Source organism: Triticum aestivum, chromosome 5B (genome assembly GCF_018294505.1).
Source record: "Triticum aestivum cultivar Chinese Spring chromosome 5B, IWGSC CS RefSeq v2.1, whole genome shotgun sequence".
Lineage (NCBI taxonomy): Eukaryota > Viridiplantae > Streptophyta > Magnoliopsida > Poales > Poaceae > Triticum > Triticum aestivum.
In genome coordinates, this window is record NC_057807.1 from 71,815,772 (window position 1) to 71,887,860 (window position 72,089).

A 72,089-nucleotide genomic window follows, 5' to 3' on the forward strand; every position below is an offset into this window, starting at 1 on the left:
CCGAGACTCGATTGTCGGTATCCCAATACCTCGTTTAGTCTCGTTACCGGCAAGTCACTTTACTCGTACCGTAATGCATGATCCCGTGACCAGACACTTGGTCACATTGAGCTCATTATGATGATGCATTACCGAGTGGGCCCAGAGATACCTCTCCATCATACGGAGTGACAAATCCCAGTCTCGATTCGTGCCAACCCAACAAACACTTTCGGAGATACCCATAGTGCACCTTTATAGTCACCCAGTTATGTTGTGACATTTGGCACACCCTAAGAACTCCTACGGTATCCGGGAGTTGCACAATCTCATGGTCTAAGGAAATGATACTCGATAATTGGAAAAGCTCTAGCTAAACGAACTACACGATCTTTGAGCTATGCTTAGAATTGGGTCTTGTCCATCACATCATTCTCCTAATGAAGTGATCCCGTTATCAATGACATCCAATGCCCATAGTCAGGAAACCATGACTATCTGTTGATCAACGAGCTAGTCAACTAGAGGCTCACTAGGGACTTGTTGTGGTCTATGTATTCACACGTGTATTACGATTTCCGGATAACACAGTTATAGCATGAATAATAGACAATTATCATGAACAAAGAAATATAATAATAACCATTTTATTATTGCCTCTAGGGCATATTTCCAACAGGCGGCGGCCCGGGGAGCTTAGCAGGCCCCTCGACCACAATGCCTCACCAGCTTTGGGGACTACTGTCGGAGTAATGGGCCACGGGTAGGCTCACCCGAGTCCCAGAATTCATCAAGAACTTGGGCCGGCTCCGCCTTGCTGCGCCCCAGGACGAAGCTCCGCCCTCTGGGAGCCGACAAGCCCAACGCCCGGCTGCCAGAGGACGGCTAGCCACCAACAGACGGAATCACGAGCGGCCGGCCCCCGCCGGCCGACCTCTATGGAAGACGGCATCCGGCACACGGCGGCACGCACCCTCAGAGTTTGTGCCCCCATCAGGAGGACGAGACGGGGCGTGGCAACAGTGAAGCTCTCACCCCCGAATCCTGGGGTCAGCATGGCCATAGTATCCCGTATGGGCGGAGATCTCCGCACGGCGTGGTACTGTTGCCACTCTTCCTTGACATCACTCTGGGCAGGCGGAGCCCCACTCCCCACGACGGCCTGTCGGTATGGCCGCAGGCTGTCGGCCCTGCCAGGCAGGGACGTCCCAGAAGACGGTGCATGCCGAACCAGATGGACCAGGGGAGGGCCGGCCTCTAGCAGGCGGCCGCCCCCTCCCTCGAAGCCCGTGCGCCATTAACCTGAAGAGACCAGGTGTGGCTACAGTGATCTCCCACCAGGCTGCAGGGACTATAGCCACACTAAGATCACCAAGCCAGCGTCATTAGCAACGCGGCTACAGTGACCAGTCGCCAACCAGACCCGCCAGCAGCGGTGACGGCCTGTCGGCTCCGTACCAGACTGGTCAGCGGGTCCCACCAGGCAGCAGGCCCCAGTAGTCGACGGAGAGGCCAGAGGCTGGAGGCGCTGACAGCCGGGCCCGGCAGCCGGCCAGATTACCATTGTACCCCTGGGGGGTAGGCCTATATAAACCCCCCAGGGCACCCATGCAAATGGTTCCCACCCCATTAGACCTAGCCACATACCTCGGGCAGGAGAGAGCTAGCCTTGCCTTCTCCTTCCTCTAGCACACGGCTCGAGGAGCAACTTGTATCACTTGTGCCATTAGTGATCATGCGGAGACCCCGCAGAGCAGGACTAGGGGTGTTATCTCCTAGGAGAGACCCGAACCTGGGTAAAGTCTGCTGGCGTTCGTGTCTACGCCTCATCCCGCTTCCGGGCACCGGGGACGTTCTACTCGCTCCCACCATGATAAGCCATCCCTTGGCATATGTCGCACCCGACCCCCGACAAGGGTCTTCTACTACAGGGCTTACTGCCCCACCATTCAAAATATACACGTATCCGGTTTGTGACTTAGAGTCATCCAGATCTGTGTCAAAGCTAGCGTCGACGTAACCCTTTACGACGAGCTCTTCGTCACCTCCATATACGAGAAATATGTCCTTAGTACTTTTCAGGTACCTAAGGATGTTCTTGACCGCTGTCCAGTGTTCCTTGCCGGGATTACTTTGGTACCTTCCTACCAAACTTACGGCAAGGTTTATATCAGGTCTGGTATAGGTCATGGCATACATGATAGACCCTATGGCTGAGGCATAGGGGATGACACTCATCTCTTCTTTATCTTCTGCCGTGGTCGGGCATTGAGCCGAGCTCAATCTCACACCTTGCAATACATGCAAGAACCCTTTCTTGGACTGATCCATATTGAACTTCTTCAATATCTTATCAAGGTATGTGCTTTGTGAAAGACCTATGAGGCGTCTTGATCTATCTCTATAGATTTTGATGCCTAATATGTAAGCAGCTTCTCCAAGGTCCTTCATTGAAAAACACTTATTCAAGTAGGCCTTTATGCTGTCCAAAAGTTCTATATCATTTCCCATCAAAAGTATGTCATCCACATATAATATGAGAAATGCTACAGAGCTCCCACTCACTTTCTTGTAAACGCAGGCTTCTCCATAAGTCTGCATAAACCGAAACACTTTAATCATCTCATTAAACGAATGTTCCAACTCCGAGATGCTTGCACCAGCCCATAAATGGATCGCTGGAGCTTGCATACCTTGTTAGCATTCTCAGGGTCGACAAAACCTTCCGGCTGCCTCATATACAGTTCTTCCTTAAGGTGACCGTTAAGTAAAGCCGTTTTGACGTCCATTTTCCATATCTCATAATCATAGTATGCGGCAATTGCTAACATGATTCGGACGGACTTCAGCTTTGCTATGGGAGAGAATGTCTCATTGTAGTCAATCCCTTGAACTCGTCGATAACCCTTAGCGACAAGTCGAGCTTTATATAAGGTAACATTACCATCCGCGTCCGTCTTCTTCTTAAAGATCCATTTGTTTTCTATCGCTCGCCGATCATCGGGCAAGTCTGTCAAAGTCCACACTTTGTTTTCATACATGGATCCTATCTTGGATTGCATGGCTTCAAGACATTTGTTGGAATCTGGGCCCGCCATTGCTTCTTCATAGTTCGAAGGTTCACCGTTGTCCAACAACATGATTTCCAAGACAGGATTGCCGTACCACTCTGGTGCGGAACGTGTCCTTGTGGACCTTCGAAGTTCAGTAGGAGCTTGATCCGAAGTATCTTGATCATCATCATTAACTTCCTCTCTTGTCGGTGCTGGCACCACAAGAACATTTTCCTGAGTTGTGCTACTCACTGTTTCAAGAGGTAGTACTTCATCAAGCTCTACTTTCCTCCCACTAAATTCTTTCGAGAGAAACTCTTTCTCCACAAAGGACCCGTTCTTGGCAACAAAGATCTTGCCTTCGGATCTTAAGTACAAAGTATACCCTATGGTTTCCTTAGGGTATCCTATGAATACACATTTTTCCGACTTGGGTTCGAGCTTCTCAGGTTGAAGTTTCTTGACATAAGCATCGCATCCCCAAACTTTTAGAAATGACAGCTTAGGTTTCTTCCCAAACCATAATTCATACAGTGTCGTCTCAACGGATTTAGACGGTGCCCTATTTAAAGTGAATGTAGCTGTCTCTAGAGTGTATCCCCAAAATGATAGCGGTAAATCAGTAAGTGACATCATAGATTGCACCATATCCAATAGAGTGCGATTACGACGTTTGGACACACCATTTCGCTGAGGTGTTCCAGGCGGCGTGAGTTGTGAAACGATTCCACATTTTATTAAGTGCGTACCTAATTCGTGACTTAAATATTCTCCCCCACGATCTGATCGTAGGAACTTTATCTTTCGGTCACGTTGATTCTCTACCTCATTCTGAAATTCCTTGAACTTTTCAAAGGTCTCAGACTTGTGTTTCATCAAGTAGACATACCCATATCTACTCAAGTCATCAGTGAGAGTGAGAACATAATGATATCCTCCGCGAGCCTCAACGCTCATTGGACCGCACACATCAGTATGTATGATTTCCAATAAGTTGGTTGCTCGCTCCATTTTTCCAGAGAATGGAGTCTTGGTCCTCTTGCCCATGAGGCATGGCTCGCATGTGTCAAACGATTCATAATCTAGAGACTCTAAAAGTCCATCAGCATGGAGCTTCTTCATGCGCTTGACACCAATGTGACCAAGGCGGCAGTGCCACAAGTATGTGGGACTATCGTTATCAACTTTACATCTTTTGGTATTCACACTATGAATATGTGTAAAATTACGCTCGAGATTCGTTAAGAATAAACCATTCACCAGTGGGGCATGACCATAAAACATATCTCTCATATAAATAGAACAACCATTATTCTCGGATTTAAATGAGTAGCCATCTCGAATTAAACGAGATCCTGATACAATGTTCATGCTCAAAGCTGGTACTAAATAACAATTATTGAGGTTTAAAACTATTCCCATAGGTAAATGTAGAGGTAGCGCGCCGACGGCGATCACATCGACCTTGGAACCATTCCCGACGCGCATCGTCACCTCGTCCTTCGCCAGTCTTCGCTTATTCCGCAGCTCCTGCTTTGAGTTACAAATATGAGCAACCGCACCGGTATCAAATACCCAAGAGCTACTACGAGTACTGGTAAGGTACACATCAATTACATGTATATCACATATACCTTTGGTTTTGCCGGCCTTCTTGTCCACTAAGTACTTGGGGCAGTTCCGCTTCCAGTGACCACTCCCCTTGCAATAAAAACACTCAGTCTCATGCTTGGGTCCATTGCTTGACTTCTTCCTGGCAACTGGCTTACCAGGCGCGGCAACTTCCTTGCCGTCCTTCTTGAAGTTCTTCTTACTCTTGCCTTTCTTGAACTTAGTGGTTTTATTCACCATCAACACTTGATGTTCCTTTTTGATCTCTACCTCTGTTGATTTCAGCATTGAATATACCTCAGGAATGGTCTTTTCCATCCCCTGCATATTGAAGTTCATCACAAAGCTCTTGTAGCTCGGTGGAAGCGACTGAAGGATTCTGTCAATGACCGCGTCATCCGGGAGATTGACTCCCAGCTGAGTCAAGCGGTTGTGCAACCCAGACATCTTGAGTATGTGCTCACTGACAGAACTATTTTCCTCCATCTTACAGCTGAAGAATTTGTCGGAGACTTCATATCTCTCGACCCAGGCATGAGCTTGGAAAACCATTTTCAGCTCCTCAAACATCTCATATGCTCTGTGTTGCTCAAAACGCTTTTGGAGCCCCGGTTCTAAGCTGTAAAGCATGCCGCACTGAACGAGGGAGTAATCATCAGCACGAGACTGCCAAGCGTTCATAACGTCTTGGTTCTCTGGGATTGGTGCTTCACCTAGCGGCGCTTCTAGGACATAATCTTTCTTGGCTGCTATGAGGATGATCCTCAGGTTCCGGACCCAGTCCGTATAGTTGCTGTCATCGTCTTTCAGCTTGGTTTTCTCTAGGAACGCGTTGAAGTTTAGGTGGACATGAGCGTTGGCCATTTGATCTACAAGACATATTGTAAAGATTTTAGACTAAGTTCATGATAATTAAGTTCATCTAATCAAATTATTTATGAACTCCCACTTAGACAGACATCCCTCTAGTCATCTAAGTAAAACATGATCCGAGTCAACTAGGCCGTGTCCAATCATCACGCGAGACGAACTAGTTAACATCGGTGAACATCTTCATGTTGATCGTATCTTCTATATGACTCATGCTCGACCTTTCGGTCTTCCGTGTTCCGAGGCCATGTCTGTATATGCTAGGCTCGTCAAGTCAACCTAAGTGTATTGCGTGTGTAAATCTGGCTTCAACCCGTTGTATTCGAACGTTAGGATCTATCACACCCGATCATCACGTGGTGCTTCGAAACAACGAACCTTCGCAACGGTGCACAGTTAGGGGGAACACTTTTCTTGAAATTATTATGAGGGATCATCTTACTTACTACCGTCGTTCTAAGTAAACAAGATGAAAAACATGATAAACATCACATGCAATCATAATAGTGACATGATATGGCCAATATCATATAGCTCCTTTGATCTCCATCTTCGGGGCTCCATGATCATCTTCATCACGGCATGACACCATGATCTCCATCATCATGATCTCCATCATCGTGTCTCCATGAAGTTGCTCGCCAACCATTACTTCTACTACTATGGCTAACGCGTTTAGCAATAAAGTAAAGTAATTTACATGGCGTTTCTCAATGACACGCAGGTCATACAAAAATAAAGACAACTCCTATGGCTCCTGCCGGTTGTCATACTCATCGACATGAAAGTCGTGATTCCTATTACAAGAACATGATCTCATACATCACATATATATCATTCATCATTCATCACAACTTTGGCCATATCACATCACAAAACACTTGCTGCAAAAACAAGTTAGACGTCCTCTAATTGTTGTTGCAAGTTTTTACGTGGCTTCTATAGGTGATCTAGCAAGAACGTTTTCTTACCTACGTACAAGCCACAACGTGATTTGCTAACTTCTATTTACCCTTCATAAGGACCCTTTTCATCGAATCCGCTCCAACTAAAGTGGGAGAGACAGACACCCGCTAGCCACCTTATGCAACTAGTGCATGTCAGTCGGTGGAACATGTCTCACGTAAGCGTACGTGTAAGGTCGGTCCGAGCCGCTTCATCCCACAATACCGCTGAAGCAAAATAAGACTAGTAGTGGCAAGAAATTTGACAACATCTACGCCCACAACAAATTGTGTTCTACTCGTGTAAAGAGAACTACGCATAGACCTAGCTCATGATGCCACTGTTGGGGAACGTTGCATAAAATAAAAAGATTCCTACATTCACCAAGATCAATCTATGAGTTCATCCAGCAATGAGAGAGAGGAGTGCATCCACATACCCTTGTAGATCGCGAGCGGAAGCGTTCAAGAGAACGGGGTTGAGGGAGTCGTACACGTCGTGATCCAAATCACCGGAGATCCTAGCACCAAACGGACGACACTCCGCGTTCAACACACGTACGGTCCGCGTGACGTCTCCTCCTTCTTGATCCAGCAAGGGGGAAGGAGAGGTTGATGAAGATCCAACAGCACGACGGTGTGGTGGTGGATGCAGCAGGGATCCGGCAGGGCTTCGCCAAGCGTCTGCGGGAGGGAGAGGTGTAGCAAGGGGGAAGGGAGGCGCCAGGGGCAAGGGTGCGGCTGCCCTCCCTCCCCCCTCTTTATATAGGGTCCCCAAGGGGGGGTGCTGGCCCTGGAGATGGGATCTCCAAGGGGGGCGGCGGCCAGGGGGGAGGCTTGCCCCCCAAGGCAAGTGGAGGCGCCCCCCACCCTAGGGTTTCCAACCCTAGGCGCAGGGGGGCCCAAGGGGGGCGCACCAGCCCACCAGGGGCTGGTTCCCCCTCCCACTACAGCCCATGGGGCCCTCCGGGATAGGTGGCCCCACCCGGTGGACCCCCGGGACCCTTCCGGTGGTCCCGGTACAATACCGGTGACCCCCGAAACTCTCCCGATGGCCGAAACTGCACTTCCTATATATAATTCTTCACCTCCGGACAATTCCGGAACTCCTCGTGACGTCCGGGATCTCATTTGGTACTCCGAACAACTTTCGGTTTGCTGCATACTAATATCTCTACAACCCTAGCGTCACTGAACCTTAAGTGTGTAGACCCTACGGGTTCGGGAGACATGCAGACATGACCGAGATGCCTCTCCGGTCAATAACCAATAGCGGGATCTGGATACCCATGTTGGTTCCCACATACTCCTCGATGATCTCATCAGATGAACCACGATGTCGAGGATTCAATCAACCCCGTATTCAATTCCCTTTGTCAATCGGTACATTACTTGCCTGAGACTCGATCGTCGGTATCCCAATACCTCGTTTTGTCTCGTTACCGGCAAGTCACTTTACTCGTACCGTAATGCATGATCCCGTGACCAGACACTTGGTCACATTGAGCTCATTATGATGGTGCATTACTGAGTGGGCCAGAGATACCTCTCCGTCATACGGAGTGAAAAATCCTAGTCTCGATTCGTGCCAACCCAACAGACACTTTCGGAGATACCCGTAGTGCACCTTTATAGTCACCCAGTTACGTTGTGACATTTGGCACACCCAAAGCACTCCTACGGTATCCGAGAGTTGCACAATCTCATGGTCTAAGGAAATGATACTCGATAATTGGAAAAGCTCTAGCTAAACGAACTACACGATCTTTGAGCTATGCTTAGAATTGGGTCTTGTCCATCACATCATTCTCCTAATGAAGTGATCCCGTTATCAATGACATCCAATGCCCATAGTCAGGAAACCATGACTATCTGTTGATCAACGAGCTAGTCAACTAGAGGCTCACTAGGGACTTGTTGTGGTCTATGTATTCACACGTGTATTACGATTTCCGGATAACACAGTTATAGCATGAATAATAGACAATTATCATGAACAAAGAAATATAATAATAACCATTTTATTATTGCCTCTAGGGCATATTTCCAACAGGCGGCGGCCTGGGGAGCTTAGCAGGCACGCCACCTGTTTTCCCGCCTGGAAGTACAAAATTGAACAAATAGTTCCGCCAGGGCGAGGCCGGCTTCGGCAGCCGGCTAACCACGAGACGGACCGACGCTCTCCCAGAGCTCGGTGAGAGGGGAAAGCCGTTGAGACTTTGCGGCCCCTCGACCACAATGTCTCAATGGCTTCGGGGACTACTGTCGGAGTAATGGGCCACGGGTAGGCTCACCCGAGTCCCAGAATTCATAAAGACCTTGGGCCGGCTCCGCCTTGCTTCCCCCTAGGACGAAGCTCCGCCCTCTGGGAGCCGGCAAGACCAACGGCCGGCTGCCAGAGGACGGCTAGCCACCAACAGACGGAATCACGAGCGGTCGGCCCCCGCCGGCCGGCCTCTATGGAAGACGACATCCGGCAAACGGCGGCACGCACCCTCAGAGTTTGTGCCCCCATCAGGAGGACGAGACGGGGCGTGGCAACAGTGAAGCTCTCACCCCCGAATCCTGGGGTCAACGTGGCCACAGTATCCCGTATGGGCGGAGATCTCCGCACGGCGTGGCACTGTTGCCACTCTCCCCTGAGATCACTCTGGGAAGGCGGAGCCCCACTCCCCACGACGGCCTGTCGGTACGGCCCGCAGGCTGCCGGCTGATAACCCACAAGTATAGGGGATTGCAACAGTTTTCGATAAGTAAGAGTGTCGAACCCAACGAGGAGCTAAAGGTAGAATAAATATTCTCTCAAGTTCTATCGACCACCGATACAACTCTACGCACGCTTGACGTTCGCTTTACCTAGAACAAGTATGAAACTAGAAGTACTTTGTAGGTGTGATAGGATAGGCTTGCAAGAAAGTAATTAAAGAATGCGTAAATAAAAGCTAGGGGCTGTTAAGATAAAGACACAACTAAAGTAAATATAGCAAGTGTGGAAAAGTGGTGGTAGGAGTTGTGGAATTGTCCCTAGGCAACTGACTATGTTACTAGACCGATAATCGTTATTGCAATTCTATTTGAGGGAGAGGCATAAGCTAACATACTTTCTCTACTTGGATCATATGCACTTATGATTGGAACTCTAGCAAGCATCCGCAACTACTAAAGATTCATTAAGGTAAAACCCAACCATAGCATTAAAGTATCAAGTCCCCTTTATCCCATACGTAAACAACCTACTTACTCGGGTTTGTGTTTCCGTCACTCACACAACCCACTATAAGCAAATCATAAACATATTGCAAACCCTACAGCGGGAATCCCTGAAGCTTGCGCGACACGGAGGGCACCATAGGACAACACCAATAATAAAACATGCAACTCAAACCAATCACGATCATCAAATAGCCATTAGGACAAAACAGATCTACCCAAACATCATAGGATAGCCATACATCATTGGGAAATAATATATAGCGTTGAGCACCATGTTTAAGTAGAGATTACAGCGGGTAAGAGAGAGGTTACACCGCTGCATAGAGGGGGGAAGAGTTGGTGGAGATGTTGGTGAAGATGGCGGCGGTGTTGGTGAAGATGATGGTGATGATGATAGCCCCCGGCGGCGTTCCGGCGCCACTGGAAGCAAGGGGGAGAGAGCCCCCCTTCTTCTTCTTCTTCCTTGGCCTTCTCCCTAGATGGGAGAAGGGTTTCCCCTCTGGTCCTTGGCTCCCATGGCTTGGGAGGGGCGAGAGCCCCTCCGAGATTGGATCTATCTCTCTATTTCTGCGTTCTCTGCGTTGGCTTTTGGCTCTGTTTCACCGTTTCGCGTATATATGGAGATCCGTAACTCCGATTGGCCTGAAATCTTTTCCGTGATTTTTTTCCGAATATTATCTTTCTTGCGGCAAAAGAAGAGCATCAACCGCCTTTCGGTGGGCTCACGAGGGTAGGCCGCGCGCCCAGGGGGGAGGGCGCGCCCCTGCCTCGTGACCACCTCGGGCACCGTCTCGCGTGGATTTTTCTTCTGGAATTTTCCATATTTTCCAAAAATAAGCTCCGTCCGTTTTTATCCCGTTTGGATTCCGTTTGATATGGATATTCTGCGAAACATAAAACATGCAACAGACAGGAACTGGCACTGGGCATTGGATCAATATGTTAGTCCCAAAAATAATATAAAAAGTTGCCAAAAAGTATATGAAAGTGAATAATATTGGCATGGAACAATCAAAAATTATAGATACGACGGAGACATATCAGCATCCCCAAGCTTAATTCCTGCTCGTCCTCGAGTAGGTAAATGATACAAAAGAATAATTTTTGATGTGGAATGCTACCTAGCATAATCTTGATCATATATCTAATCATGGCATGAATATTAAGACACGAGTGATTCAAAGCAATAGTCTATCATTTGACATAAAAACAATAATACTTCGAGCGTACCAATAAAGCAATCATGTCTTTTCAAAACAACAAGGCCAAAGCAAGCTTATCCCTACAAAATCATATAGTTTGGCCATGCTTCATTTTCGTCACACAAAATGCCCCCATCATGCACAACCCCGATGACAAGCCGAGCAATTGGTTCATACTTTTTAACGCGCTTCAGCTTTTTCAACCCTCACGCAATATATGAGCGCAAGCCATGGATATAGCACTATAGGTGGAATAGAATATAATGATGGAGGTTATGTGGAGAAGACAAAAAAGGAGAAAGTCTCACATCGACGTGGCTAATCAACGGGCTATGGAGATGCCCATCAATTGATGTCAATGCGAGGAGTAGGGATTGCCATGCAACGGATGCACTAAGAGCTATAAGTGTATGAAAGCTCAACAAAAGAAACTAAGTGGGTGTGCATCCAACTTGCTTGCTCATGAAGACCTAGGGCATTTGTGGAAGCCCATCGTTGGAATATACAAGCCAAGTTCTATAATGAAAATTCCCACTAGTATATGAAAGTGACAACATAGGAGACAATCTATATGAAGAACATGGTGCTACTTTGAAGCACAAGATATGAGACTCACTACATGAAGAACATGGTACTACTTTGAAGCACAAGTGTGGAAAAAGAGATAGTAACATTGCCCCTTCTCTATTTTTCTCTCATTTTTTTGTTTTTTTTGGGCCTTCTCTTTTTTTGGCCTTTCTCCTTTTTTTATTTTTTTATTTTTTTATTTTTTTTATTTTTTTTCGTCCGAAGTCTCATCCCGACTTGTGGGGGAATCATAGTCTCCATCATCCTTTCCTCACTGGGGCAATGCTCTAATAATGATGATCATCACACTTTTATTTACTTACAACTCAATATTACAACTCGATATATAGAACAAAGATATGACTCTATATGAATGCCTCCGGCGGTGTACCGGGATGTGCAATGATCTAGCGTATCAATGACATCAAAAAACGGACAAGCCATGAAAACATCATGCTAGCTATCTTACGATCATGCAAAGCAATATGACAATGAATGCTCAAGTCATGAATATGATGATGATGGAAGTTGCATGGCAATATATCTCGGAATGGCTATGGAAATGCCATGATAGGTAGGTATGGTGGCTGTTTTGAGGAAGATATAATGAGGCTTATGTGTGATAGAGCGTATCGTATCACGGGGTTTGGATGCACCGGCGAAGTTTGCACCAACTCTCGAGGTGAGAAAGGGCAATGCACGGTACCGAAGAGGCTAGCAAAGATGGAAGGGTAAAAGTGCGTATAATCCATGGACTCACATTAGTCATAAAGAACTCATATACTTATTGCAAAAGTTTATTAGCCCTCGAAGCAAAGTACTACTACGCTTGCCCCTAGGGGGATAGATTGGTAGGAAAAGACCATCGCTCGTCCCCGATTGCCACTCATAAGGAAGACAATCAAAGAAACATCCCATGCTTCAAATTTGTCACACAACGGTTACCATACGTGCATGCTACGGGACTTGCAAACCTCAACACAAGTGTCTCTACAATCCACAAGCACCCACTAGCATAACTCTAATATCACCATCTTTATATCGCAAAACTATTGCAAGGAATCAAACATATCATATTCAGCGATCTACAAGTTTATGTAGGATTTTATGACTAACCATGTGAATGACCAATTCCTGTCATCTCTCTAAAAAGATATAAGTGAAGCAAGAGAGTTTAATTCTTCCTACAAAAGATATGCCCACGCTCTAACAAATATAAGTGAAGCAAAAGAGCATTCTACAAATGGCGGTTGTCTATATGAAGAGAAACTGGCAATCCAGACTTCAAATGATATAAGTGAAGCACATGAAGCATTCTATAAAGCCACACTCAAAAGATTTAAGTGAAGTGCAATGAGCATTCTATAAATAAACCAATGACTATCTCATACCAGCATGGTGCATAAAAAAAAAAGAAAAACCTAATTGCAAAAGACGCTCCAAGACTTGCACATAATGCATAAACGAAACGAATACGAAAACATCCGATACTTGTTGAAAAAAGAGGGGATGCCTCCCCAGCATCCCCAAGCTTAGACGCTTGAGTCTTCTTGAATATTTACTTGGGGTGCCTCGGGCATCCCCAAGCTTGAGCTCTTGCCTCTCTTCCTTCTTCTCACATCGAAACATCCTCGATTAGACACTACATCCACACAAAACTTCAACAGAAAACTCGGTAAGATCCATTAGTATAATAAAGCAAATCACCACTCTAAATACTGTTGCAAACCAATTCATATTTTGTTTTTGCATTGTGTCTACTGTAATATAACTTTTTCATGGCTTAATCTACTGATATAAATTGATAGTTTCATCAAAACAAGCAAACTATGCATCAAAAACAGAATCTGTCTAAAACAGAACAGTCTGTAGAAAACTGAACATCCACCATACTTCTGGTACCCCAGAAATTCTACCAAAATTAGGAAAAATAAACAAGTTGTATAGCAAGACAGTGCAAAAAGAATCAGAACCAAATGACATTCCAGGTAAAAATGTAAAATCGTGCACTTTAGCCAAAGTTTCTGTCCTGCACCGTACAAACCAACAAGCATTGTAAACATCCTAAAGGCAAACCTTGGCACATTATTTTTATAATACAATGGAATTGTACAAGGGGATAATTATTTTTGTTGAAAAGTTTCTATAATCAAGATTCACAAAGTTGTCGTGAGCATGAACAAAGTCCACGGCTAGCTCCCACTTCAACAATGCTTGTCTTTCTCACTTTCACTTTCCTTTTTGAAAAGTTTTTAGGTTTCCCTCTTTATTTTTGTTGTTTTTAAACTATATGAAAGCACTCAACAGAAATGAATGACTCTCTAAAACTTCCGGGTTGTCTCCCTGGCAGCGCTTTCTTTAAAGCCATTAAGCTAGGCATATAGTGCTCAAGTAATGAATCCACCCGGATCCCAAGGTATATCAAAGCCAATTTTAATTAACAATGATTTGTAATTTAGTAGTGAGCACAAAGTAACATAAATCATGTAATGACAAAGTCTAACTCTCTTCCTATGCATCGGCATGTCATAAAAGAACAATTCATGCACACATAGTAAAGGCCAATGCATAGTATAAACAGTTTCTTGCAATTCTATCGTATTGGAAACATAAAGAGGCGGAGATATAGTTCCTCTCTCATAATAATTGCAAGTAGGAGCAGCAAGCACATGCATATTACATTCATCAAAATCATCATGTGTAATAGTAAAAGGCAACCCATCAATATAATCCTTAATAAGCACAAACTTCTCCGATATAGTGTAGTCGGGAGAATTCAAAAAGATAATAGGACTATCATGCGTGGGTGCAATAGCAACAATTTCATGTTTAACATAAGGAACTATAGCAAGTTCATCTCCATAATCATAATTCATATTGGCATCTTGGCCACAAGCATCATCAAAAAGGGATATTTCAAAAGAATCATAGGGATCATAACAGTCATCATAGCAATCATCCTTCGGTAAGCACGAAGGAGAATTAAACAATGTATGAGTTGAAGAGTTACTCTCATTGGAAGGTGGTCACGGGTGATCAATCCGCTCTTCCTCCTCTTGTTCTTCACTCTCCTCCCCATCTTTTTCATCCAATGAGCTCATAGTTTCATCAATTTCTTCTTCCATAACTTCCTGCAAAATATTAGTCTCTTCTTGGACAACGGAGACTTTCTCAATAAGTGCATCAATTGCATAATTGTATTTATAATTCTCATAGCAATATTTGAGGATAGCTAAATTTTCAGATCTATTAACAACATCATCATAATCCTCAAACTCTTTACACATAGCTTCAATTTCATAAGCACCCATAAAAGCAACAAATTCTTCTATTTGTTCCACATCATAGTAATCATATATACCATTAGCATAAGAAGCTAAGGTTTTATTATCATTAAATTTGCATGAAAAGGGAAGGTGCGGAGAATTCATCCTAGAGCAACAAGTATAATCATATTCCACGCATAATTTCCAAGCGTACCACTTCAATAAATGAATTTGATCCCATAATAGTTTCCTTTTTTGTGTTAAGCGATAATCCCTAAAGTATTCACGTTGATCCAACGTTACTCCCATTATAAAGTTGAATAGGGTTTTCTCAGGATTATCAAAGTAGTATATAATATCTCTCGCATAATGAGAATCGAGGGTTTTAGGAGTTACCCCATCCTCATGAGTAGACACTACACCTAATTTTTTTGGTATTTTGCGTTCCATATCCATAACTAAAGATAGAGAACAACTAAGAACAGCAAATAAAAATTACTTAGTGACAAAGCAAACAAGCACACACGAGAATATTCACCCCACGCTATGACTCCCCGGCAACGGCGCCAAAAAAAGGTCTTGATAACCCACAAGTATAGGGGATCGCAACAGTTTTTGATAAGTAAGAGTGTCAAACCCAACGAGGATCTAAAGGTAGAATAAATATTCCCTCAAGTTCTATCGACCACCGATACAACTCTACGCACGCTTGACGTTCGCTTTACCTAGAACAAGTATGAAACTAGAAGTACTTTGTAGGTGTGATAGGATAGGCTTGCAAGAAAGTAAAGAACGCGTAAATAAAAGCTAGGGGTTGTTAAGATAAAGACACAACTAAAGTAAATATAGCGAGTGTGGAAAAGTGGTGCTAGGAGTTGTGGAATTGTCCCTACGCAACTGACTATGTTACTAGACCGATAATCGTTATTGCACTTCTATTTGAGGGAGAGGCATAAGCTAACATACTTTCTCTACTTGGATCATATGCACTTATGATTGGAACTCTAGCAAGCATCCGCAACTACTAAAGATTCATTAAGGTAAAACCCAACCATATCATTAAAGTATCAAGTCCCCTTTATCCCATACGTAAACAACCTACTTACTCAGGTTTGTGTTTCCGTCACTCACACAACCCACTATAAGCAAATCATAAACATATTGCAAACCCTACAGCGGGAATCCCTGAAGCTTGCGCGACACGGAGGGCACCATAGGACAACACCAATAATAAAACATGAAACTCAAACCAATCACGATCATCAAATAGCCATTAGGACAAAACAGATCTACTTAAACATCATAGGATAGCCATACATCATTGGGAAATAATATATAGCGTTGAGCACCATGTTTAAGTAGAGATTACAGCGGGTAAGAGAGAGGTTACACCGCTGCATAGAGGGGGGAAGAGTTGGTGGAGATGTTGGTGAAGATGGCGGCGGTGTTGGTGAAGATGATGGTGATGATGATAGCCCCCGGCGGCGTTCCGGCGCCACCGGAAGCAAGGGGGAGAGAGCCCCCCTTCTTCTTCTTCTTCCTTGGCCTTCTCCCTAGATGGGAGAAGGGTTTCTCCTCTGGTCCTTGGTTCCCATGGCTTGGGAGGGGCGAGAGCCCCTCCGAGATTGGATCTATCTCTCTGTTTCTGCGTTCTCTGCGTTGGCTTCTGGCTCTGTTTCACCGTTTCGCGTATATATGGAGATCCGTAACTCCGATTGCCTGAAACCTTTTCCCTAATTTTTTTCCGAATATTATCTTTCTTGCGGCAAAAGAAGAGCATCAACCGCCTTACGGTGGGCTCACGAGGGTAGGCCGCGCGCCCAGGGGGAGGGCGCGCCCCCTTGCCTCGTGACCACCTCGGGCACCGTCTCACGTGGATTTTTCTTCTGGAATTTTCCATATTTTCCAAAAATAAGCTCCGTCCGTTTTTATCCCGTTTGGATTCCGTTTGATATGGATATTCTGCGAAACATAAAACATGCAACAGACAGGAACTGGTACTGGGCACTGGATCAATATGTTAGTCCTAAAAATAATATAAAAAGTTGCCAAAAAGTATATGAAAGTGAATAATATTGGCATGGAACAATAAAAAAATTATAGATACGACGGAGACGTATCACCGGCCCTGCCGGGCAGGGACGTCCCAGAAGACGGCGCACGCCGAACCAGACGGACCAGGGGAGGGCCGGCCTCTAGCAGGCGGCCGCCCCCCTCCCTCGAAGCTCGTGCGCCATTAACCTGAAGAGACCAGGTGTGGCTACAGTGATCTCCCACCAGGCTGCAGGGACTGTAGCCACACTGAGATCACCAAGCCAGCGTCATTAGCAGCGCGGCTACAATGACCAGCCGCCAACCAGACCCGCCAGCAGCGGTGACGGCCTGTCGGTTCCGTACCAGACCGGTCGGCGGGGTCCACCAGGCGGCGGGCCCCAGTAGTCGGCGGAGAGGCCGGAGGCCGGAGGCGCTGACAGCCGGACCCGGCAGCCGGCCAGATTACCATTGTACCCCTGGGGGGTAGGCCTATATAAACCCCCCAGGGCACCATGCAAAGGGTTCCCACCCCATTAGACCTAGCCACACACCTCGGGCAGGAGAGAGCTAGCCTTGCCTTCTCCTTCCTCTAGCACACAGCTCGAGGAGCAACTTGTATCACTTGTGCCTTTAGTGATCATGTGGAGACCCGGCAGAGCAGGACTAGGGGTGTTATCTCCTAGGAGAGCCCCGAACCTGGGTAAAGTCCGCCGGCGTTCGTGTCTACGCCTCATCCCACTTCCGGGCACCGGGGACGTTCTACTCGTTCCCACCATGATAAGCCATCTCTTGGCATATGTCACACCCGACCCCCGACAAGGGTCTTCTACTACAGGGCCTATGGGCCGGACTGATGGCTAGTGTAGAACTGAGAGGCGCCGGGCCGGTTATCAGCAAGTTTAAGGTGAGGCACCTCTAGGTAACACAGTTGAGCTGCTCCTTATGTAGTCCATATTAAAATATCTAAGTATAATCAAATTTAGAATAAATTGGATTATTTTCCGTGTGTAAATGAAGTCCGGCCCCAGTACCGGCTCAGCTGCAACAACATCGCCTGCGAATCCAACTTGGCCCTCCACATCCAGAACTGGAATGTGGTGCCCGCGAGATTAGAACTGATTAGTTTCCATCACGGGGAAATCGTTGATTGATATGTATCCATCTCAACCGTGCTAGCGCAAATCACGGGGCCGGCGATTTTTAAAACGAGCGCCGCGCGCGCTCGCCGCCACCGACGTCAGGCGCTCCACGGGGTTCCGGAGGCGCATCAAAACGGCGACGTACGGGATCACCTCCTCCGTAGAAGCCGCCGCCGGAGCGTCGTCCTGTCCGCTCCCGAGTCCCGAGCAACAAACAGGTTAAACATGGCATCTTTCTCCTGTTTATTAGAGGTTTCTTGTTGCATCGCAGCCTTGGAACTTTGCATGACCAACGCCAGACACGCGTCAAGTACAGATCGAGTAAGGTTTCTACCATGGCAAACCTTGAACACACACTGCCTTCAGTGGTCGACGGCCTTAAGCCGGCGCAGAGGAAGGTTTTGTTCTGCTCGTTCAAGAGGAATCTGGTGAAAGAAACCAAGGTGTGTGTATGCCAAGCACTTCTTGAATATCTGTTGATCTGGAATTAATCACCATCACATGGCACATTTCCTGAACTTGTTACCTTCATTGGCTGCATGCATACAGGTGTCACACTTGGCTGGTTATGTGGCAGAACACTCAGCGTATCACCATGGCGAGCAGAGTCTAGCCAACACAATCATAGGAATGGCTCAAGATTTTGTCGGCACCAATAATATTAGTCTTTTGGAGCCCCGCGGCCTGTTTGGTACCCGGTGGGTTAGCTTTGTAATTAAAACCCAAGTACCTTATATGCTGTCAAAGAAAAAACGAGTTCTCATGCTTTCTTTGTGTGTTTACATTCATCCATTTCATTTCAGGGGGGCAAAGATGCTGCTAAAGCTCGGCACATCTACACCAGATTAGCACCGATCACCCGTTTAATTTTTCCAAAGGATGATGATCTTCTTCTCAACTATCTGAATGAAGACGGACAGTCCATTGAACCCAGTTGGTAGTATTCCATCATTCATCCTGGCAATTAAATGGATTGATTTTTGTGCACCTAAAACCTGCCACCTTTTCTTCAGGTACATGCCAATCATTCCCATGGTTTTGGTCAATGGAAGTGAAGGCATTGGGCCTGGATCAAAAAATTATATCCCAAGCTATAATCCTAGAGACGTTATTGCTAATCTGAAAAGGTTGCTAAACGGAGGCACTGTGATACAAATGGACCCTTGGTACAAGGGGTTCAAGGTCTGTGAAATGCTCTCACTAGCATAGTTCTGTTACATTATCGACAGTTTGACTCCTTAATTCGGCAATTACTTTTTGATTCAAAATTTCTGTCCATAACCTTATAGGGCTCTGTGAAGAATGCAAGAGCGAAGGCAGCTGGTGTCACGTATACCATCACCGGTGTTATAGAGGAAGTCGATGGCACCAAGCTTAAAATTACTGAGCTTCCCATCCGCAGTTGGACTGTCGATTACAAAGAATTTCTTGAATCCATGTGTCCTCAAAGTGAACAGGAAAATGGCAATGAGAAGAACAAAGGCAAGGGCAAGGTCAAGGTCAAAGAACCACCGTTTCTAGTGGTAGGTAGTTGTTCAAATAGTTCTCTCGGATTTCAGTTTTTTTTTAACTTTCTTCAAATTGCAATTTTTTTGCAGAAAATTAGATCACAATGTGATCATGCGAATGTGGAGTTTGAGGTGATCATGAGTGAGCAAAACATGAATATTGCTAAGAAAAAAGGCTTTGAGAGCAAATTCAAGCTGACAGCCACAATAAAAACAACAAACGTGAACTTGTTTGACTCAGATGGTAGAATTCGAACATATGGCACCCCAGAGGACAGTGAGTATCTCCAATATGGAACTGTATGATAACTACAAACCCCTTCTCTTGTGGTTTTGAATCTGAAATGCTGTTAACTTTTCAGTACTTAAAGAGTTCTTCCAACTGAGGCTCGAATTCTACGCCAGAAGAAAGGTACATGTTTAATTTTTCCCTCTGTAATGTACATGTGAGAACCGCCACAATAACTAATTAATGCTGTGCAGGCAATAATGTTGCAAAATATAGGGAACGAGATATTGAAGCTTAAGAACAAAGTGAGGTTTATCCTTGCTGTTATTTCCGAGGACATCATAGTCAATAACAGGAAGACGGCCGAGCTTTACCTGGAGCTTAAGCAGAAGGGGTATGAACCTTTCCCAGAGAATCTGTTTACGTCCGAGCCGGTTCCCGCAGGAAGTACAGAAGAAGTAGATGAAGAAAATGAAGAGAATCCTGTTGAAGGTGCAGCAGGAGTTACTGCGAGTGATTATGAGTATCTTCTCGCAGTCGCAATTTTTACCTTTACTGAGGAGAAGGCACAGGAGCTCATCACACAAATGAATAAATTAGAGGCCGAATCTGAAAGCCTGGGCAAAGCAACTGCAGAAATTCTTTGGCTGGGAGAACTTGATGCCCTTGAAAAGGAACTGGACGTAAGCTCTGTTTTTATCTCAACAATGTTCTGCTTGATGTTATGTGTTTCGCCTCTTCTCACTCGCTTATTTTGATACAGGTGCTTGATGGAAATTCTGAAGTTTTAGAGGAGGAAACAACCCGTAGGCCGGGAAAAAACTCCAAAGGCGAGAAGGCTTATAATCCTGACTTGTCTCGAGAACATAGTGGTAAGGCCCACATACAATGTTTTGTGTTTCTCCTTTTCGCAAAAGAAAAAATGTTTTTTGTTTCTCCAAATAAAATGTATACTCTTAAACAGGATGTCCTGCTGCCGAGAAGCCAAAGACTGCCATCAGGAAGAGGGCGCCTGCTCGGAGCAAAGATATATTCAAGCCTACCGGCGACAGCAATTCCAGTGCTCCTTCTCCTGAGAAGAAGGTGCGAAAGCTGAGGATCTCCCTCTTCAACAAAAAGAGCGGCTCGGTTTCGCAGAGAGTCGCGAGCACTTCAACAGGAGTAGAAGATGCCGAGGCTCCTCCCTCGGGCAGCCTTGCTCAGCCAGTTACACTGAGAAGGACGGCAAGGGAGGGGAAGGCGAAAGCAATCTGCATCGATTCCGAGAGTGACGATAGTGTCTAGTTTATGAGACGTTTTTTTTTTTGCCAATCTGATGCATTGGTGCTTGGCTGCTTGCTCAGGTTCATATCTTATGCGCGTTCTGTGTTATGTTAGGCTGCCCAGACATTCATCAGTGAGACAATCTTTCTGAGACTTGTCCTTTCAGAATCTGGTATCACCATTTCTGTCTCTCAAATCAATCCACTTGTGACATTTGACACGTTGGTTACCTTATTAAAACGTTGATCATCCATCAACCCGTACACACCTAGTGCTTTTTTCTTTCCTTTTGCTGAATGTTCTGTTGTGTGCGTGCGTGCGTGCAAAGCGGATTGGGATTTCAAGCACTCTTGTGCTCTTTTGGTTCAGACGTGCCGTCCTTGTCTAACTACTAGTGTACTCCTATGCTTCCAACTCTTTCTTTGAGAAGAATGGTGAGTGCCAAGCATGATTGTTTTCGGTCTTTCTGAAGAACAGACTGTTACTCCCTTCGTAAAGAAATATAAGAGTGTTTAGATCACTACTTTAGTGATCTGTACGCTTTTATATTAGTTTACAGAGGGGGTAACTTTTAGGGATTCCAGTCACATATTTTGTGTCTTTTCTGACTCGTGAGCCCCATTCTGAGGTATGTTCTCTTAGGCCTTAGCCTTTACGCAAGAGTTTTTCAATTTCTCCTTTTAGTCTGGTGCAAGCTGTTCCTATGGCTCTGCCACCGACGTAGGCTTCCATGCAGGTCTCTTCACCACACCACCATCACATCCTGTGTCGTCCACCTGCGTTTCTGCCCCGCCGGGGAAACTATCGAGCACCTGTTCTTCGCGTGCCCACACATGCATTGTGAACATTTAGAAGATGGTCCTCCTTGGTGCTTCGCGGCAAGCCTCCTGCATTGACCACCTCTTGGGCACCGACGTCATGCCTGCTCCTCCTGCCTAATCTCAAATGTCCTTGTCGCAGTCGTGGGGGCACCTGGAAGAGTCAGAATTAATGCCTCATCATCTAAACCAAATTTTTTGAAGATCGAATAGGGTATAAGATTTACTACGGCACCACAATGAACGGGCATCCTAGCAACCGGTGATCCATTAATATGATCTTTGAGGTACAATGGCTTTAGTTTTGTTTCACCAATTCTTTTGACTTCTCGAAGATGGTGTTCTTAGGGCAAAAATGCACCTGAGCCACCTCCCATTCTTCTCTAGTACGAAATTCGGCAGGTAAGTAATACATCATATTAATATCCGTACCTTCTCATGGCCTAAATTCATTATCCATCATCTCATCTTCATGTCCCAATGTGTGCACTGGACTTGAAGTTTCTTTGACTGGAGGGGGTGTGATATGTGGTGTGGACGATATAATAGGGCCTGCATCATCCTTTTTTGGTGATGTAGGTGGTGTTGTTGCAATTAATGTGGAAGCTACTGCATTCTCTTTTTTGTTTAGACTTCCATACTTGTTTTGCGAGTGCCATGGCCTGGATTTCATTGAACAATTTGTCCCTTTGCTTCTCCGCTTTGTGCTCTACCTTATCGTGATTCCTAATGCGTTGCAATATCGTTTTATGGTCTTAGTTAAATCAGGAGGACACCACTTAGGTTGTGTATAATTGGGATTCCTAGATTTGGCCTTGCTTGTGCTAGCCTCATGACCATAGTCATGGGACCCTACTGGATCGAAATTATATCACCATTAGAATTAGTCGGATTATCCTCAACAATCGGCCCTTTGATCTTCTTTTGCCTTTTGGAATGTGAAATTTTAGCATTAGGTGACTTAGCATACCACACATTGCCCCCAGTCCTGCTCTGATTGTATTATTGTATTGGGGGTGTACAAAGTACAAGTTGTCTACCAGAAGATGTAATGTGCGTTCTACGAGCATGGCTCCCTCGGTTTATATAGATATCGGGGATCCTAGGGTTACAGGGTCCTAGTCGGTTATGTACGAGGAGACAAGATTCTCCATGAGTCTAGCATCTTAGAGTATACGTCTAGTCTTCTGGATCTTCCTTGTAATCATTATGGGCCGCCCGAAGTGGCCCAGGACAGAACCAGCATGGGGGTCCTCAGCCCGGACCACCAATATATGAGTCTGTATGGTGAGAGACCCCCTAGTCGGGACACCATCAGCCAGCGTGAGAGTTAGGTGAGCTGGCAGAGCAGCCCATTCGTCGGCGCGAGGAATTCCTCTGCTGCCTCGCTAGTGAGATTGCCACCACCGCGCCCTTCCTTCCTCCTTCCATATCTCATCTTAATCTATCTCATACTCTCTCAGGCTCTCTATATGTGTAGCAGCATGTTGTATCGGCAGCTACCAGCAAGCACTCCGTCGCGCCACTCCGACCGCTCCCGAGCGCTGCCATGGCCAGCCTCCTCTCCCAACTGCCGGGGCGCCTCCCCTTGGGATTCCCTGCGCCAATGGTGAACCTTCCATCTCAGTTTAGTCCATCCCTTTCTTTTTTGTGTAATTGGGCAATGCACATTTTTTGAAATTTTTGACATGGCATTTTCTGAATCTGTCCAAAGGCAATTTTAAGAGATAACATCCCAAAATGATGGAATTTTTGCAAGTAATCATGGCACAATTTCCCAAAAAATATGGTTCCTGAAATCCATGAAATACCAGGCACATCCCAAAAACCATGGCAAGTTTAGGTGGAAGTGATGACAAAGCATAATGGATCATGTCACTGTTTTGTCGGCGGAGACGATGGAAAAAGTATGTTGTCATGCTTTTGGTATTTTAGGTTCCCATGGTTGGAAATAGAAGAAAAAATCAATGACATTTTATAGATAACCATGGCATTTTGGTAGAGAAACCATGGCATTTTGTAGGAACCATGGCATTTTTGTGGAGTACCATGGCATTGTGTAGGACCCATGGCTTTTATGTAGAAACCATTTCAATTACAATGTATGTACCATGGCAAATCAAACATGTCTTTGATGGCAACTTCCTTTTTTAGAGAATCATTGCACTTTTTTTTGTAGAAACCATGACATTTTTGTTGCAGGAACCATATGGCATTTTTTTTAGAAACTATGGCATTTGCAATGTATATACCATTAAGTCATATTCATGAAATTTTTTGTTTTCCATAAAATTCCTGAAAATAACATGGCATGTCCCAAAAACCATGCCATTTTTTGCAAAGTATCACAAATCATGTCACTTGCTTTTTTTTGTCGGTGGAAGTAATGGCAATAGGTTATGATTCTTTGGCATTTTTTAGGCTTTCATGGTGGGCAATTGAAGTCAACACAATGTCATTTTTTTGTAGAGAACCATAGAGTTTTTTTTTCTTTTTGTAGAGAACCATGACATTTTTTAGAGAACCATGGCATCATTTTTTTTGTAGAGAACCATGGTGTTTTTGTAGAAACTATTGCATTTACAATGTATATGTACTATGGCATTTCAATGTATGTACCATGGTATTTTTTTGGGAGAACCATGGCATCTTTTTTTTGTAGGAACCATGGTATTTTTGTAGCAACTATTGCATTTACAATGTATATATTCTATGGAATTTACAATGTATGTACAACGGTATTTTTATTTTTAAGAGCATGTCATTTTTGTTATTAGGAGGTTGGCGTTTTTGTTATTAATAGCATGACATTTTTACTTTAAAGAACATGACATTTTTTATTACATAGAGTGTGATTTGTTTTTTTATAAGCATTGTTTTTTAATTTGGGTTTTCTTCTCTTTTTTGCATGCTTTCCTTTTTTCTATAGGTTGGGAGTAGATGGTGAGCTTTTTTCAAATGCGCACAAAACTTTTATTAGCACTAGAAAATACCCCGCTTGTTGCTGCGAGAGTCGATTATGATATTTTCAGTGATTTGATTGTATGAAACGTCCATATTTGAATTAATAATACATAACTTAAACTGAAAGTGAATATCATATATATTATATTTGATTAATGTATATTTAAAATAGTTTGAATATAAGTGACATAATATAATACAAAACTTTTTCAATATATGTTTAGTGGAACTTTGATGACATGACATGTGTGGAGAGGTGGGATGTGTGCTTGTGATGAAAGAAAATCTCTTGCATGCTGTGGTGGGCTTTTGAGGAGGTGTCATATGTACTGTTAAGATATATAATAGAGTTAGTGGGGATGAACTATTTAGGTATATAGGATACAGTGCACTTTTTTGAAATGAACAATGAATGTCTTTTAGCTTACGATAAACATTTCTCAAAACGCACACTGAATGTTTTTATATATGATGAACAATTTTGGTATAAACATTGAATATTCTTTTAATGTACGTTGAACTTCTTTTAGTATATAAACTGAACTTTCTCAGAACATATACTGATTTTCTTTTTAAATATATTCTATATTTAATAGGTTGAAAAAATGTATATCTTCTAGAAAACAATAGCTGATTTTTTTTGAGAAACTCGCCACTTTATTAATCAAGAATGTTCATAGGTACACGTCGTGGGTCATGGGGATTACCCAGCCACACATGTCTACCTAAACTCAGATTACAAGCAAACTTGACGAGATTATGAGCGTCGAAATTATAGTACCGTGGCTCATGAACGATCTTGCTTTTTTTTTGTTCAACAATAGCTGGTTTTCGGCGAAAAATCGACTAAAAACACGAAGAGGAAAATATAAGAAACTGCTTCGTGGGCAAGGTGGGTCGGCCCATTCGCGTAGGCTTCAAAAAAGAAAAAGTTGACGCAGACGAGCATTTCTCAAAAGAAAGAAAAGAAAAGACGAGCGTCAACGAGGAGCTCTCTCGTTCAACAGAAAAGATTGGTTACCATCGCGACGAAATCGTGATTGATGATATGCATCCGACCTAACCGTGCGCCATTTCGAACGTGGCCCGCTAGCGTAAATCGCGCGACTTCTCTCATACGTTCAACAGGAATGGGAACGAGCACCGCGCTCGATCCTGGGTTCTGAAATACTCCTGCTCGCGAGCGCCGCCAGCCGCCGCCACTCCGACTCTTCATCTTCATCTTCGTCTTCCGGCGGCCGGCCAAGGCGAGACCTGCCGGAAACAGCCTTTTCCCAGGCCCAACCGAAGCATTCGCCGGAGCCGGACCGATCCATTCCTCGCCGATGCATCTCTACCAGGACATGGGTCCCTTCTTGAAGCCAGAGGCGGACCCTGAACGGTCGACACCTCCATCAATGGTCGACGGCCTTAACCCTTAAACCAGGGCAGAGGAAGGTTTTGTTCTGCTCCTTCAAGAAGAATTTGGTCAAAGAAATCAAGGTCTGTGTGCCAAAGTAGTTTTTAAATCTGTGCCAAGGTGTCCATGAATCTGTGTCCTAAATTCGTCGCCTCTTATTGACTGCAGGTGGCAGATTTTATTAGTTATATGTCAAAACGCTCGGCATACACCCATGGCGAGCAGAGTCTGGCATGCGTGATCATACGAATGGCTCAAGATTTTGTTGGCACCAATAACATCAATCTTTTGGAGCCCCGCGGGCAGTATGGTACCAGGAATTGCCGAAAAAGGGTTTCCCCCCGCTTTGTATACAAAGCAACCAACCGAACCATCCAACGATAGGTGCTGGGGCGGAAACAGCACAGTCACGCCCAAAAGAAAAGAAAGAGAAAATACAAGAGAAACAAACGCCGACAACGGCGGATCGACAAAGAAACAAAGAAGCCTCGTGGCCGCTGCACCCACCAGAGATCTCCCACTAGATTCCGAGCCTCCGAAGCACCGGTACCAATCAACACCTCCAAGAAGGAACGCGACGAAGACGACGCTGCTGCCAAGGGTTTCCCCCGGTACGGTGAGGGGAGAGGAAGGGTAGCTCCGACGCCCTCCAGGAAGGTTTGGCGGCACCCATAAGCGCCACCGCGTCGATGTCGGCCAGGCCAACAGGGATTTCTCCCGATCCCAACCTCCACCTCAGGCACTCCGAAGCTCGCCGCCAAACAGACCCTCACCCTGCGCCAGCCCGGACACGAAGCGTTCAACGCTGTCTCACCACGGCGCCGTGAAGCATGGTCGGCACGATGAAGAAGAGGAGCCGGGACCAGGCAACAGCACCATCGGCACGCGGGAGGGCCCCACCTCCACCGCCGAAGACGGTAGCTGACCGGACGCAATGGCAGGAACACACCAGGCCCGGCCGGGAACGCAGAGGCCCGTAAAGTTCCCGCCTTCGCGCTGCAGCCGGCACGCCGTCGGCTCCGCCGCCCCTGTCCAAGCCGCTCCCCTTCCTCCCCACACCGAAAGCCGCCAAGGGAGGCACCACCAACACGCGCACCGCCGGCCACCATCACCAGGTCGCCGGACCGCCACCGGCCGAGCCGCACCACCGCCGCACGCCCACGACGGAGAGGAACCACCGCAGCCGCCGGCAGCCCGAAGCCGGACCCCAGCCGCCGCCCACGCCGCCCGCGGCCCTCGCCGCCTGCCGGGCGGAACCGGCCGCCGCGGCGAGGCGCGTTCCACCGCGCAGCCGGCCACGCCGCACCACGCGCCGCCGGAGGGCCGCGCGCCGCCGCGCCGCGGCGCCCCGCGCCCGCACCGCGCCCGCCCGCGAAGGAGGGACCCGCGTCGCCCCCAACGCGCGGAGGAGGAAGAGCAGGGCCCCGCCGCCGCCGGCGCCGGTCAGGCGAGCCCGGCCGTGCCCCCTGGCGGCGGCGAGGGAGGAAGGAGGAGGAGGGGAGACCGGAGGCGGCGGGATCTGGGCGCCCGCCCCGGCCTCCTCGCGGGTGGCGGCGCGGGCGGGAGGGGGAAGGGGGAAGGGGTTTTTAGGTGCCCCTCGTACCAGGAATTGGGTGTGTTAGCTTTGTAGATGCAGATTACCATATCACCGTGTTTGTAATTAGTTAACCACTTCTCATGCTTCTCTGCGTTTACAATCATTCATTTCAGGGGGGCGAAGATGCTGCTGAGGCCTTGTTCATCTACACCAGATTACAGCCTATCACCCGTTTTATTTTTCCAAAGGATGATGATGTTCTTCTCAACTACTTGAGTGAAGCTGGAAAGTCAATTGAACCAAGTTGGTAATAAATATCTATTCTAACACTCATCATGCAAGATTTCGAATGGATAGGTTTTTGCGTTCCTGTAATATGCCACCTTTTCTTCAGGTATATGCCAATTATTCCCATGGTTTTGGTCAATGGGAGTGGCATTGGCACTGGATCGAGCAGCTATGTCCCAAACTACAACCCAAGAGACATTATCGCTAATCTGAAAAGGTTGCTAAATGAAGAGGCTGTCGTACCAATGGAACCTTGGTACAAGGGGTTCAAGGTCCGTGGAATGCTTTTACTAGCATAGTTCTGTTACATTGACAGTTTGGTTCCTTAATTTAATAACAATTGCTTTTTTGATGCATTTCTGGGTTCATAACATCACAGGGGTCTGTGAAGAAGACAAGATCAAAGGCAGCGGGTGCCACATATGCCATCAGTGGTGTTATAGAGAAGGTTGATGACACCAAGCTTAGAATTACTGAGCTTCCCATCCGCTGCTGGACTAACGATTACAAAGAGTTTCTTGAATACATGAAACTTTGGGAAGAGCCAGCGTTTCTAGAGGTATAGTTAATTACACAAAGGAATAGTCCCTTCTCTCGGGTTTCAGATGTTTTGATTTTCTTCAATTACAGGAATGCCAATCACGATGCGATCATGCAAGTGTGGAGTTTGAGGTTATCTTGAGTGAGCAAAACATGAATATTGCTAAGCAAGAAGGCCTTGAGAAGAAATTCAAGCTGACAACCACAATAGAAACAACAAAAATGCATTTGCTCGACTCGGATGGAAAAATTCGAAAATATAATACCCTAGAGGACAGTGAGTATCTCCTGTATTGAACTACAAGCCAGTTCTCTTCCTATGGTTTTGAATCTAAAATCATTTCACTTTTTCAGTACTTAAAGAGTTCTTTAAACTGAGGCTTGAATACTATTGGAGAAGAAAGGTACATCTTGACCTTTCCTTCATGATGATGATGACGATCAAGTGCAAACTGGCACATTAACTAATTTATGCTGTGCAGGCAGTAATGTTGAAAAATATTGGGAAAGAGTTGTTGAAGCCTAAGAACCAAGTGAGGTTTATTCTTGCTGTTATATCCGGGGACATCGTAGTCAATAACAGGAAGAGGTCAGAGCTATTCCTGGAGCTTAAGCAGAAGGGATATCAACCTTTCCCACAGAAAAAAGTTACAGCCAATGAAGTAGATGAGGAAAGTAATTATGAGTACCTTCTCGCAATGCCGATTGGTAACTTGACACTGGAGAAAGTACAGGAGCTCCTCGCAGAACAGAAGAAATTAGAGGACGAACATGAATTTCTGGGCAATGCAACTCCAGAAATTCTTTGGCTGAGAGACCTTGATGCTCTTGAAAAGGAACTGGACGTAATTAAACAATGTTTCTCTCTAGTGTTTTGGTCGATGTTATGTGTTTCTCCCTTCTTCTTACTCATTGATTTTGATACAGGTGCTTGATGCAAAATTTGAAGCTGAACAGGAGGAAACAAGACGTAAGCGGGAAAATTACTTCAAAGACGAGAAGGCGTCTAAAGCAGCGCCCAAGAGACGACGGCCTAAGAAGACTGCAGCCAAATCTCAGAAGGTACAGAGTAACACAAGTCATAAAGTTCTTAAGTTACAGAGGAGAGGACTAGCTAGGAAGTATATGTTGTTCTTTAACTGATAAAACAATCTTACCTTTTGAGACAAATTTGGCTGGGAACGACGAAGATTTCGAAACGAAACCTGCAGCACAAATGAAGAGACCACCCAAGAAGGTTTGGTCCTTGAGCAAGCCGTCTTACTGTGCGTGTCATAGTTTATTTGTTGCTTTTACAAGTCAGTTCAACAATTTCATAGGCAAGTGCACCGGTGGGAGATGATGAGGACGAAGCTTTCGAACTGAAAGATCGTCTGGCTGTTTATAATTTGGGCTCGTCCTCAGAACATAGTGGTAATGCCCGTGTACAGTTTTGTGTGTTTGTGAACATGAAATGTCCATCTCTTACAAAAGTTTAAGCTGATGGCGTGAGCGTGACCACTTGTGCAGCCATGGAAACTGAGACTACAAAAGAACATAACAAGAAAGGAAAGAAAGGGAGGAACGAGCCAAGCAAAAGAGGCACAGCAAAGAAGACCGTGGCACCCTTAACCGGGTTGTCTGGTGAAGACATAGCAGTGCCCATCCCCGAGAGCGAGGACAAGAAGTTTACCGTGGAAGAAGCACAAGTTGAGAAGAAAAGCATCTCCCAAAATAGTGGTAATACCCATGTACTACTATGTTGTGTTTGTGCACATGAAAATGTTCACATCTCTTACAAAAAGTTTAAGCTGATCTGATTCAATGTTGTGTTTGTGCAGCCATTAAAACAGAAGGACAGCAGGAAGGAAAGAAAGGGAGAAACGGGCCAAGCAAAAGAGGTGCGGTAAAGAAGGCCATGGCACCCTTAACCGAGTTGTCTCGTGAGGACGACGACAACAAGTTTGCCGTGGAAGAAGTGCAAGTTGAGAAGAACAGCAGTGGAACAGAGCCTGCTGCAAAGAAGCCAAAGAAGGCTACCATCGGGAAGAGGGCGTCTGCTCAGAACAACTCCAGTGCTCCTTCTCCTGAGAAAAAGGCACGAAAGAAGAGCGGCTCGGTTGCGCAGGCAGTTGCGAGCGCTTCAACAACAACAGAAGATGCTGAGGCTCCTCTTCCCTCTGGCAGCTCTGATCAGCCTGTAGCACTGAGAAGGTCGGCAAGGCACCGGAAGGCGTAACCAATCTAAATCGATTGAAAATAATGTCTAGTTTCTGAGATTTTTTAGCTAATTCTCAAATCCATCTACTTGTGAAATTTGACACGTTAATCACCTTAAACTTAGACCATCCATCGTCGATAACTCTTCATGTTTCTTATTTTTTGTTTTTTCCTAGAAAAAGTAAAAATGAAAACACCAAGCAGTGACGCGTTTTGTGCTCCTTCGTGATTTGCTTGAGACGTGCTGTTCTCTCCACTTGAGTTGTGTCTCAGCACTTCAGCAGCAGCACCTCTATTTTTACCTTTTGAGCAGAAGGGGTGCCCCCCGATTTTCAATGATTTAGTAGAAACTCGATAGCACACAGAGTTCAAAGGCTAAAATTAAAAACAAACAGGAAACAGTAGGGAGAAAACACCAGGATCAGCTAACGAAACATAACCCAATACCAGCTACACAAGTCTATGATCATTATAAATGACATTGTGTGATCACTTGAGATGTGGAAATCAAATGGAACCCTCCTGAACCAGGCTGATCAAGATTAATACTGATGGCGCCATTGGTGTGGTTCGCCGGAGAGGAGGAGCCAAGTGAAGCTTTTTTCCATGTGAAGCTTTTCGCATGAGAAAACACCAGGATCGTGGGGGAGCGGTAAACGCGGTAACCGAATATCTCGAGCGGTTACCAAAACCATGGGAGGAGCAGGTATTATAGGGAGGGATCATATCGGGAATTTATGGGCAGCGTCCGCTTGGTAAACTTCATTTGATTGTTGCGCATAAAATCTGGCTCCCCAGTTGATACTTGAGAGCTTCGCGACGGCTTTCCTTGACCTTTAAAATAGACCAAGCAGAAATCCAGTATTGAAACCTGTTAGTAAGTACCACAAGATTAGAAATGTGTATGTTTGGGAAACAAGCATCATTTTGTGTTTTGCAGATCGACTAAACAACCACAGCTATACCCATATCGACCACCAGTCAGCGGGAATTAGCAAAACCAGTAACCAATCATCGAAAAGATCACTCACATTCCATGCAAAATTAAAGGCACAACAGGCCATATTCCATGCAAAATTAGACATGGGATAAACAAAAAACATATGATCAATTATTTATTTATCTCCACAAAATTACCGAAAAAGGCTTTCACCCCGCTTTATAAATAAAGCAAACCATCACAGAGCATACAAACCGAAGCAAGTCCACACACACCCACCCAAGACTCACGACAAAGTACATAGGTTCTGTTGAGGGCACAGCTCAACAAGCCCAAAAGGAAAAGAAAAACAACACCCACACACCAAACACACGGCGTCTAGTCAGGATCCGGCGGAGGCGGCGGGGGCGGCGGCGACAGGCGGACGGCCATCGAAATTCACACAGATCCTCTTTTCTCTTCCATCCCCTCCAGTGAAGCACAAGCACATCTTTGGTATGCACACTTCTTTTCAACAACAGCCACAGGAGTACTCTGATTTTAGTGGACAATTTGAATTTCCATAAGAATTTATGGTTAAGCCCAAGGCTGTTCCATCTAAGCTTTCCATAGGAGTTAACTGAGAAACCTAGTCCAACAACCAGTTTAGTGTGTCAAGTTGATCAGACAGAGTAATCCCAGACATATGCTTCTAAGCTTCTCGCACATATCTAAATTTGCGCCAGTGAGAATTCTGCGGAAGTTAAGACAATCAAAACCCTTAGAGATGAAATATTCGACAGTGGCTGCCACTCTGGTGCAAATATCATAATAAATTTCTAAATTTGGTGGCCACGCATCTTCCCAGAATCTTGTTTTCTTGCCATCACCCACTACCCTAGTGCAGCAGGAATAAAAACACACAGAAACCCTGCTAGAAACAGGAGTCCTCTGGTTTGAGCTCGCTCCCAGAGAACATATTACTCCCTCCGTAAAAAATATAAGATGTTCTAACTTTTTTCTGAATCGAATATATATCTTTTAGTGTGTTTGTTCACTCATTTCAGTTTGTATGCATTCCGTATTGAAAGATCAAAAACATTTTATATTTGTGAACGGAAGGAGTACTTTGAAAGATTCACTGCCAAAGGCTCTCTTTAGTTTCCATCTTCCACAACCATTTCACAAGCAAAGTAATGTTCATACACTTGAGATCCAGTATACTCAGCCCACCATTCTCGGTAGTCGAGCAAACTACATGCCAGTTACTCCCTCCTTCCCATAATATAATAGCGTTTTTGACATGTGTCAAAAACGCTATTATATTATGGGACGGAGGGAGTACTTCCTAATTCCTGGTCCTTTGCCCACATATAATTGTCTCCACTTGTTGGTTGTCACTTGCAGGAGCTGTGACACTTTGGCCCTCAGGATGGTGCTTAGCGAGATTGTCTTACAAGGGTCTGTTCGGCGGAAGAGAGGTTTCCGTTGGGCAATCGCTGATCTGGAAAGCCTGGGCACCATCGAGGTTGCATGGCTGCTGCTCCATAAAAGGATTTGGTGTGCTGCAATTGCTAAGTGTTCGATTAGCCCCTTTGGAGATCCTTCGGGGGACCTCCTTTTTTCGTTCTCTCATTTTTCTTTCTTGCCATTTTAACACGGCACTGGATTGCTGCTCCCTACTTATCAATGAAACGCTGACATTTGCCATACTTTTTTAAAAAAAAGTGTTTGCCGTGAACTGATCCGAGAGATGTTGCAAGTCTGACTGTTGTATATGCTCTTCTTAGAATTGTTGCTCATTTTGTTTGTAGGATGATGAGTTGATGATGATGGTTGCAATCTTTTTTTTTTAGACTTTTATAATTCATATCACGAATCAGTACAAAGTAGTCGACCCTTACAATTACACTGAAACACAATGACAAAGGACCATGAACACCTAAAGTACCCTAAGACAATCATAACGCAAGAAGATCTCCGAAGCCCTGTGTCATCATCCCTGAATCTTGAGAGAAGACCCCTGCAGCAGAAGAATCTGCAACCAGTCGCAAGCAGGTCATCATCTTCGACCTCGGTACAACTGCCGCCACGCTGCTTCCTCTTTTCTTGACACCAGCGCTGAGAGGGCATGGACATCAATCCAACATATCTGCAACAGCCGTCGCCATCTATGGCTTTGAGTACCGCGAAAAGTGTCCCTTCCGGAAGGAAGAGAACTCGAGTCATCCGACCGGTCCAGCACCGCGGCCGGGCCATCCGTCCGGGCAAAGCAAGATCTCCCACCAGCATCAGCGCAGAGGAAGGAGAAAAAGAACAGCAGCAAATCATACCAACAAGGGAGAAGAAAGGTCTTCGTCTCCCTGCATCCATCGCCCATCTGAGGACCCAAACGGCCAGTGCCGATGGACCTCCAGCCACCATAGCCGCGACCTCGACGAGATCCGGGGATCCCCAACCCCGCTGGCTCCTAGACGAAAGCAAAAGCCTCGCCTGACCGTGAACGGAGCCTGGAGAAACTTATTCCGACGCGACACCACCGCAACGGCCTCGGCAGCGTCTCCCTCAACCCTAACCCTACGACACACCCACCTGGCAAACAGACCCGAGGTTCCCCCTCCCTCCCGCCGCCGGAGCGACCGACGGAGAGAGAGGGAACCGGCGGCGTCACCGGCGGCGCGCAGGAACTCTCGTCGCCTCTAGATCGCCTCGTGCGATCCTATTCTTTTGCGTGGAAGGAGGCTACGCTGATGATGGTTGCAATCTGGATGCTCGATTCCTATGGCAAGCATGTCTACAAAATAGGTATGTCAGCATCTCCAAAAGGGATTTGTGACGTCGATCGATCGCAGTCCTACTGATGATGTTTTTTTTGATTGAGGGGCAAACACACCTTCAGATTTATTTTATTTTTTGAGAAAGAAACGCGCGGCGGACCAGGAAAGCCTCGATCGAATCAGGCAGCAAACTCTCGCGACCGAGCCGCCCCCGCGGGCGGCCGGCCGCGCCCAGCCTTCCCCCCGCGCGCCTCTCCCTCCCTCTTCCTCTCTGCCGCCGTCGCCGGCGCCCGCTGCGGGCCTGGCCCGGGCGACGCTGGTGGCGGCGGCCCCCTGGCTTTTCCCCTCTCGGGTGTCCGCCGGCGCGGGACGGGGCGACCCCGGGCGGTGCTTCTCGGCGGCGGCGGTCCAGCGCGGCGGCGGGGGCTCCTGGCGCGAGCGGGGGCGGGCTTCTGGATGGCGGCGTCGCCGTTGGCGACGGGGCGACGCGATCTGGCGGCGCCCGCTCGGCCCAGATCTGGGCCCTTCGGGCCCCATCTGGGCCTGGGCGGGCCGGCGGCGGTGTGGGTCTGCTTCGTGGCTTCCGGGAGGCGGGGGAGAGGCGATGAGCGGCAGGGTGTTGGCGGCGCCATCGCTGGCTTGCTGCAGCGTGGCGGCGGGGCTTAGCGGGCCCGTTTCGGGCCTGGCCGGGCCAGGGGTGGCCTGGCATGCCCTGCTGCTGCGTCCGGACGGCTACCGCGACGGTGTCGGAGGCTCTGGCCTCCCGCACGACGGCGGTGGAGGTGGTTTCCTCCCGTTCGGTTTCGGTGCTGCTTCTCCCTCCGCGGGGCGCTTCTCTCCGGTCCTCTTGGCCTCGTGTTGGTGTCCGCAGTGAGGCGGCGTGGGTGACGGCGCAACCGCGATGACGCATGGTGGTGGGCGGCGGTCTGGCTGGTCGGCTCCGGTCCGTTGGGCGGCGGGGATTGGAGTACGGGAGAAATCCTTAGCGGTTTCGGCCCCGATGCGGTGACACCTGCGGGTGCCACCATTCCTTCCTGGAGGGTGTCGGTGATATCCATCCCCCACCTTCCTCCGCGTGCCGGGGAAACCCTAGGACATGTCCGGGCAGCAGCGTCGTCGGCTTCGCTTTCCTTCTTGGAGTTGTTGTTTTGTACGCGGTGGTCCGGAGCCTCGGGTTGTAGTGGTTTGTCTTTGGTGGGCGTAGCGGTGGCGGGTCATCCGTGCTCTGTCGAGCTGCCGTTGTTGGCATTTGCTTTTTCTTCTTTTTCTTTTGAGCTTGTTGTGCTGTTCGCCCCAGCGATCATGTATCGGTGTTGGTTGCTTTGAAATACAAAGCGTGGGGAAACCCTTTTTCGGTAGAAAGAAACGCGCACCTTCAGATTTTTTTTTGAACGCACCTTCAGATCAGCAGGCCTTTGGGCCCGGGAGACCAGAATTCGGGACGATTGGTTACCATCGCGGGGAAATCTTGATTGATACGCATCCGTCCTAACCGCACGCGATTAGCACGCGGCCTCCCAGCGCATATCACGCGGCTGCAAGCCCTCGAATGAAAACGAGCACCGCGCTCGATTCTGGGTTCTGACTTGTGAAACACTCACGAGCACCGCCACGCCCAGCCGAAGCACTCGCCGGAGCCGGAGCCGGAGCGATCCTCGCCGATGTTTTGCAACCATGACCTCAGTCCCTTCTTGAAGCCAGAGGCGGACCCTGAACGGTCGACACCTCCTTCAATGGTCGACGGCCTGAAACCAGGGCAGAGGAAGGTTTTGTATTCCTCCTTCAAGAAGAATCTGGTTAAAGAAATTAAGGTGCGCCGTGTGCCTTTCATTGACTGCAGGTGGCAGAGTTTATATCGGTCATAAAGAATTTAAGGATTTTTTTGAATCTGTGCAAGGTGCGTATGCGTGCCCTAAATCCGTTGCCTTTTAATAAAGGGCTTTTATTGGCTGCAGGTGGCAGATTTTATTGGTGATATTGTGTCAAAGCAATCAGCGTACCATGATGACCATGTTGAGCAGACTAGAGCACGGGTAGTTATACTTACACGGATGGCTCAAGATTTTGTTGGCAGCAACAACATTGCTCTTTTGGAGCCCCGCGGGCAGTTTGGTACCAGGAATTCGGTGGGTTAGCTTTGTATAAAAGCCAAGTACCATATGACCCTGTTTGTAATTAAACAGTTCCCATTCATCTTTGCTGCTTGTTTACAATCGTTCATTTCAGGGGGGAGAAGACGCTAGTGATGCCATGTTCATCTATACCAGATTAGCACCTATCACCCGTTTAATTTTTCCAAAGGATGATGATGTTCTTCTCGATTATTTGAGTAAATCTGGAAAGTCAATCGAACCCAGTTGGTAATATAATCTCTTCGAACACTCATCCTGCACGACTCCATATGGATTGATTTTTTGTGTAACAAAAAATATGCCGCCTTTTCTTCAGGTATATGCCAATCATTCCCATGGTTTTAGTCAATGGAAGTGGCATTGGCACTGGATCGAGTAGCTATGTCCCAAACTACAACCCAAGAGACATTATCGCTAATCTGAAAAGGTTGCTAAATGAAGAGACTGTCGTGCCAATGGACCCTTGGTACAAGGGGTTCAAGGTCCGTGAAATGCTTTTACTAGCATAGTTTTGTTAAACTCACAATGTGGCTCCTTAATTCCACAATTGGTTTTTGATATAAATTTTCTGCTAATAACATGACAGGGCTCTTTGAAGAAGACAAGCTCAAAGGCAGTTGGTGCCACATACACCATCATTGGTGTTATACCGAAAAAGGCTTTCGCCCCGCTTTATATATAAAGCACCAACACAACGAGCGATACAACACACAACACGACACGCATCCAAGGCAAGATACATAGGTGCTAAGATGCAGCCAACACTCCCCCAAACAATTCCAAGACAACGAAGATACACACTAGGCACACTAGGAAGTCGAGGGAGAACTCAACCGGGAACAAGCCACAGAAGAGACCAAGCTACAAGCCGTCGATCCATGAACCCCAAGGCGGTGCCTTCAAGAAGGATACGCCACCGGAGTGCCGCCACCACCCGATCCAAAGGATCAAGATTTTCATCCGGGGTACCTTGGAGGACATGGAGCAACCGCAACGGAGTCTTCAAGAAGATGCCGACGTCCTCGGGCGCCGCCTCCGTCGGCCTGGACATGCCAGGCAGGATTTTCATCCAGGTCAACAACTCCGCCTCTGAACAGGTTACAGACAGTCCTGGGGACAGAGCCGCATCACCGCCACCGATCGACAAGCACCAGCCGCCATGCCGCCCACGTGACCATGGAGACTAGCCCGCACCTGAGCCGCGAGCTCCGCCCACGAGCACGCCACTCCCACCATCAAGGCCGCCGCCCTGCATCCCGACACTCTAGAGACCGGCAAAGGAACAGGCTTGGAAACGACCGACCAATCCCTAGCACGGACAGAGCCACCGGTGACCAGCCTGCCCCGAACACCACGAACCCGGAAGCACTAGGCAGGGGAAATGGGGAGGAGAGGAGCGGAGCATGTCCGGACCGGCGCCCCCTGCACCGGTGACGGGTAGAGAGCCCACCCGTCCCTCCTGCAACCTTCCCAGACGTCACCCCTGACGCCCCGCCATGGCCTCCAGCCAGCCCGACGCGGCGCAGCAGCGGCCACCCCGTCCACCGCGGCGAGGGTCGCCGGACCGCCCGAATCCTGCAGCCAAAGAGGGCCTCCAAAGCGCCCAGCCACCGATGACCCACACCGCCGCACCGCTGCAGGAGCAGGCCGCACGCCACCGCGGACCACGCCCCGAGCCACGACCTCGCGAGGTCATGGCCAGCCCCTCGCGCCGCTTGACAAGAAGGAGCCGCCAGATCTATAGGCCGATTTGGAGCCCCGTCGCAGTCAGGTCCGCGCCGCCTCGGCCGCCACGACGAGCAACACCACCGGCAACACACGCCGGAGCAACAACCACCAGCGCCGTTGCGCCCCACAAAGCGCCGCGTCCCGGAACGAAGGGGCCGTCCCGCGCCGCCCACCACCGGAGAGGAGAGGAGGCCCCGCCGCCGCCGCTGCCGGCCGGGCTTTGCCTGCCGGCAAGCTCCGGCGGCGGCGAGGGGAGAGGAGGAGGAGTTGAAGGTAGGGGCGGCGGCGGCTAGGGTTTCCCCCCGTCGCTCGCGGGAGCGACGCGGGGGAGGGAGAGGGTGTTTCATCATTGGTGTTATAGAGCAAGTGGATGACATGAAACTTAAAATTACCGAGCTTCCCATCCGCTCCTGGACTCGAGATTACAGAGAATTTCTTGAATCCATGTGTCCACTGTTTCTAGAGGTAGTTAATCATTCAAATAGCTCATTATCTTGTGTTTCAGATGTTTTGACTTTCTTCAGTTGCAACCAATTTACAGGAAATACGGTGGCGATGGAATTATGCGAATGTGGAGTTTGACATTTTCTTGGGTGAGCAAAACATGAACATTGCTAAGAAAGAAAGCCTCGAGAAGAAATTCAATCTGATAACCACGATAGGAACATCAAACATGCACTTGTTTGACTCGGATGGTAAAATTCGAAAATATGACACCCCAGAGGACAGTGAGTATCTCTATCTAATATGGACCTGTATTGAACTACAAACCCCTTTTTGTGGATTTGAATCTAAAGTCATATTACCTCTTCAGTACTTACAGAGTTCTTCAAACTGAGGCTCGAATACTATCGTAGAAGAAAGGTACGTACAGTTTGACCATTTTCTTTGTCATGATGATGCTCGAGTGCAAACTGCCGCATTAACTAATATTTTTGCCGTGCAGGAAGTAATGTTGGAAAATATTGGGAAAGAGTTGTTGAAGCCTAAGAACCAAGTGAGGTTTATTCTTGCCGTTATTTCCGGGGACATCGTAGTCAACAACAGAAAGAGGGCAGAGCTATTCCTGGAGCTTAAACAGAAGGGGTATGAGCCTTTCCCAAAGAGAAAAAATACAGCTAAAGAAGTAGATGAAGAAAATGATTATGAGTATCCTCTTGCAATGCCAATTGGTACCTTGAGTCTGGAGAAGGTACAGGAGCTTGTCGCACGGCAGAAGAAATTAGAGGACGAACTTGAAAGTCTGGGGAAAGCAACTCCAGAAATTCTTTGGATGAGAGACCTTGCTGCTCTTGAAAACGAACTGGATGTAATTAAACAGTGTTTCTCTTTAAAGTTTTGCTCCTTGTTATTTGTGTTTCACGTTATCTCGCTCATATATTTTGATACAGGTGCTTGATGCAAAAGAAGCTGAACAGGAGACAAGACGTAGGCTGCAAATGAACTCCATAGGCGAGAAGGTGTGTAAAGCAGCGCCCAAGAAACAGTGCAAGAAGACTGCAGCCAAACCTCAGAAGGTAGAGAGTAACACGAATGATACACTTCTTAAATTACTGTGATAAAACAATCGATTTTTCAGGTAAATTTTGAAACGAAACCTGCAGCACAAAAGAAGAAACGACCCAACAAGGTTGGGTCCTCGAGCAAGCCTTCTTACTGTGCGTGTTATAATTTGTTTGTTGCTTTTACAAGTAAAATTAACAATTTCATAGGCAAGTGCACCGATGAAAGATGATGAGGACGAAGCTGTCGAACTAAAAGATCGTCTGGCTGTTTATAATTTTCATGACTCCCCTCCAGAACATAGTGGTAATACCCATGTATTATGCACAGCAAAATATTCATATCTCTTACAAAATTTTAAGCTGATCACTTACAATGTTATGTTTGTGCAGCCATTAAGACTGAGACTGCAGAAGGACAGCAGGAAGGAAAGAAAGGGAAGAACGATCCAAGCAAAAGAGGCGTGGCAAACAAGGCCACGGCACCCTTGACCGAGTTGTCTGGTGAGAACGAGGACAACAAGTTTGCTGTCGAAGAAGTGCAAGTTGAGAAGAAAACCGGTGGAAGAAAGCTTGCTGCCCAGAAGCCAAAAAAGACTACCAACAGGAAGAGGGTGCCTGCTCAGAGCAACTCCGGTGATCCTTCTCCTGAGAAGAAGGTGCGAAAGATGAGTGACTCCTCCTTCAACAAGAAGAGCAGCTTGGTTGCGCAGACAGCAATAGAAGATGCTGAGGCTCCTCTTCCCTCCGGCAGCTCTGCTCAGCCTGTAGCACCGAGAAGGTCAGCGAGGCTTAAGCATGTGCGATAGCGGAAAACGTCTTACCTCTCTTGAGGGACGTGGTTCACGTTATATGGAGAGGGGGACGCGACCCCAACGATCGGTACAGGAGGGCGATCAGAAGATCGTTACAGAGAGGGAATCTCGGATGAGATTACTTGGAGAAGGAGGAGAAGGAGATAGAGATGGTTACAATTGTAATATGTTTAAACTAACAACCAAGATCTATCTCTATCCCTAGTACCAGCCGAACACCTCCTCCTGGATCGTGGTGTAACGTTGTCTAACACCCTCCCTTAATCACAACTTCATCAAGTTGAGATTATGCTTAAAATCTTCAAAGCTTCTTGTAGGCAAGGGCTTTGTGAATCCATCTGCAAGTTGATCTCTGGAATGCACAAAGCGAATGTCAAGTTGTTTCTGAGCAACTCTTTCTCTGACAAAGTGAAAATCAATCTATATGTGCTTTGTCCTGGCATGAAACACCGGATTTGCAGAGAGATATGTAGCACCAAGATTGTCACACCATAAGCAGGGAGCTTGCTTACTTTGTACACCAAGTTCCTTTAAGATAGACTGAACCAATATTATTTCAGCTGTAGCGTTAGCCAATGCCTTGTACTCTGCCTCTGTACTAGACCTGGACACGGTGGCCTGTTTACGTGCACACCATGATATCAAATTTGGTCCAAAAAACACTGCAAAGCCACCAGTGGAGCGTCTGTCATCAAGACAGCCTGCCCAATCTGAGTCAGAGAATGCACTGACAAGAGTAAAAGGTGATTTGCTAAAGTTCAGTCCCAAGTTCAAATTATGCTTCACATACCGAACTATACGTTTTGCAGCTGTCAAATGAACATTGGTAGGTGCATGAAGGAATTGACAGACTTTGTTAACAGCAAAAGACAGATCCGGTCTGGTAAGTGTAAGATACTGAAGAGCTCCTACCAAACTCCTGTATTTCGTGCTGTCCTCTTGACTCAAAAGCTCACCTTCTGCAAGAGATAGTTTTTCTGAACTAGACAATGGAGTGAGGCAAGGCTTGCATCCCTGTAACCCAGCCTTCTTAACCAAATCAGTGGCATATTTTTCTTGAGAGAGCAGAAGTCCATCTTTGTGCTTCTTCACCTCAATCCCAAGAAAATAGTGCAAGTCACCAAGGTCCTTTAGAGCAAACTCTGCACTTAGATCCTCAAGAAGTCCTCTGATAGCTTCATCAGATGAGCTGGTTACAATAATATCATCAACATATATGAGAACAAATATGCATGTGTTGGAATTGTTGTAGATGAACAATGATGTGTCAGATTTAGAGGGAACAAAACCAAGTGCTTGCATTTTGTGACAGAGACGAGCATACCATGCCCTTGGAGCCTGTTTCAACCCATATAGTGCCTTATCAAGCTTGCATACATATGAAGGAGCATTCTTACTCTCAAACCCAGGAGGTTGTTTCATGTACACTTCCTCTTCCAGAACACCATGGAGAAACGCGTTCTGAACATCAAGCTGTCTGAGACTTCATCCTCTGGAAACAACAATAGATAGGACAAGACGAATGGTGGCAGCCTTTACCACCGGACTAAATGTGTCCTCATAGTCTATACCATATCTCTGTTTAAAACCTTTTGCTACTAGCCTAGCCTTATAACAATCAATAGTTCCATCAACTTTTCTTTTAATCCTGAAAACCCACTTGCAATCAATTAAATTTTTACCTTGCTGTGGGGGAACCAAATGCCATGTTTTGTTTTTCTTCAATGCCATATACTCTTCATTCATGGCTTTCTTCCACCTATCATCACACAATGCTGCTTCAAGGGTGTTAGGTTCATCTGGTTCACCTGTGGAACAGACCATACCATACTTGGACACATGCTTGTAGTTGATAGGTTGAATTTTCCCTTGTTGAAGACGTGTGCGACGTGGCTGCTGAGCACTCATATCTGCTGCCACAGAGGATCCTGTAGTCCCCAAATCATTGGCTGGACCAGAACCCAATGAGGATTCAGCAGCAGTAGCAGCAGCGCCACCCAGCAGCGTTGGATTTTCTGCGGTTGAAACACGAGGCGGGACACCTGAAGCAGCCACAGAAGATCCCGCAGGTGCCATATCCACTTGAGTTTTTGTGCCGGTCGGATCTGCGCCTGGATCCGCGCGGTTTTCCGCACCAGGGGCCGCGCCAGAGGCGGTCGGGCCCGCGCCAGGCCCCGCGCCCTCCCTTGACCACGTACCTGTGCGCCTCTTGTACGTCACCGGTTGGATGGAGTAGCGCGCAGCGCCTGGGCCATCTGGAGCCGGCCAAGTGGAGGACAACGATTGGCGCGGGGCAGGGAAGCCAGCGCAGCCAGCGGACGAGGCCCGCGTGTCGCTCATGGGACCGGCACTGCGGGAATCAAGGGAGACCGCACGCTCGCCTGTGCCTGCGTTGGGCTCCGATCCCGGAGCTGACCTGATTCGCTGCTCCTGGGTGGATCCCGAGGAGAATTTGTCTCCTCTGGTGGGACACATAAGATATGGTCCATTTGAATTTTTTTCAGTAGCAATTTCTTCACGAATTTCTCCTGTATCATCAACACAAAGCTCATGCAGATCATTAGATGAGTTAGTCACTAATTGATCATCAATATTTTGCCCCCCTTGATCAAAACTAGTGAGATGGGAAGGCAACATGAGGATTTCTTTGCAAAGAAGAGCGCCAGCATTGGGGTGAAGGTCAGCAAATGGGAATTTGATTTCATCAAAGACGACGTCATGTGAGATGTAAACGCGACCAGTGGAGACATCTAGACATTTGACACCTTTATGCTGGGCGCTATATCCTAGGAAGACGCACTATTTTGATCGAAACATGAGTTTGCGATTGTTGTAGGGACGGAGATTTGGCCAACATGCACACCCAAACACGCGAAGAGACTTGTAGTCTGGTTTTGTGTGAAGGAGGCGTTCTACCGGAGTTTCATTATGAATGACACGACTGGGTAGCATGTTGATAATGTGGACGGCAGTGAGCAATGCTTCATCCCAAAACTTGAGAGGCATGGAGGCTCCTGCCAAAAGAGCAAGGCCGACCTCTACGATGTGTCTATGCTTGCGTTCAGCTGAGCCGTTTTGTTGGTGAGCATGTGGACATGATACGTGGTGAGAGATACCAAGGTTTTGGAAGAAGGAGTTCAACTTTTCGTACTCCCCCCCCCCCCAGTCTGATTGGACAACAATTATTTTGCTATCAAACTTGCGTTCAACAAGAGCTTGGAAGTTTTGGAAAACTTGAAACACATCTGATCTTCGTTTGAGAAAATAGATCCAAGAGAATTTACTGTAGTCATCAATAAAACTGACATAATACGTATGTCTACCAACAGAGTGTGGGGCGGGACCCCAAACATCAGAAAAAATAAGTTGGAGAGGTTTGGTAGAAACACTAGTAGAAACAGGGTATGGTAATTGATGATTTTTTGCTCGTTGACATGAATCACAAATTGTTTCAACATGACGCTCACCAACAAACGGGAGCTTATTTTTCCTAAGCAACTTTTCAACTAAAGGAAAGGAGGCATGTCCTAAACGATCGTGCCATCATGTGGACGTAAGCTTGATAGCACCACAAGCTTGTTTATTGAATCTTCTAAACTCTGGAATCAACGGATAGAGCCCTCGAACACATCTACCTCGATAGAGTATTTCCCTCGTTGCCTGATCCTTGATCAAAAAGAAATAAGGGTGAAACTCGAGAAAAACATGATTATCGATGGTAGTTCGATGAACAGACAGAAGATTTCTATGTGCACTAGGGACATGCAAAATTTTTCTAAGATGTAGTTTACGTCTAGGGGTACGAAATATTGAGTGACCAACATGACATATACTCATACCTTCTCCGCTAGCAGTGTGGATTTGATCCTTGCCGCAGTATTTTTCTTTCATGGTCACCTTCTCGAGTTCATTGGTGATGTGGTTCGTGGCCCCACTGTCGGCGAACCAATTTGTGTCGACGCCATAGGACCCATCAGCCGCGGCAGCAACCTTGTCATCGTCCTGGGAATCATCATCATCCTCATCATACCTGTACCAGCAATCCTTTGCTGTGTGGCCAGGTTTCCCGCAGATTTGGCATCGGGGAGTGTCGGGGCGCGTTCTGTTGCCGTTGCCACGACCGCGACGGCCACGGCCTCTGCCGCCCGTGCGCTGAGGAGAAGAGCCGCGGTCACTGCCGCCGCCGCCACCAGACCATCCTTTGTTGCGAGGAGGGCCACGTGAATGGGAGCTGCCACCCCGCCCACGCGACGCCATGTTGGCGGAAGATATGAAGCCGCCGCCGCCGGACCCGTGGTAATGGGCCACACGCTGGTCGAAGTTGGAGAGCATGGCGTAGAGTTCATCGAGTGTGACGGGGGTCACACGAGCGTCGAGAGCAGACACCAGAGGCTGGTAATCGGCGTCTAGCCCGTGGATGATGTAGGAGACTAGTTCGTCATCCTGGATGGCCTTGCCCGCCGCGGCTAGTTCATCTGCAAAACCTCGCATGGCAGCAAAGTAAGAGGCAACCGAGAGATTACCCTTCTGCGCGTTGATGAGGGAGGTGCGGATGTTGTTGATGCGGCTCGCCGAGTGCGACGAGAACATGGCAGCGAGCGTCGTCCAGAGCGCGCTCGCCGTGGTGACCATGGTCACCGTCACCAGAACCTCCTTTGTGAGGTTGGCCAGCAGGAAGCCAAGGACCTGCTGGTCCTCCCGGACCCAAAGAGGGTGGAGAGGGTTGGGTGATGAAGTCTCCTTGCCTTCTTTGGTGGGGATGAGGAACTTCGCCGGCTCCGGTGTGGTGCCGTCGACGTAGCCGTAGACGCCGGCGCCACGCAGTTGGGGGGTGATCTGCGTTCGCCATAGCACGTAGTTCGTGCGGGACAGCTTCTCCGTGACCTGACTATTGAGGTTTGAGGAGAAGGCACCGGAGGCGGAGGAGGAAGACATGGCTAGGCTTAGATGGATTCGACAGAAGCTTCAGATGGGAAAAGGAAGGCTCTGACTACCATGTGCCATAGCGGAAAACGTCTTACCTCTCTCGAGGGACGTGGTTCACGTTATATGGAGAGGGGGACGCGACCCCAACGATCGGTACAGGAGGGCGATCAGAAGATCGTTACAGAGAGGGAATCTCGGATGAGATTACTTGGAGAAGGAGGAGAAGGAGATAGAGATGGTTACAATTGTAATATGTTTAAACTAACAACCAAGATCTATCTCTATCCCTAGTACCAGCCGAACACCTCCTCCTGGATCGTGGTGTAACGTTGTCTAACAAAGCAATCTACACCGATTGATTGACGATGTTGTCTAGTTTCTGAGATACCCTTTTAGCTAATTCTCAAGTCCATCTACTTATGACATTTGAGACTTGTGCATCTTGAGTCTGGTATCACCATTTACATTTTTTCAATTCCATCTAGTTGTGACATTTTTTATTTTTTAGTTAGAAAAGGAGGATGACCCCCGGCCTCTGCATCTGGAAGATGCCTGCGACCATTTTATTGATTATTTTCGAGGACCTTACAAAGTAGTACAACAATATGCTTGAATCCGCCATCTTGGCAATATCTGCCGCTACTCCTATTCATATGACGAAGAGGGTGCAAGCTGGGCCAAATACACCGAAAAGGTCAGCGAGGCTTAAGCAATCGACATCGATTGATTGACGATAATGTCTAGTTTGTGAGACATCCTTTTAGCTAATTCTCAAATCCATCTACTTGTGACATTTGAGACTTGTGCATCTTGAGTCTGGTATCATCATTTTTCTCAATTCCATCGAGTTTTGACATTTGACAAAGTGGTCAACTTAAAACATAGATCGTCCATCTAGTCACACTCCCGGTGCCTCTTTTTGGCGTTGAATGTTATGTGGTGTGATTTGCCAAACAATCGCTACTCTTTGACGCTCTTTTCTTCTCCCCAGATGTCGTGTGTGTTAGATGTGTATAGTTTTCTTGTGTACATCCCCATTGTATAAGGGGCTTTTCTACACTTTACCATATCTGTATATGTATTGGTCTTTGGCCCTCAGTAAAGTTAGTTGCTATTCATCCAACATGATATGAGATGCTAGGTTAGACACTCGCTCCCACACGATGCAACTCTGTGCGTGCTCTAGAATTTGCTCGTCGCCGGTCGATCTCGATTGGAACTGACGCTCCCTGACCTCCTCTTCGTCATCCCACGTCTGTTCTTCGCAGCCAGCCGCTGCTGGCCTCACCTGCCTACTGCTGCCTTCTTCATCCCCTGCAGCCGCCGGCAGTCGCAGCTGCTTGCCTTGCCCGGTCGCCTGCCTCCCCTGGCCGCCGTTGCCCCCTGCTTCGACCGGCCGCCCCGGCCCCATTTCTCCTTTGCTACGGCCGCCCCCTCCTCTCCACATCCGGCTGGCCGCCATTGCTGCCTGCTCCGGCCGGCCCGACCCGGCCCCTTTTCTCCTCCGCTCCGGCTGCCTCCGGCCGCCTCAATGCCAGATCCGGCCGCCTGCCGTGGCTCCTGCTCCCGGCCTCGCTCCCCTGCAGCCATGATTTGGTTCGGCTCTTCTTCGCTGCAGTTTTTCCCAATCCAGATCGGGACCTTTCTCTGAAGGTTGACCAAAAAAACTGAGGGACATCTCAGTATGTCATCTTCGGGCTATGTGGTTGTTCCTCGCTGCTCGGTGATCTTTGATGGCACCAACTATGCTGAGTTTGTGGGTTTCATGCGTATCCATATGCGCGGCCTTCTGCTGTGAGGCGTTCTCTCTGGCAAGGTACCCCGTCCTCCCTACCCTATAGCTCTGGTGGCTCCTGTGCCGCCGGTACCGCCGGTGCTTGCTGCTGATGCTTCTCAGGCTGATCGGGATGCAGCCAAGGCTCTTGATGCTGCTGCAGTTGATGCTTATGATCAGCAGGTATCCGCATATTCTAATGTTCTCTCTGTCTACCGGGATGATCTGTCTGCTTACACTCAGTGGTGCAATGATGATGCTCGAGCTGCTGCTGTTCTCACTGCGAGTGTTCTCCCTCAGTTTGCTTCGGAGTTCATGGGTCTCGGCACTGTTGCAGCGATGTGGTCCTATCTTTGTCAGCGCTATCAGCCCTCTGGTGATGCTCTATACCTTTCTGTGGTGCGTCAGGAGCATGCTCTTCAGCGGGGTGACTCATCTGTTGATGAGTTCTATTCACAGTGCTCTGCCATCTAGCGTCAGCTTGACTCATTGCGGACCGTTGTTTGTGGCACTTGCCGTTGCTGTCAGACTACGCGGTCTGACTTGGAGTTTCAGAGGGTTCATGAGTTCTTATCTCGTCTCCGCTCTGAGTTTGAGCCCCAACATGCTCACCTGCTTGCTCGTGGTCGTGTTCCTATCTCGGAAGTGCTTGCTGAGCTTCGTGCTGAGGAGACCCGCCTTCGCTCTGCTGGGTTACTTGTGGTTCCTTCAGTGTTGGCTGCCCGAGCTCCAGTGTCGTTTGCTCGGCTCACTGCTCCACCGCTCCTACCTACACCTTCAGGGGGTGGGTCGCCCTCCTTATGCTGAGAAGGGCCGGTCGCGCCGTGACACCTTCTGTGGATACTGCTCTCGGCCAGGTCACCCAGAGTCTGATTGCCGTGAGAAGAAGCGAGACCAGAGGCGCTCCTCTCCCAGTGGGACTCCTGGATCTTCCTCGACTCCGTCACTCACTGAACAGGACATTGTTCGGCTTAAATGCCTTCTGGCTTCCTCTGGTTCCTCACCGGCATGTTCTGCTGCTGCTGTGACTGCTTCTTCACTTCATCATCGCCGGCATCTACATCGTCGGGTACATCTTCGTGGGTTCTGGACTCTGGAGCTTCCTTTCATATGTCCTCTGATTCTTCCGAGTTGTCTTCTCTTCGCCCTCTTGATTCTCCTATTAATGTTCTTACTGTTGATAGCACATCTCTTTCTATTGCTAGTCGTGATAGTCTTTCGACTCCATCTTTTTCTGTTCCTAGTGTTTCACATGCTCCTCGCCTCACCATGAATCTTTTTTTCGCTACCCAACTTACTGATTCTGGTTGTCGGGTCATTCTTGATACCGATTCTTGCTCCATTCAGGACCGTTGCACCAAGGTTTTGGTTGGTGCTGGCCCCTGGTGCCGTGAGTCCGAGGGGCTTTGGGAAGTTGACTGGCTTTGTGTTCCTTCCGCCGGCACCACTTCAGTCAGCTCCCATGCTCTTGCGCCTCTTCGTCTGCGTCCTTCCAGCTGTGGCATCATCACCTTGGTCACATTTGCGGCTCTCGATTGTCTTCCTTAGTGCGTAAGGGCCTATTAGGGTTTGTATCTCGAGATGTTTCTTTACCTTGTAATGGTTGTAGACTTGGCAAACAAACCTAGTTACCTTATCCTACCAGTCAGTCGGTATCTCAACATCCTTTTGACTTAGTTCATTCTCATGTCTGGGGTCCAGCCCCATTTGATTCAAAAGGTGGTCATCGCTATTAGGTTTCGTTTATTGATGATTTCTCTCGCTACACTTGGCTTTACTTCATGAAATCTCATAGCGAGGTTCTCTCTATATACAAACGATTTGCTGCCATGGTTCACACTTAGTTTTCCACGCCTATTCGTACTTTTCGTGCTGACTCCGCTAGAGAGTATATCTCCCAGCTGTTGCATGGCTTTCTCGCAGAACAGGGTACCCTTGCCCAATTCTCCTGTCCTGGTGCTCATGCTCAGAATGGCGTTGCCGAACGCAAGCATCGTCATCTACTTGAGACGGCTCGTGGGCTGATGATTGCCGCCTCTCTTCCACCCCATTTTTGGGTTGAGGCTATTTCTACATCCACCTATCTCATCAACAGTCAGCCATCGACTGCTCTGCAGGGTGGTATTTGAAGGAAATATGCCCTAGAGGCAATAATAAATTTATTATTTATTTCCTTATTTCATGATAAATGTTTATTATTCATGCTAGAATTATATTAACCGGAAACATGATACATGTGTGAATACATAGACAAACATAACGTCACTAGTATGCCTCTACTTAACTAGCTCATTAATCAAAGATGGTTATGTTTCCTAACCATAGACATGTGTTGTCATTTGATTAACGGGATCACATCATTAGGAGAATTATGTGATTGACATGACCCATTCCGTCAGCCTAGCACTTGATCGTTTAGTATATTGCTATTGCTTTCTTCATGACTTATACATGTTCCTGAAACTATGACATTATGCAACTCCCGTTTACCGGAGGAACACTTTGGGTGCTACCCAACATCACAACGTAACTGGGTGATTATAAAGGAGTACTATAGGTGTCTCCAAAGGTACATGTTGGGTTGGCGTATTTCGAGATTAGGTTTTGTCACTCCGATTGTCGGATAGGTATCTCTGGGCCCTCTCGGTAATGCACATCACTTAAGCCTTGCAAGCATTGCAACTAATGAGTTAGTTGCAGGATGATGTATTACGGAACGAGTAAAGAGACTTGCCGGTAACGAGATTGAACTAGGTATTGAGATACCGACGATCGAATCTCGGGCAAGTAACATACCAATGACAAAGGGAACAACGTATGTTGTTATGCGGTTTGACCGATAAAGATCTTCGTAGAATATGTAGGAGCCAATATGAGCATCCAGGTTATTTTTTGAGTTCGGAAAGGTTCCGAGTGATTCGGTTATTTTTCGGAGTACCAGAGAGTTACGGGAATTCGCCGGGGAGTATATGGGCCTTATTGGGCTATACGGGAATAGAGGAGAGAGGCCAAAAGGGAGGAGGCCTGCGCGCCCCCCCTCTGGTCCGAATTGGACAAGGGGCGCAGCCCCCCTTTCCTTCTCCCTCTCCCCCTCTTTCCCCTTCTCCTACTCCAACAAGGACTCCACACTTGGCGCGCCCCCTCCTAGGGCCGGCCTCCTCCCCCCTTGCTCCTTTATATACGGGGGCAGGGGGGCACCCCATGACACACAAGTTGATCTACGGATCGTTCCTTAGCCGTGTGCGGTGCCCCCCTCCACCATATTCCACCTCGGTCATATCGTCGCGGAATTTAGGCGAAGCCCTGCGCCATTAGAGCATCATCATTGTCACCACGCCGTCGTGCTGACGGAACTCGTCCCCGACACTTTGCTGGATCGGAGTCCGGGGATCGTCATCGAGCTAAACGTATGCTGAACTTGGAGGTGCCGTATGTTTGGTACTTGGATCGGTCGGATCGTGAAGACGTACGACTACATCAACCGCGTTGTCATAACGCTTCCGCTACGGTCTACGAGGGTACGTGGACAACACTCTCCCCTCTCGTTGCTATGCATCACCATGATCTTGCGTGTGTGTAGGAAATTTTTGAAATTACTGCGTTCCCCAACAGTATTCCTATGGAGTGTCTCTCTGGTCGCTCTCCTGACTACTCAGCTCTTCGTATGTTTGGATGTGTGTGCTACGTCCTTCTTGCCCCGCGCGAGCGCACCAAACCGACTACTCAGTCGGTTGAGTGTGTTTTCCTTGGCTACAGTGATGAGCACAAGGGCTATCACTATTGGGACCCTGTTGGTCGTCGCTTGCGCATCTCGTGTGATGTGACCTTTGATGAGTCTTGCTCTTACTACCCACGTCCGTCTTCCTCGAGCTTCTCTGTGGACGATATTTCTTTTCTTCTCCTTCCCGATACACCCTACTATGTGCCTCATGTTTCACCTCTTCCTCCTACACCTCTCCTTCATTCTCATTCACCACTGACACCATCTTCTCCATCCTCCTCCTCCACCTCTACACCATCATCTCCAGTCCGTCGCCCTCTCTCACAATTTCCTCTTCACTATACTCGTCACCCTCGTACTGAGGATGCTTCCCCTGATGTGCCTGACGCACCTTCCACCTCTGGTGCTCCTCCGTTCACGCCTTCCCCGGTTCATAACCTCCATACTCGGCCTCGCCCTCCACCTGATCGCTACTCTCTTGATCGGTAGGGTCTCTCTGTTATTGCTGAGCCCACTTCCTATCGGACTTCCATGACTCAGCCTGAATGGCAGCTTGCAATGGCCGAAGAGCTTGCTACCCTTGAAAGTTCTGGCACATGGGATCTGGTTTCCCTCCCTTCAGGTGTTCGTCCCATCACCTGCATGTGGGTCTACAAGATCAAGACTCGCTCCGATGGTTCTCTTGAGCGTTACAAAGCTCGTCTTGTGGCCCGTGGTTTTCAGTAGGAGCAGGGACGCGATTATGATGAAACATTCGCTCGTGTGGCCCACATGACCACTGTCCGCACTCTTCTTGCTGTGGCTTCTGTTCATCATTGGTCCATCTCTCAACTTGATGTCCAGAATGCCTTTCTCAATGACGAGTTACGTGAGGAGGTGATATGTCCATTTTGCATCATGCTTTTATATCAATATTTATTGCATTATGGGCTGTTATTACACATTATATATCAATACTTATGGCTATTCTCTCTTATTTTACAAGGTTTACCATGAAGAGGGGGAATGCTGGCAGCTGGAATTCTGGCTGGAAAAGGAGCAAACGTTGGAAACCTATTCTGCACAACTCCAAAAGTCCTAAAACTCCATGAAACCACTTTTTGGATTTAATAAGAATTTATGAGCGAAAGAAATAGGCCAGGGGGCCCACACCATGTCCAGGAGACAGGAGGGCACGCCCCCCTGTAGGGCGTGGCCTCCTATCTCCTGGGCCCCCTAGTGGGCCTCTGGCGTCCATCTTCTACTATATCATCACTTTTACCCTGGAAAAAATCGTGGGCAAGCTTACGGGACGAAACTCCGCCGCCACGAGGCGGAACCTTGGCGGAATCAATCTAGGGCTCTGGCGGAGCTGTTCTGCCGGGGACACTTCCCTCTGGGAGGGGGAAATCATCACCAACGTCATCATCAACGATCCTCTCATCGGGAGGGGGTCAATCTCCATCAACATCTTCACCAGCACCATCTCCTCTCAAAACCCTAGTTCATCTGTTGTATCCAATCTTGTATCAAAACCACAAATTGGTACATGTGGGTTGCTAGTAGTGTTGATTACTCCTTGTAGTTGATGCTAGTTGGTTTACTTGGTGGAAGATCATATGTTTAGATCCTTTATGCATATTATTACTCCTCTGATTATGAACATGAATATGCGTTGTGAGTAGTTACGTTTGTTCCTGAGGACATGGGTGAAGTCTTGCTATTAGTAGTCATGTGAATTTGGTATTCGTTCGATATTTTGATGAGATGTATGTTGTCTTTCCTCTAGTGGTGTTATGTGAACGTCGACTACATGACACTTCACCATTATTTGGGCCTAGAGGAAGGCATAGGGAAGTAATAAGTAGATGATGGGTTGCTAGAGTGACAGAAGCTTAAACCCTAGTTTATGCGTTGCTTCGTTAGGGGTTGATATGGACCCATATGTTTAATGCTGTGGTTAGGTTTACCCTAATACTCCTTTTTGTAGTTGCGGATGCTTGTCCAAGTTAGGGCAGTACCAAAGTACCGGTCCACCCACATATCAAATTATCAAAGTACCAAATGAGAATCTTATGAACGTGATGAAAACTAGCTTGACGATGATTCCCAATGTGTCCTCGGGAGCTCCTTCTTCATTATTAGAATTTGTCCAGGCTTATCCTTTGCTACATAAAGGATTGGGCCACCTTGCTGCACTTTATGTACTTTATTACTTTTTGCTCGTTACTATTTATCTTATCACAAAACTATCTATCACCTACTATTTCAGTGCTTGCAGAGAAAACCTTACTGAAAACCGCTTATCATTTCCTTCTACTCCTCGTTGGGTTCGACACACTTACTTATCAAAAGGAGTATGATAGATCCCCTATACTTGTGGGTTATCAAGACTCTTTTCTGGCGCCGTTGCCGGGGAGTGTAGCGCTTTTGGTGAGTGGAACTTGGTAAGGAAACATTTATATAGTGTGCTGAAATTTTCTGTTACTTGTCACTATGGAAACTAATCATTTGAGGGGCTTGTTTGGGGTATCTTCACCCCAACCAGAAGAGCAAAGAGATGCTCCTCAACCTACTTAACTTGATGAAAATATTCACTTTGAGATTCCTTCGGGTATGATAGAAAAACTGCTAGCTAATCCTTTTGCAGGAGACGGAACATTGCATCCCGATTTACACCTTATCTTTGTGGATGAAGTTTGTGGATTATTTAAGCTTGCAGGTATTCCCGATGATGTTGTCAAAAGGAAGGTCTTCCCTTTATCTTTGAAGGGAGATGCAATGACATGGTATAGGCTATGTGATGATACGAGATCTTGGAATTATAAGCGATTGAAGTTGGAATTTCACGAGAAGTTCTATCCTATGCATCTTGTTCATCGTGATCGTAATTACATATATAATTTCTGGCCTCACGAAGGATAAAGCATCGCTCAAGCTTGGGGGAGGCTTAAGTCAATGTTATATTCATGCCCCAATCATGAGCTCTCTCGGGAAATGATTATTCAGAATTTTTATGCTCTGCTTTCTCTTGATAATCGCAATCTGCTCGATACTTCATGTGCTGGTTCCTATATGCCGAAGACTATTGATTTCAAATGGGACTTATTGGAAAGAATTAAACGCAACTCTGAAGATTGGGGTTCCGACGATGGTAAGGAGTCAGGTATGACACCTAAGTTCGATTGTGTTAAATCTTTTATGGATACCAATGCTTTTCGTGGATTTAGCTCTATGTATGGACTTGACTCTGAGATAGTAGCTACTTTTTGTGAAACTTTTGCTACTCACGTTGATCTCCCTAAAGAGAAGTGGTTTAAATATAATCCTTCTATTGAAGTGAAAGTAGTTGCACCTATTACAGTCAAAGAAAAGACTATTACATATAGTGATCCTATTATTCCTACTGCTTATGTCGAAAAACCTCCTTTTCCTGTTAGGATAAAAGATCATGCTAAAGCTTCGAATATTGTTCGTAAGAGTAATACTAGGACCTGTACACCTCCTGAGAAAATTAATGTTAAACCTGGTATTGCTATGATTAAAGATCTCTTGGATGAGGACTTAGATGGGCATGTTACCTCTTTCTTGGGTGAAACTGCTAATATTGCTAGACCCGATACTAAGACACGTAGACCTGTTGTAGGCACGCCTGTTATTTCTGTTAAAATAGGAGATCATTGTTATCATGGCTTATGTGATATGGGTGCTAGTGCTAGTGTGATACCTTATGATCTTTATAAAGAAATTATGCACGATATTGCACCTGTTGAATTAGAAGACATTGATGTTACTATTAAGCTTGCTAACAGGGACACCATTAAACCTATTGGGATTGTTAGAGATGTTGAAGTTTTGTGTGGGAAGGTTAAATACCTTGCTGATTTTCTTGTTCTTGCTTCCCCACAAGATGATTTTTGTCCCATTATTTTTGGTAGACCCTTCTTGAATACTGCTAGTGCTAAGATTAATTGTGAAAGGAAGGTCGTCACTGTTGGCATAGATGGTATGTCTCATGAGTTCAATTTTGCTAAGTTTAGTAGACAACCTCGTGAAAGGGAACCACCTAGTAAGGATGAAATTATTGGTCTTGCTTCCATTGTTGTTCCTCCAACTAATCCGTTAGAACAATATTTGTTAGACCATGAAAAAAATATGTTTATGAAGGAAAGGGAAGAAATAGATGAAGTGTTCCTTAAACAAGAACCTATGCTAAAACATAACCTTCCTGTTGAAATTCTTGGGGATCCCCCTCCACCCATGGGTGATCCCCGTGTTTGAACTTAAACCCTTACCTGATAATCTTAAGTATGCTTATCTTGATGAAAAAGAAATATATGCTATTATTATTAGTGCTAACCTTTCAGAGAAAGAAGAAGGAAGATTATTGAAAACTCTGAAGAAGCACAGAGCTGCTATTGGATTTACTCTGGATGATCTTAAGGGCATTAGTCCCACATTATGTCAACACAAAATTTCAGTGGAAAAAGATGCCAAACCAGTTAGGGATCCTCAAAGACGATTAAATCCCAAGATGAAGGAAGTGGTAAGAAAGGAGATACTAAAGCTCCCTGAGGCAGGTATTATTTATCCCGTTGCTGATAGTGAATGGGTAAGCCCTGTCCATTGTGTCCCTAAAAAGGAAGGTATTACCGTTGTTCCTAATGATAAAGATGAATTGATCCCGCAAAGAATTATTATAGGTTATAGGGTGGTAATTGATCTTCATAAGTTAAATAAAGCTACTAAGAAAGCTCATTACCCTTTACCTTTTATTGATCAAATGCTAGAAAGGCTATCCAAACACACACATTTTTGCTTTCTAGATGGTTATTCTGGCTTCTCTCAAATACCTGTGTCAGCGAAGGATCAATCTAAAACTACTTTTACTTGCCCTTTTGGTACTTTTGCTTATAGACGTATGCCTTTTGGTTTATGTAATGCACCTGCTACCTTTCAAAGATGCATGATGGCTATATTTTCTGATTTTTGTGAAAAGATTTGTGAGGTATTCATGGATGACTTCTCCGTCTATGGATCCTCTTTTGATGATTTTTTGAGCAACCTTGATCGAGATTTGCAGAGATGCAAAGACGCTAGTCTCGTCCTGAACTGGGAAAAGTGTCACTTTATGGTTAATGAAGGCATTGTCTTGGGGCACAAGATCTCTGAGAGAGGTATTGAAGTTGATAAAGCCAAAGTTGATGCTATTGAAAAGATGCCATGTCCCAAGGACATAAAAGGTATAAGAAGTTTCCTTGGTCATGCCGGTTTTTATAGGAGGTTCATTAAGGACTTTTCTAAAATCTCTAGGCCTCTGACTAATTTATTGCAAAAAGATATTCCTTTTGTCTTTGATGATGATTGTGTAGAAGCCTTCGAAACACTTAAGAAAGCTTTCATCACTGCACCTATTGTTCAGCCACCTGATTGGAATTTACCATTTGAAATTATGTGTGATGCTAGTGATTATGCTGTAGGTGCTGTTTTAGGGCAAAGAGTCGATAAGAAATTGAATGTTATCCAGTATGCTAGTAAGACTCTTGATACTGCCCAGAGAAATTATGCTACTAATGAAAAAGAGTCCTTAGTAGTTGTGTTTGCATGTGATAAGTTTAGACCTTATATTGTTGATTCCAAAGTTACTATTCACACTAATCATGCTGCTATTAAATATCTTATGAAAAAGAAAGATGCTAAGCCTAGACTCATTAGATGGGTTCTCTTGCTCCAAGAATTTGACTTGCATATTATTGATAGAAAGGGAGCTGAGAACCCCGTTGCAGACAACTTGTCTAGGTTAGAGAATGTTCTTGATGACCCACTGCCTATTAATGATAGCTTTCTTGATGAACAATTAGCGGTTGTCAATGCTTCTCGTACTACTCCTTGGTATGCTGATTATGCTAATTACATTGTTGCTAAATATATACCGCCTAGTTTCACATACCAGCAAAAGAAAAAGTTCTTTTATGATTTAAGACATTACTTCTGGGATGACCCACATCTTTATAAAGAAGGAGTAGATGGTATTATTAGACGTTGTGTGCCTGGGCATGAACAGGAACAACTCCTACGCAAGTGTCACTCTGAATCCTATGGAGGACACCACATTGGAGATAGAACTGCACACAAGGTACTACAATCTGGTTTTTATTGGCCTACTCTCTTCAAAGATGCTCGTAAGTTTGTCTTATCTTGTGATGAATGTCAAAGAATAGGTAACATTAGTAGACGTCAAGAAATGCCTATGAATTATTCTCTTGTTATTGAACCGTTTGATGTTTGGGGCTTTGATTACATGGGACCTTTTCCTGCCTCCAATGGTTATACACATATTCTAGTTGCTGTTGATTATGTTACTAAGTGGGTAGAAGCTATTCCAACTAGTAGTGTTGATCATAACACTTCAATTAAAATGCTTAAAGAAGTTATTTTTCCGAGGTTTGGAGTCCCTAGATATCTTATGACTGATGGTGGTTCACACTTTATTCATGGTGCTTTCCGTAAGATGCTCGCTAAGTATGATGTCAACCATAGAATAGCATCTCCTTATCATCAGCAGTCTAGTGGTCAAGTAGAGTTGAGCAATAGAGAGCTCATATTGATTTTGCAAAAGACTGTGAACAGATCTAGAAAGAATTGGTCCAAAAAACTTGATGATGCATTATGGGCCTATAGAACTGCATACAAAAATCCTATGGGTATGTCTCCTTATAAGATGGTTTATGGAAAAGCATGTCATTTACCTCTTGAACTTGAACATAAAGCATATTGGGCTATTAAGGAGCTCAATTATGATTTCAAACTTGTCGGTGAGAAAAGGTTATTTGATATTAGCTCACTTGATGAATGGAGAACCCAAGCATATGAGAATGCCAAGATTTTCAAAGAAAAAGTCAAACGCTGGCATGATAAGAGGATACAAAAACGTGAGTTTAACGTAGGAGATTATGTGTTATTTTTCAACTCTCGTTTAAGACTTTCTGCAGGAAAACTTCTCTCAAAATGGGAAGGTCCCTACGTTATCGAGGAGGTCTATCTTTCTGGTGCTATAAAAATCAACAACTTCGATGGCACAAATCCGAGGGTGGTAAATGGTTAAAGAATTAAACATTATATTTTCGGTAATCCTATCAATGTTGAAAGTAATATTATTGAAACCATAACCCCTGAGGAATACATAAGAGATACTTTCCAGAACGTTCCAGACTCCGAAAAGGCATAGGTACGTGGTACGGTAAGTAAACCGACTCCAAAACAACCCTAATGGCAATTTTTATCAGTTTTGGATTATTTAAGAATTTTAGGAAGAAAGAAGTAGTCCGAAAGGGACACGAGGCTCCCACGAGAGAGGAGGCCGCCCCCCTGTAGGGCGCGCCCCTGTCTCGTGGGCACCTCGTGTGCCTCCCGGACTCCGTTTTCTTGTATGTTATGTATTTTGGTCGGTAAAAATTCATTATATATACTCCCGAAGGTTTTGACCATCGTATCACGCAAATATCCTCTGTTTTCGTTTCGAGCTGTTTCCGTTGCAGATTTAGGGCACCATGACTTCTCCCTCCTCCAACAACGAAGACAAGGATCCTTGGCTATTGAAGATAGAGTTGAAAAGAGAGGAACCAGAAGAGATCAACCAGGATGAAGGGATCAAGAAGGCCATGGAGGTTCAAGCTCCGGTGGTGAAAGAAGAAGACATCCCTCAACCTTTACCTAACCTTTTCACTCCAACAGAGATTGAAGCTTTCAAGATGATCGAGTTAGCCCGCATACAGAACAAGTATCTCACACAGGAGAATATCTTGTTAAAGGATCATATTGCTGGGCTCAAGGGCATTATCTGCAAGTTGGAGGAGCTTTTACGCTCGATGTGTGAGGGAGTCCTGGACTAGGGGGTGTCCGGATAGCCGGACTATCATCATCGGCCGGACTCCAAGACTATGAAGATACAAGATTGAAGACTTCATCCCGTGTCCGGATGGGACTTTCCTTGGCGTGGAAGGCAAGCTTGGCAATACGGATATGTAGATATCCTACCATTGTAACCGACTCTGTGTAACCCTAGCCCTCCCCGGTGTCTATATAAACCGGAGGGTTTTAGTCCGTAGGACAACAACCATTACAACAATAATACCATAGGCTAGCTTCTAGGGTTTAGCCTCCTTGATCTCGTGGTAGATCCACTCTTGTACTACCCATATCATCAATATCAATCAAGCAGGAGTAGGGTTTTACCTCCATCGAGAGGGCCCGAACCTGGGTAAAAACATCGTGTCCCTTGTCTCCTATTACCATCCGCCTAGACGCACAGTTCGGGACCCCCTACCCGAGATCCGCCGGTTTTGACACCGACATTGGTGCTTTCATTGAGAGTTCCTCTGTGTCGTCACCGATAGGCTTGATGGCTTCTTCAATCAACAACGCAGTCCAGGGTGAGACTTTCCTTCCCGGACAGATCTTCGTGTTCGACGGCTTTGCACTGCGGGCCAATTCACTTGGCCATCTGGAGCAGATCAAAAGCTACGCCCCTGGCCATCAGGTCAGATTTGGAAGCCTAAACTTCACGGTGGACATCCGCGGAGACTTGATCTTCGATGGACCCGAGCCGCAGCCGAGCGTGCCGCACTGTCACGATGGGCATGATCTAACTCTGCCGCCGGACAGTACCTTGGAGGCCGCACATGAATCTGCTCCGACCCATAGTTTGGAGCCGATCACGCAGATCGAGGACGGGTGGCTGGACACCGCCTTGGGAGCTGCAACTTCCACGACGATGGAGCCAAACACTGACCTCGTCCCTTATAAAGCTCGTGACTCCGAGGTGCCGGACTCCCTGCCGGACTCCGAGCCTCCTCCCCTGCCAATCGAATCCGATTGGGCGCCGATCATGGAGTTCACTGCCGCGGACATCTTTCGACACTCACCCTTTGGCGACATCCTAAATTCGCTAAAGCATCTCTCGCTATCCGGAGAGCCCTGGCCAGACTACGGCCAGGATGTTTGGGATGCGGACGATGAAGAAATTCAAAGCCCACCCACCACCCACTTTGTAGCCACTGTCGACGATCTAACTGACATGCTAGACTACGACTCCGAAGACATCGACGGTATGGACGACGATGCTGGAGACGATCAAGAACCAGCGCCTACAGGGCACTGGAAGACCACCTCGTCATATGACATATACATGGTGGACACCCCAAAAGATGGGGACGGCGAAGAAGCAGCGGAGGCAGATTCCTTAAAGAAACAGCCCAAGCGCCGACGTCAGCGGCGCCGCTCTAAATCCCGCCACAGCAAGAATGGAGATTCCGGCACAGGAGATAATAACACCCCAGAAAGTGCCGAAGACAACCCCCTCCAGCAAGATTCATCGCAGGAGGATGCAGAAGCCAGCCCTCACGAGAGAGCGGCAGACGAAGAGGTCGAGGATGATAATTACATACCTCCCTCCGGAGACGAGGATGTTGGAAATATGCCCTACAGGCAATAATAAAAGCATTATTATTATATTTCCTTGTTCATGATAATTGTCTTTATTCATGCTATAATTGTGTTATCCGGAAATCGTAATACATGTGTGAATAACAGACACCAACATGTCCCTAGTGAGCCTCTAGTTGACTAGCTCGTTGATCAACAGATAGTCATGGTTTCCTGACTATGGACACTGGATGTCATTGATAACGAGATCACATCATTGGGAGAATGATGTGATGGACAAGACCCAATCCTAAACATAGCACAAGATCGTATAGTTCGTTTGCTAGAGTTTTCTAATGTCAAGTATCTTTTCCTTCGACCATGAGATCGTGTGACTCCCGGATACCGTAGGAGTGCTTTGGGTATGCCAAACGTCACAACGTAACTGGGTGACTATAAAGGTAGACTACGGGTATCTCCGAAAGTGTCTGTTGGGTGACATGGATCAAGACTGGGATTTGTCACTCCGTATGACGGAGAGGTATCACTGGGCCCACTCGGTAATGCATCATCATAATGAGCTCAGAGTGACCAAGTGTCTGGTCACGGGATCATGCATTACGGTACGAGTAAAGTGACTTGCCGGTAACGAGATTGAACGAGGTATTGGGATACCGACGATCGAATCTCGGGCAAGTAACATATCGATAGACAAAGGGAATAGCGTACGGGATTGATTAAATCCTCGACATCGTGGTTCATCCGATGAGATCATCGTGGAGCATGTGGGAGCCAACATGGGTATCCAGATCCCGCTGTTGGTTATTGACCGGAGAGTCGTCTCGGTCATGTCTGCTTGTCTCCCGAACCCGTAGGGTCTACACACTTAAGGTTCGGTGACGCTAGGGTTATGAAGATATGTATATGCAGAAACCCGAATGTTGTTCGGAGTCCCGGATGAGATCCCGGACGTCACGAGGAGTTCCGGAATGGTCCGGAGGTAAAGAATTATATATAGGAAGTGCTATTTCGGGCATCGGGACAAGTTTCGGGGTTATCGGTATTGTACCGGGACCACCGGAAGGGTCCCGGGGGTCCACCGGGTGGGGCCACCTGTCCCGGGGGGCCACATGGGCTGTAGGGGGTGCGCCTTGGCCTAGATGGGCCAAGGGCACCAGCCCCTATAGGCCCATGCGCCTAGGGTTTCCACCATGGAAGAGTCCATGTGGTGGAAGGCACCCCTAGGTGCCTTGGGGGGGAGGGAAACCTCCCCTTGGCCGCCGCCCCCCCTAGTAGATCTCATCTACTAGGGCCGGCGCCCCCCCTGGCACCCCTATATATAGTGGGGGGAGAGGAGGGATTTCACACCAGCCCCTGGCGCCTCCATCTCCCCCCGTTACGTCTCTCCCTCGTAGTCTCGGCGAAGCCCTGCTGCTGTGACGCCCTGCATCCACCACCACGCCGTCGTGCTGCTGGATCTTCATCAACCTCTCCTCCCCCCTTGCTGGATCAAGAAGGAGGAGACGTCTCCCGTCCCGTACGTGTGTTGAACGCGGAGGTGCCGTCCGTTCGGCGCTGGTCATCGGTGATTTGGATCACGTCGAGTACGACTACATCATCACCGTTCTTTTGAACGCTTCCGTGCGCGATCTACAAAGGTATGTAGATGCATCTAATCACTCGTTGCTAGATGAACTCCTAGATGATCTTGGTGAAACGAGTAGGAAAATTTTTGTTTTCTGCAACGTTCCCCAACAGTGGCATCATGAGCTAGGTCTATGCGTAGTTCTTCTTGCGCGAGTAGAACACAATTTGTTGTGGGCGTAGATTTGTCAACTTTCTTGCCGTTACTAGTCCTTTCTTGCTTCAGCGGTATTGTGGGATGAAGCGGCCCGGACCAACCTTACACGTACGCTTACGTGAGACCGGTTCCACCGACTAACATGCACTAGTTGCATAAGGTGGCTGGCGGGTGTCTGTCTCTCCTCACTTTAGTTGGAGCGGAATCGATGAACAGGGTCCTTATGAAGGGTAAATAGAAGTTGACAAATCACGTTGTGGCTTTAACGTAGGTAAGAAAACGTTCTTGCTAGAACCCTAATTCAGCCACGTAAAACTTGCAACAACAATTAGAGGACGTCTAACTTGTTTTTGCAGCAAGTGGTTTGTGATATGATATGGCCAAAGTTGTGATGAATGATGAATGATCTATATGTGATGTATGAGATGTTCATGCTATTGTAATAGGATTCACGACTTGCATGTCGATGAGTATGACAACCGGCAGGAGCCATAGGAGTTGTCTTTATTCTTTTTATGACCTGCGTGTCATCGAGAAACGCCATGTAAATTACTTTACTTTATTGCTAAACGCGTTAGCCATAGTAGTAGAAGTAATAGTTGGCGAGCAACTTCATGGAGACACGATGATGGAGATCATGATGATGGAGATCATGGTGTCAAGCCGGTGACAAGATGATCATGGAGCCCCAAGATGGAGATCAAAGGAGCTATGTGATATTGGCCATATCATGTCACGTTTATTATTTGATTGCATGTGATGTTTATCATGTTTTGCATCTTGTTTACTTAGAACGACGGTAGTAAATAAGATGATCCCTCACAATAAATTCAAGAAGTGTTCCCCCTAACTGTGCACCGTTGCGACAGTTCGCTGTTTCAAAACACCACGTGATGATCGGGTGTTTTATTCAGACGTTCACATACAACGGGTGTAAGACAGATTTACACATGCAAACACTTAGGTTAACTTGACGAGCCTAGCATGTACAGACATGGCCTCGGAACACAGAAGACCGAAAGGTCGAGCATGAGTCGTATAGAAGATACGATCAACATGAAGATGTTCACCGACGTTGACTAGTCCGTCTCACGTGATGATCGGACACGGTCTAGTTAAACTCGGATCATGTAATACTTAGATGACTGGAGGGATGTCTAATCTAAGTGGGAGTTCATTAATAATTTGATTAGTTGAACTTAATTATCATGAACTTAGTCTAAATATTTTACAATATGTCTTGTAGATTAAATGGCCAACGTAGTCCTCAACTTCAACGCGTTCCTAGAGAAAACCAAGCTGAAAGACGATGGCAGCAACTATACGGACTGGGTCCGGAACCTGAGGATCATCCTCATAGCTGCCAAGAAAGATTATGTCCTACAAGCACCGCTTGGTGACGCACCCGTTCTCCCTGCAGAACAAGATGTTATGAACGCTTGGCAGGCACGTTCCGATGACTACTCCCTCGTTCAGTGCGGCATGCTTTACAGCCTAGAGCCGGGGCTCCAAAAGCGTTTTGAGAGACATGGAGCATATGAGATGTTCGAAGAGCTGAAAATGGTTTTCCAAGCTCATGCCCGGGTCGAGAGATATGAAGTCTCCGACAAATTCTTCAGCTGTAAGATGGAGGAAAACAGTTCTGTCAGTGAGCACATACTCACTATGTCTGGGTTGCATAACCGCTTGACTCAGCTGGGAGTTAATCTCCCGGATGATGCGGTCATTGACAGAATCCTCCAGTCGCTTCCACCAAGCTACAAGAGCTTTGTGATGAACTTCAATATGCAGGGGATGGAAAAGACCATTCCTGAAGTATTTGCTATGCTGAAATCAGCAGAGGTAGAAGTCAGGAAGGAACATCAAGTGTTGATGGTCAATAAAACCACTAAGTTCAAGAAAGGCAAGGGTAAAAAGAACTTCAAGAAGGACGGCAAGGAGGTTGCCGCGCCCGGCAAGCAAGCTGCCGGGAAGAAGCCAAAGAATGGACCCAAGCCCGAGACTGAGTGCTTTTATTGCAAGGGAAGCGGTCACTGGAAGCGGAACTGCCCTAAGTACTTAGCGGATAAGAAGGCCGGCAAAACAAAAGGTATATGTGATATACATGTAATTGATGTGTACCTTACTAGTGCCCGTAGTAGCTCCTGGGTATTTGATACCGGTGCAGTTGCTCACATTTGTAACTCAAAGCAGGGGCTGCGGAATAAGCGGAAACTGGCAAAGGACGAGGTGACGATGCGCGTCGGGAATGGTTCCAAGGTCAATGTGGTCGCCGTCGGCACGCTACCTCTGCATCTCCCTTCGGGATTAGTTTTAAACCTTAATAATTGTTATTTAGTGCCAGCTTTGAGCATGAACATTGTATCGGGATCTCGTTTAATTCGAGATGGCTACTCTTTTAAATCTGAGAATAATGGTTGTTCCATTTTTATGAGAGATATGTTTTATGGTCATGCTCCTATGGTGAATGGTTTATTCTTTATGAATCTCGAACGTGATGCTACACATGTTCATAATGTGAGTACCAAAAGAAGTAAGGTTGATAATGATAGTCCCACATACTTGTGGCACTGCCGCCTTGGTCACATAGGTGTCAAACGCATGAAGAAGCTCCATGCTGATGGACTTTTAGAGTCTCTTGATTATGAATCATTTGACACGTGCGAACCATGCCTTATGGGTAAAATGACCAAGACTCCGTTCTCAGGAACAATGGAGCGAGCAACCGACTTATTGGAAATCATACATACTGATGTGTGCGGTCCAATGAGTGTTGAGGCTCGCGGTGGCTATCGTTATGTTCTCACCCTCACTGATGATTTAAGTAGGTATGGGTATATCTACTTAATGAAACACAAGTCTGAAACCTTTGAAAAGTTCAAGGAATTTCAGAGTGAGGTTGAAAATCAACGTGACAGGAAAATCAAGTTTCTACGATCAGATCGTGGAGGAGAATACTTGAGTCACGAGTTTGGCACACACTTAAGAAAATGTGGAATAGTTTCACAACTCACGCCGCCTGGAACACCTCAGCGTAATGGTGTGTCCGAACGTCGTAATCGCACTCTATTAGATATGGTGCGATCTATGATGTCTCTTACCGATTTACCGCTATCCTTTTGGGGCTATGCTTTAGAGACTGCCGCATTCACTTTAAATAGGGCTCCGTCGAAATCCGTTGAGACGACACCGTATGAATTATGGTTTGGGAAGAAACCTAAGCTGTCGTTTCTAAAAGTTTGGGGATGCGATGCTTATGTCAAGAAACTTCAACCTGAAAAGCTCGAACCCAAGTCGGAAAAATGCGTCTTCATAGGATACCCAAAAGAAACTATTGGGTACACCTTCTACCTCAGATCCGAAGGCAAGATCTTTGTTGCCAAGAATGGGTCCTTTCTGGAGAAAGAGTTTCTCTCGAAAGAAGTAAGTGGGAGGAAAGTAGAGCTTGATGAAGTATTACCTCTTGAACCGGAAAATGGCGCAACTCAAGAAAATGTTCCTGAGGTGCCTGCACCGACTAGAGAGGAAGTTAATGACAATGATCAAGATACTTCTGATCAAGCCCCTACTGAAATTCGAAGGTCCACAAGGACACGTTCCGCACCAGAGTGGTACGGCAACCCTGTCTTGGAAATCATGCTGTTAGACAACGGTGAACCTTCGAACTATGAAGAAGCGATGGCGGGCCCGGATTCCGACAAATGGCTAGAAGCCATGAAATCCGAGATAGGATCCATGTATGAAAACAAAGTATGGACTTTGACTGACTTGCCCGTTGAGCGGCGAGCCATAGAAAATAAATGGATCTTTAAGAGGAAGACAGACGCGGATGGTAATGTGACCATCTATAAAGCTCGGCTTGTCGCTAAGGGTTATCGACAAGTTCAAGGGGTTGACTACGATGAGACTTTCTCACCGGTAGCGAAGCTGAAGTCCGTCCGAATCATGTTAGCAATTGCCGCATTCTATGATTACGAAATATGGCAAATGGACGTCAAAACGGCATTCCTTAATGGTTTCCTTAAGGAAGAATTGTATATGATGCAGCCGGAAGGTTTTGTCGATCCTAAGAATGCTGACAAAGTGTGCAAGCTCCAACGCTCGATTTATGGGCTGGTGCAAGCATCTCGGAGTTGGAACATTCGCTTTGATGAGATGATCAAAGCGTTTGGGTTTACACAGACTTATGGAGAAGCCTGCGTTTACAAGAAAGTGAGTGGGAGCTCTGTAGCATTTCTCATATTATATGTAGATGACATACTTTTGATGGGAAATGATATAGAACTCTTGGACAGCATCAAGGCCTACTTGAATAAAAGTTTTTCAATGAAGGACCTTGGAGAAGCTGCTTATATATTAGGCATCAAAATCTATAGAGATAGATCGAGACGCCTCATAGGTCTTTCACAAAGCACATACCTTGATAAGATATTGAAGAAGTTCAATATGGATCAATCCAAGAAGGGGTTCTTGCCTGTGTTACAAGGTATGAAATTGAGCTCAGCTCAATGTCCGACCACGGCAGAAGATATAGAAGAGATGAGCGTCATCCCCTATGCCTCAGCCATAGGTTCTATTATGTATGCCATGCTGTGTACCAGACCTGATGTTAACCTTGCCGTCAGTTTGGTAGGAAGGTACCAAAGTAATCCCGGCAAGGAACACTGGACAGCGGTCAAGAATATCCTGAAGTACCTGAAAAGGACTAAGGAAATGTTTCTCGTTTATGGAGGTGACGAAGAGCTCGTCGTAAAGGGTTACGTCGACGCTAGCTTCGACACAGATCTGGATGACTCTAAGTCACAAACCGGATACGTGTATATTTTGAATGGTGGGGCAGTAAGCTGGTGCAGTTGCAAGCAAAGCGTCGTGGCGGGATCTACATGTGAAGCGGAGTACATGGCAGCCTCGGAGGCAGCACATGAAGCAATATGGGTGAAGGAGTTCATCACCGACCTAGGAGTCATACCCAATGCGTCGGGGCCGATCAAGCTCTTCTGTGACAACACTGGAGCTATTGCACTTGCCAAGGAGCCCAGGTTTCACAAGAAGACAAGGCACATCAAGCGTCGCTTCAACTCCATTCGTGAAAATGTTCAAGATGGAGACATAGAGATTTGTAAAGTACATACGGACCTGAATATAGCAGATCCGTTGACTAAACCTCTCCCTAGAGCAAAACATGATCAACACCAGAATTCCATGGGTGTTCGATTCATCACAATGTAACTAGATTATTGACTCTAGTGCAAGTGGGAGACTGTTGGAAATATGCCCTAGAGGCAATAATAAAAGCATTATTATTATATTTCCTTGTTCATGATAATTGTCTTTATTCATGCTATAATTGTGTTATCCGGAAATCGTAATACATGTGTGAATAACAGACACCAACATGTCCCTAGTGAGCCTCTAGTTGACTAGCTCGTTGATCAACAGATAGTCATGGTTTCCTGACTATGGACACTGGATGTCATTGATAACGAGATCACATCATTGGGAGAATGATGTGATGGACAAGACCCAATCCTAAACATAGCACAAGATCGTATAGTTCGTTTGCTAGAGTTTTCCAATGTCAAAGTATCTTTTCCTTAGACCATGAGATCGTGTAACTCCCGGATACCGTAGGAGTGCTTTGGGTATGCCAAACGTCACAACGTAACTGGGTGACTATAAAGGTAGACTACGGGTATCTCCGAAAGTGTCTGTTGGGTGACATGGATCAAGACTGGGATTTGTCACTCCGTATGACGGAGAGGTATCACTGGGCCCACTCGGTAATGCATCATCATAATGAGCTCAGAGTGACCAAGTGTCTGGTCACGGGATCATGCATTACGGTACGAGTAAAGTGACTTGCCGGTAACGAGATTGAACGAGGTATTGGGATACCGACGATCGAATCTCGGGCAAGTAACATATCGATAGACAAAGGGAATAGCGTACGGGATTGATTAAATCCTCGACATCGTGGTTCATCCGATGAGATCATCGTGGAGCATGTGGGAGCCAACATGGGTATCCAGATCCCGCTGTTGGTTATTGACCGGAGAGTCGTCTCGGTCATGTCTGCTTGTCTCCCGAACCCGTAGGGTCTACACACTTAAGGTTCGGTGACGCTAGGGTTATGAAGATATGTATATGCAGAAACCCGAATGTTGTTCGGAGTCCCGGATGAGATCCCGGACGTCACGAGGAGTTCCGGAATGGTCCGGAGGTAAAGAATTATATATAGGAAGTGCTATTTCGGGCATCGGGACAAGTTTCGGGGTTATCGGTATTGTACCGGGACCACCGGAAGGGTCCCGGGGGTCCACCGGGTGGGGCCACCTGTCCCGGGGGGCCACATGGGCTGTAGGGGGTGCGCCTTGGCCTAGATGGGCCAAGGGCACCAGCCCCTATAGGCCCATGCGCCTAGGGTTTCCACCATGGAAGAGTCCATGTGGTGGAAGGCACCCCTAGGTGCCTTGGGGGGGAGGGAAACCTCCCCTTGGCCGCCGCCCCCCCTAGTAGATCTCATCTACTAGGGCCGGCGCCCCCCCTGGCACCCCTATATATAGTGGGGGGAGAGGAGGGATTTCACACCAGCCCCTGGCGCCTCCATCTCCCCCCGTTACGTCTCTCCCTCGTAGTCTCGGCGAAGCCCTGCTGCTGTGACGCCCTGCATCCACCACCACGCCGTCGTGCTGCTGGATCTTCATCAACCTCTCCTCCCCCTTGCTGGATCAAGAAGGAGGAGACGTCTCCCGTCCCGTACGTGTGTTGAACGCGGAGGTGCCGTCCGTTCGGCGCTGGTCATCGGTGATTTGGATCACGTCGAGTACGACTACATCATCACTGTTCTTTTGAACGCTTCCGTGCGCGATCTACAAAGGTATGTAGATGCATCTAATCACTCGTTGCTAGATGAACTCCTAGATGATCTTGGTGAAACGAGTAGAAATTTTTTTGTTTTCTGCAACGTTCCCCAGCAGAGGAAAGCCTCGACGACGGCGAATTCGTCGTGCCTGAGGATCCCGTCGAACAAGAGCGTTTCAAACGCAGGCTAATGGCCACAGCAAATAGCCTAAAGAAAAAGCAGCAACAGCTTCAAGATGATCAAGACCTGCTGGCTGACAGATGGACCGAGGTCCTCGCGGCCGAAGAGTATGAACTCGAACGCCCCTCCAAAAGCTACCCAAAACGCAAGTTGCTCCCCCGACTAGAGGAGGAAGCATACAAACCTTCATCACCAGCGCAAAATACGGCAGACCGACCACCTCGTGGCCACGACAAAGAGGCATCTAGGCCCTCCACCAGGACCGTACCCCGGCACCGCTCAAAAAGTACGAAGCCACGGGGGAACGCGCCGGACTTGCGGGATATATTGGAGGACAAGACAAGACAATCCAGATCTATCTATGGATCACGTGGGCGCCCCACGACCCACGACGAATACCATCGTGCCGGATACAGCAACTCCGGCCGGGCCGAACACAGCAGACAACGCTCTCTTGAGCTACGTCGTGACATTGCTCAATACAGAGGCGCCGCACACCCACTATGCTTCACAGACGAAGTAATGGATCATCAAATCCCTGAAGGGTTTAAAACCGTGAACATTGAATCCTATGATGGCACAACAGGCCCCGCGGTTTGGATCGAAGATTATCTCCTTCATATCCATATGGCCCGCAGCGACGATCTCCACGCCATCAAGTACCTCCCACTCAAGCTTAAAGGACCAGCTCGGCATTGGCTTAACAGCTTGCCCGCAGAGTCAATTGGGTGTTGGGAGGACCTGGAAGCCGCATTCCTCGACAACTTCCAGGGCACATATGTGCGACCACCAGACGCCAATGACCTAAGCCACATAATTCAGCAGCCAGACGAATTGGCCAGGCAATTCTGGACACGGTTCTTAACAAAGAAAAATCAAATCGTCGACTGTCCGGACGCAGAAGCCCTCGCAGCCTTCAAACATAACATCCGCGACGAATAGCTGGCCCGGCACCTAGGACAGGAAAAGCCGAAATCCATGGCAGCCCTCACATCACTCATGACCCGCTTCTGTGCGGGAGAGGACAGCTGGCTAGCTCGCAGCAACAACCTCAGCAAAAATGCTGGCAGTCCGGATACTAAGGACCACAATGGCAGGTCGCGTCGAAACAAAAACAAACACCGCGTTAACGGCGATACCAATGAGGATACGGCGGTCAACGCCGGATTCAGAGGCTCTAAACCGGTCAGCGGAAGAAGCCATTCAAAAGAACTACTCCGGGTCCGTCCAATTTGGACCGAATACTCAACCGCTCTTGCCAGATACATGGCACCCCCGAAAAGCCAGCTAATCACACCAACAGAGATTGTTGGGTATTCAAGCAGGCAGGCAAGTTAATTGCCGAAAACAATGACAAGGGGCTGCACAGCGACAACGAGGAGACCCGGCCGCCGAACAGTAGAGGACAGAAGGGTTTCCCCCCACAAGTGCGGACGGTAAACATGATATACGCAACCCATATACCCAAGAGGGAGCGGAAGCGTGCACTTAGGGACGTATACACGATGGAGCCAGTCGCCCCAAAGTTCAATCCATGGTCCTCTTGCCCGATCACTTTCGATCGAAGGGACCACCCTACCAGTATCCGTCGTGGTGGATTCGCCGCATTGGTCTTAGACCCCATCGTCGATGGATTTCACCTCACCAGAGTCCTGATGGACGGCGGCAGCAGCCTGAACCTGCTTTATCAGGATACAGTGTGCAAGATGGGCATAGACCCCTTAAGGATTAAACCTACAAAGACGACCTTTAAAGGCGTCATACCAGGTGTTGAGGCCAATTGTACAGGCTCAGTCACACTGGAAGTGGTCTTCGGATCCCCGGATAATTTCCGAAGCGAGGAGTTAATCTTCGACATAGTCCCATTCCGCAGTGGCTATCACGCCCTGCTCGGACGAACCGCGTTTGCAAAGTTCAACGCGGTGCCGCATTATGCATACGTCAAGCTCAAGATGCCAGGCCCTCGTGGAGTCATCACGGTCAACGGAAATACGGAACGCTCCCTCCGAACGGAGGAACACACAGCGGCTCTCGCGGCAGAAGTACAGAGCAGCCTTTTAAGGCAATTTTCGAGTCCGGCCGTTAAATGACCGGACACGGCCAAACGCGCCCGGAGCAACATCAATCAAGACCACGTGGCACGTTCCGAGCATGCGTAGCAATGCGGCCCCAACCCCATCCCTCGCATGATTGCAAGACCAGCTCTCCGCGTACATCATTACGCTCTGGAGATACCATGGGCATAGGGGGATGGGCACGACCACAACAGGCCCAGAGTGCGGCTAAAACACACCAGGGGCTCCCAAGTGTGTCACTCTTTTCATTTTTATTTTTTCCTTCTTTTTATACACAGGACTCCGTTCACCAGAGGCCTTGTCCGGCGGCGAACCTGCCGAACTCACGATGCAACAGCCAGGGAGGGACAAAGGCAGCGGCGAACACTCAGGTGGTCTCCATTACGAGCATTACATTTGTTAAATACATCAGTCCGCAGCCCACCCCTGGAGGGGGACACGCTTAATTAGTCCAATCCCTTGCTTACCGCACTATTTGTATCGCTCTGCACTAATAGCAGAATTTCTTGAATAAACAATGCATCAGTTTTTGCCTATAATTGCACTACGTTACATATATGTTCATTAATGACATCTCGCATCCGTACATTTTGGTACGGCCGAATACATCAGGGGCTTATGTTCCCCGCATTATGGTGTGATAAGTCCGAATACTTTCACAAGTGTGGCACCCCGAACTGATAGCATTATATGAATCGGCTCCGAATCATGTCTTGGGTCAATAGTTGGGTTTGCCCGGCTCCCATGTTTTGGTACCTTACGTTCCGTTCTGTCGGCTAAGGTAGCACTGGGAGAACCATTGCGATTGCGTCCCGGTTGAGCTGGGCGAGCACCTCAGTGGAGAAAGCTAAA

The 72,089-nt window shown here is 47.1% G+C and overlaps 2 protein-coding genes and 1 pseudogene across 4 annotated transcripts; all 3 read left to right on the plus strand.

The window, feature by feature from the left end:
• The first annotated feature begins 17,848 nt into the window (after positions 1 to 17,848).
• Positions 17,849 to 21,096, plus strand: LOC123110473 (DNA topoisomerase 2-like). 3 transcript variants are annotated; one of them, XM_044530998.1, is made up of 10 exons: positions 17,849 to 18,096; positions 18,195 to 18,321; positions 18,428 to 18,815; positions 18,892 to 19,060; positions 19,168 to 19,401; positions 19,477 to 19,663; positions 19,749 to 19,798; positions 19,870 to 20,298; positions 20,379 to 20,487; positions 20,580 to 21,096. In XM_044530998.1, exons 4-10 carry the CDS (start codon positions 18,896 to 18,898, stop codon positions 20,897 to 20,899), a joined length of 1,494 nt encoding a protein of 497 aa, XP_044386933.1. In that variant the 5' UTR covers positions 17,849 to 18,096; positions 18,195 to 18,321; positions 18,428 to 18,815; positions 18,892 to 18,895; the 3' UTR covers positions 20,900 to 21,096. The 3 variants fall into 3 exon arrangements, with proteins under 3 accessions (XP_044386933.1, XP_044386934.1, XP_044386936.1); XM_044530999.1 differs by having other exon boundaries at positions 19,168 to 19,377; XM_044531001.1 differs by having other exon boundaries at positions 18,428 to 18,576; positions 18,931 to 19,060.
• A 6,594-nt stretch (positions 21,097 to 27,690) lies between these two features.
• Positions 27,691 to 30,672, plus strand: LOC123110472 (DNA topoisomerase 2-like). The gene is made up of 11 exons (XM_044530997.1): positions 27,691 to 27,903; positions 27,991 to 28,156; positions 28,264 to 28,443; positions 28,515 to 28,701; positions 28,779 to 28,828; positions 28,907 to 29,269; positions 29,352 to 29,486; positions 29,590 to 29,661; positions 29,744 to 29,837; positions 29,934 to 30,143; positions 30,245 to 30,672. The coding sequence occupies exons 1-11, from the start codon at positions 27,737 to 27,739 to the stop codon at positions 30,640 to 30,642; spliced, it is 2,022 nt and encodes a 673-aa protein (XP_044386932.1). The 5' UTR covers positions 27,691 to 27,736; the 3' UTR covers positions 30,643 to 30,672.
• A 4,822-nt stretch (positions 30,673 to 35,494) lies between these two features.
• Positions 35,495 to 40,943, plus strand: LOC123110475 (DNA topoisomerase 2-like; annotated as a pseudogene).
• Positions 40,944 to 72,089: the final 31,146 nt, after the last annotated feature.

Bases quoted from the DNA above. Each gene is read 5' to 3' on its own strand.
- LOC123110473 (XM_044531001.1), top strand. From the start codon at position 18,214: ATGGCAAACCTTGAACACACACTGCCTTCAGTGGTCGACGGCCTTAAG. The intron at 19,664-19,748 runs GTGAGTATCTCC...TTAACTTTTCAG, and splicing joins ATATGGCACCCCAGAGGACA to TACTTAAAGAGTTCTTCCAA. The intron at 20,488-20,579 runs GTAAGGCCCACA...ACTCTTAAACAG, and splicing joins CTTGTCTCGAGAACATAGTG to GATGTCCTGCTGCCGAGAAG.
- LOC123110472 (XM_044530997.1), top strand. From the start codon at position 27,737: ATGCTTCTCTGCGTTTACAATCATTCATTTCAGGGGGGCGAAGATGCT. The intron at 27,904-27,990 runs GTAATAAATATC...CCTTTTCTTCAG, and splicing joins AAGTCAATTGAACCAAGTTG to GTATATGCCAATTATTCCCA. The intron at 29,838-29,933 runs GTAATGCCCGTG...CCACTTGTGCAG, and splicing joins CTCGTCCTCAGAACATAGTG to CCATGGAAACTGAGACTACA.